Source organism: Rosa rugosa, chromosome 1 (genome assembly GCF_958449725.1).
Source record: "Rosa rugosa chromosome 1, drRosRugo1.1, whole genome shotgun sequence".
Classification (NCBI taxonomy): domain Eukaryota; kingdom Viridiplantae; phylum Streptophyta; class Magnoliopsida; order Rosales; family Rosaceae; genus Rosa; species Rosa rugosa.
Window position 1 is genome coordinate 71,520,199 of NC_084820.1, and position 70,346 is coordinate 71,590,544.

A 70,346-nucleotide genomic window follows, 5' to 3' on the forward strand; every position below is an offset into this window, starting at 1 on the left:
TCCCCTGACGACGTTTGATGAACAAAGTGTGATCTGAGTTGCTTTGTTTATATCCAAACGCCCTCATGGACTTAGAGAATCTTCCAAACCAAGCTCTCGGAGACTGCTTCAAACCGTAAAGAGACTTCTTCAACTTACAAACCTTGCCAATATCACCAGGCATATTTTTTACTCCTGGCGGTATGTCCATATACACCTCTTCCTCCAAGTTTCCATTAAGGAACGCATTCTTCACATCAAACTGATGTAGGGGCCAGTCTTTAGTCGCTGCAAGTGAAATCAAGATTCGAACAGTATTGATTTTTGCTACAGGGGCAAACGTCTCTTCATAATCAATTCCATAGCGCTGAGTGTAACCTTTGGCAACTAATCTGGCTTTGTACCTGTCAATGCTCCCATCAGCTTTAAGTTTCACTGTAAACACCCATCGGCATCCAACAGTCTTCTTTCCGGCCGGCATACTCACAATATCCCAAGTCAAGTTTTTCTGCAAAGCCTCTAGTTCTTCATTCATCGCTTGAGTCCACTTATGATCCGCCAAAGCATCCTGTACACTACTAGGAATAGATACAGTGGATAATTGATCAACAATAAGTGCATGTGACCCAGACAACCTATGGTTAGACATGTAATTAGCTATACGATACTTAGCTTTGGTTTTGATGTCTGGTTCATATTGTTTCTTAGGAATACCCTTGGTAGCTCTCTGTGATTTCCTAGACTCAATATTACCTACCCCAGATGATTCGTTTGAAATTAAAGGTACCTGAGAAGGAACACTCGCAGCGGATTCTTCAGTTGATGATGTAGAGTGGGGAAATAACTCTGATAAATGAGGGCTCTGAATATTCTGCTCATCGGGTGCACCACAGCCGAGCCGATCAATGAATAATTCGTTAGTTTGTGATATTCCATATTTTCCAGGATGCATTAATGCATCACCGTCACCCTCCAATTGTATATCAGTCTCCTGGCGCGTAGGGTCCCTGTTTGATAGGTCAACGTCAGTTTGGGGCTGCACATGGGGCTGGCGTGCTGCATCTGTCATCTTCAGCTTGTCAGATTGACGGCTGGAGCCGAATTGTTGGCTAGAGCCAAGCCGTTGGCTGGGAGAGTCACACAATTGTCCACCGGAGGGCCCCACGGATCCACCCACCTGTCCATCTTCTATCAGTCCACTCTCTCCACTCGTAGGTCCCACGGTAAGCTCACCTTCTCCCAATAGAGTGATTCTTGCGTGGGGCAGCCGCACCGCCACGTGGTGCGGCAGGCCAATCATTCCCCTAGCAGGGGGGTATTTTGGGTATTTCACATTTAAAAATCAGGGACAATTTCGGAACAAAGAAAAAAAATTCTGAGATTTGATTGGGCAGCCGCACCGTACACGTGGTGCGGCTACCCGCACCTAAGAATTGGCCCTCCCAATATTCCACCGTCTGCACCTGAGGGCCCCACGGTCAGCTTATCACTTGGTCCAACGCCCAAGTCTTCTAATTTTTCAGAGTCTTTTTCGTTGGGCCCCACGGTCAGCTCACCACTTGGTCCAACGCCCAATTCTTTTTCGTTTCCTTTGATACCTACTGCCCCACCGTCGTTTTCAACTGATATTTCAGAGGTTCCAACTCCAAATCTCGACTCCAAAGCTTCTAATTCTTCGAATTCTTCAAATGCAAATAAATCCTGAGGATTTCCTTCACAATTTCTCTCCCCCTGAAGGGAAGACTCGGAAACTCCCCCTGAATAATAAGGCTCGGATTCACGAAACGCAACATCAAGAGAGATATGTACAGTGCCAGTAAGAGGATCATAACATCGATAACCCTTCTGAAAATCAGCATAACCAACAAAGATACACTTACGGGCACGGGGATCAAGCTTGCTACGTTGAGGCTTGGGAATATGAACATAGGCTATGCATCCAAACACACGAGGCTCCAGATTAGGTAAAGAAGGGATGGTCAGAAGGGTATGAAGCTTCTGATGAGGATTCTGAAACTCAATCACCCGTGAAGGAGTACGGTTAATAAGATATGCTGCTGATTTCACTGCCTCTCCCCAATAGGACCGAGGTACATTCATGCCAAACAAGGAAGCACGAACAACTTCCATCAACTGCCTGTTTTTCCGTTCTGCTAAACCATTCTGTTGAGGTGTATAAGAATTGGAGGTTTGATGACGAATTCCATGTGACCGGCAAAACTCAATCATAGGGCCATTCACATACTCTCCACCATTGTCAGACTGAAACACTCTGATGAATTGTTGATACTGAGTTGCCACCATTTTGTGAAATTCGGTAAACATCCCAAATACATCACTCTTATTCTTCAGTAATGACACCCATGTCATGCGAGTGCAATCATCAATAAACGTTACAAAATACCGAGCTCCAGAAAGAGAAGGAATTTTTGCAGGACCCCAGACGTCAGAGTGAATTTTCATAAAAGGAACAAGACTTTTATGAAGACTTGGTGAATATGAAATACGGTGGCTCTTGGCCAGTTCACAAATGTCACAATGGAAATCCGAATCACTGACAACGGAAAACAATTGAGGTTATGGCATAACCATAACAATCCGAATCACTAAAAGATAGGTGACCTAAACGGCGATGCCATAACCATACAGCTTCCTTCGCATTCTCTACCCCGTTGATCTGATTAGCTTGTCCCAAAAGATGCTTCTGTTTCTCTCCAGTCTCTGTCAGATCCAGGTAGTATAATTTCCCCCTTCTAACACCATAACCAAGAATCCGCCGAGTCAGAATGTCCTGAAACACACAGAAAGATGGATAGAAGGTGACAATACATGCAAGAGCTAAAATAATCTGGCTGACAGATAGGAGATTATATGCTAATGAAGGAACAACCAACACAGAGTCAAGGGTTAATGTGTCAGAGAGGACGACAGAGCCTTCTCCGGTAACCGGAGTTGGAGTACCATCAGCAGTAGAAACAATATTTTGAGAGGAGTGTTTCAGCTTTTTTAAAAGGCTAGGATCATTAGTCATGTGGTCAGATGCACCTGTATCAATTATCCAAGAGCTATTCGTAGATACCTTACCCTTCATACCTGACTGTGCTACATTAGCGGAGGCAGTACATTGTTGCTCTTCCTCGGTAGTAGCCACGGCAGCTTTTCCAAAGTTCTTACGTGGTTTTTTGGTGAAATCCCACCAATCAGGGTAGCCAATTACTTCATAACACCGTTGTTTGCTATGACCCAAATCTCCACAGATCAGACACTTTGTATTTGCATATGGATTGATTTTACCCAGAGCGCGGCGTTGTGGAGTTGAGAAGCCCGGAGGCGCATTAAATGGTCCATGTTTCTGTTGGACTGCCATGACAGACCAAAAAAGGAGGGTTGGCTGCAGTAGGGCTTGTCGGCTAGACCTAATAAAAATATGCAGTGATGTGGTGATGTTGACTGGGCCCCACGTGATGCTGCTATTCTGCAGCTTTCAATGTGAAAGCAATTTCAAGTTCGTGATGGACTTGCAGTGATGGGTAGTAAAAGAAATCAGAGCACTTTCTTCAAGTTCGAGATGGACTTGTTTAATTCAAAAAACGGAGCACTTTCTTCCTTTATGCTTATGATGGCTCAAAAAATGTTGATGGGTAGTAGAAGACAAAACAAGTCTAAATTGTTCAGGTGGTTTGTGAAGTTTTTCGAAATTCGGGTTTCGGGTTTGGGGTTTCAAAGGAATACAGTGCAGGGATTAAACCTGCTCTGATACCAAGTAGAAAATAAGAATTCGATATGTTTGGAATACTTCAATAATATTCACCCCCAAGAATAGGGTTTATAAAGTGATACAAGAGTAATCCTAATAAGAAACGATCTCCTACAATTATACAGAGAGACGAAATCTATATGTACAAGGAAAGTAAATATTTACAGAATATTCTACAGGAGGCTGTACTCTTCGGCTACAGGTTGAAGAGCTACAACTCTTCAGAGAGCTAAGAAGTTCAAGCACTCTGAAAACTCGTTTCAGGTTTCCCATGAGCCCCTCTTATATCTGTTTGGCTCCAATTTTGCTGCAGCTGGTCAACAGTCTCTTTTCTGCGCGGGCGTGCCAGCACCGTTTGGGTGCGGTCGTTGGGGGTGTCCCTTGACCTGACTTCTTTCAAGCGATTGTAGACGAGGAGAGCACCAACCTCGTTGTGGGATTCTTTATGCCTCGTGGTGAGGACTTTTGCTAATCTTCTTGAAAATCACAATCGATACTCGATGTTGTAGATCGAGCAGAGCGAGAACCACTGGGAAGTAGAGAGAACTTGCTAAAGCGTGACTTTAGCTTCGCTGGTTTGTGAGGGTGTTACCCTTTCTTGGCTGGTTCCATAACCTTTGTGGTCGTGGTACTACAATCGGCTCCCGAGGAGACTAGGACCGAAGTACGTTGACAGAGGGTTTGGTGACACTGAAAGTCGGCTTCTGAGAAGACTAGGACTAGGAGTGTGATCACCGGTAAGAGAAAGAGAAGGAGAGGAGTTTCTCTTAGAGAGGTTTGCTCTAGAGAGACTTAGATCATCTTAGAGATGTATTGATGAGTGAATTGTGTCCCTAAGTGTTTCATTGTAACCTCTATTTATAGGCTACCATGCCAAAGTGTTTAGCATTAAACAAATGATAGTGGAGCATTAATTGGAGATAAGAAATGATGAATTTTGGAGATAAGGAAGCATAATTGGAGATAAAGAATGATGAATTTTGGAGATAAGGAGATAAGGAGGCATAATTGGAGATAAGAAATGATGAATTTTGGAGATAAGGAAGCACTTTCAGCTCCTTTATTCCTTGAATTATATCTCCATCAAGCATTCAGATTTTGACCGTGACTTCTTCATAACAAATGTTCCACTATGAGTGTAGATCATCCTGGTCAAATTTTAGAGCTTTTGATATAGTGGTTGGGCCGGAAACGCTGCTGGACCTCTTACAGGTCCAGTTTTCCAGTTTTGCTTCTGCAAAAGATTGGACTGATTGTTTGAAGGCCTTCCACTCAAAACTAGCTCTGGAACTCTTCATAAGAAATGATCCTTGGGATGTCTAGATTTAATCTGGACAGTTTTAGCTCCAAGTTCCTTATTTGGCATATATGATTGTCCCTGCATACGAAATCAGTGAAAAATTATCTCAGTTGTTTCTTTTTGTTGCAAAAGTACTCTCCACCCTTGTTACAACACTGAGAGAGAGTGTGGAAGTGGTGGAAGCTGGAGATAAATTAAATGGAAGGGTAATTTGTTAGACATGTTTTGGTGGGGATTATGTTGTAACTAATTAGGTTAGGTGAACCCCTTTGCTATGTTGATGTTATTGATACTTCAGAAGTTGGATCAATGGATCATGTTCTAGTTCCTTGAGTCGAACATTCAATCAAACTCATACAAAAGAACCAAGTATTTATGCCAGATATTTTTTTTTTTGATCAGGTAGTTAGCTGTTAGTAACTCACACACCCATGCAATGGTATCCCAGCGCCAGGACACCTGCACCGACATTGCGGCGAAAGCCAGTCAAAGCCAGACTAATCAACTGCACCGCAGACGCACGAATCCAAAGGATCCCTCAAATCTGCTGGCCATGGGATGGAGCTGAGATTCGAACGCTAGACCTGGGGGTTCCAGATTAGGCCGTTCGACCAACACACCACACCACGTGGTTATATGCCAGATATTTAATGGAGAATTTTTATGCTAATATTATTGAATTATATGTCAATACCCAGATTGATTCGACATTTTTGTATTGATTAGCGGACTGTTGATGTCTTCACTAACTTTCTATCTTTCATTCACATCTTGTTAATCTTTTTTGCCTTCTTCTTTTTGCTCCAAGAAGCTTAAGAAGCTGCTTTTCTCCTCCAGGATAATGATGTTAACTTTTAGTTTTCTGGACAAAGATCATGATATTAACTAAGAATGTGTTTGGATGAGGGAAAAAATGATCACATGAACTTTCTCATTTAGGCTTTTACAGAAATACAGAATTGGTTATAGCCGAATGATTTCATGAACTCTCTCACTGATTGCTGGTCTAGGGATAACTTGTGGAGCTAGTCTCTGTTGAATCATAACCATATGATACTTGCTTATTATGAATGGGATGACAATTTATAAAGTTTTTTTTTTTTGTTACAATACATGTTCTATATATGAGACTAGTTCTATACATAAATACAGCTAATTTATAATTTTATACGTAAGGCTTACGCCTTATGCCTCAAGGCCTCAAGGCGTCAAGGCGAACGCCTTGCTGAGCCTTTCCCAAAAACGCCTCGGCTACGCCTTAGCCTTTTAAAACATTGGTGGTGATGGCATCTTCAGGCCCGGGATCAGGTGCTTTTGAGAAGAGGCTTGTTGAGATGGTGGCCAAGGAACTGGTGGAGAAGCAAGATGGAGAAGAAAGCAAAGATGACCCTTGAGTAAGTACTAAGTAGGAGGAATTCAAAGTTAGTAATGGTGAATCGTTGTGTACGTTGATGTTATGCTTAAACAATGAAAATGGTTTTGTGTGTTTTGTTTCTTGATTATGTAGGTTAATGTTATGCTTGAAAAATGAAAATGGTTGTGTGTTTTGTTTCTTGATTATGTAGGTTGATGTTATGCTTGAAAAATGAAAATGGTTGTATGTTTTGTTTTGTTTGTTTTTTGTTCCGTTTTTTTTTTTTTTGTTCATATGGCATTGGTTGTGTTAGAGAAACAACTCGCTGAGCAAAGCACCGAAGCCTCATCTGAAATGATGAGATATGATAAGAATAATAAAATAGTGCTCAGAACCAAAAGAGTTGGAAGCTGAGGAAACATCAATAACAACAACAAAAATAATATGAAATTACCTCTGGGGTCTCAGTAGCACCAACAGATCTGCGAACACCCTGAGTCCCAGTGACCACAGTTCCCTGAAGAAGTGAAGAAGTACTGTTCATAGACAGAAACCCTAACAAACGACTAGGAAACCCGGAAGGCCTAATTTAGATGGTTATGAACTCAGAAACCCCAAAAAGAAACCCTAAGAAATCCATACCTGATCAGCGTTTTCATTCGCTACATTCACCACAACCTGAGGCACAACTTCACCAACTGCGGTGCTCCTCGCCTGAAAACGATTATTAGATTTAGCTTCAAGGATCCAAACTAAAGTTCATCGAATTTGTGTGTGTGTGTGTGTGTGTGCGTGTGTGTGAGAGAGAGACAGAGAGTACCGTAGGCCGAGTTGACGAGCGGACCGTCGATCCAACACTAGCGGCATCTTTCCCGTTCGTCATCGCCGGTGTTGTTTCTTGGACGGAGCACGTAGCGGCGGTGGCTCGAGGAAAGAGACGGAGAGTGAGTGAAGACTCCGCTTCTCCCTTCTTTCTTTTTCTCAACTACCTTTTCCGAGGGTGACCAAGCCCAAATAAGCAAGTTCTTTTGGGACCTAAGGGGCCTCTCCTTATAAAACGACGACGTAATCTCAATTTTACGACAAGATGGCAAATTGCATAAAAAAAAAAAGAAATATAATAAACAAAGGGATTTGATTCAATACCAAAATTTTACCCCAAAAACTCTCACTCACTCACTCACTTCACAACAAATTAGAATTACCACTCACCCCAATTGAAGATAAAAAGTTGCTTTTCGCCTCTGAAAGTTCAGTAACTATAAATTGCCATTGAGCGGTTAAAACCCAATCTCGATTCAGTTTTTTCTTTCGTTTCAAATTCTCTTCCTCTCCTTGTCTCTCATTGTCAAAATCTCATCTAATTTCTCTCACCAAAAGTTTTGAAAGCAAATCCAAAAGCAAAAACAAGAACAAATTTGGGTACGTTTCTTTCTTTAGACGAATGATCACATGAACTTTCTCATTTAGGCTTTTACAAAATTGGTTATAGCCCAAATGATTTCATGAACTCTCTCACTGATTGCTGGTCTAGGGATAACTTGTGGAGTCTCTGTTGAATCATAACCATATGATACTTGCTTATTATGAATGGATGACAATTTATAAAGTTTTTTTTTTTTGTTACAATACATGTTCTATATATGAGACTAGTTCTATACATAAATACAGCTAATTTATAATTTTATACGTAAGACTTACGCCTTATGCCTCAAGGTGAACGCCTTGCTAAAGATCTCCCGAAAAAGCCTCGGCTACGCCTCAGCCGTTTAAAACATTGGTGGTGATGACATCTTCAAGCCCGGGATCAGGTGCTTTTGAGAAGAGGCTTGTTGAGATGGTGGCCAAGGAACTAGTGGAGAAGCAAGATGGAGAAGAAAGCAAAGATGGCCCTTGAGTAAGTACTAAGTAGGAGGAATTCAAAGTTAGTAATGGTGAATCGTTGATGTACGTTATGCTTGAACAATGAAAATGGTTTTGTGTGTGTGTTTTTTTGTTTTTGTTTTTTTTTTTTTTCTCTGTTCATATGGCATGGGTTGTGTTAGAGAAATCTGAGGCTAGGTTAGGGTGGGACCAAAAAAGCATGAAGCATCCGTCCGTCCATGGGGCACCAACATCCTCTCTCTTGTGTAGTTGTGTAACAAAAAATATTCTTCCTCATGGAGGAGGGAAGGGGAATAGTACTATCGGTCGATTACACCATTTGATCATCACAAACTTGTGATGGTTACTTTGGAATTTTAAATTCAAATTCAAACACACACACACAGACGCTGTACATACTACTACAGTAATCGGCCTTCCTCGTCGTCACTTGGTTGTAGAACCTATACCCCACCACCGACCCGTCATGAACGACAATGGCATCATCACCGAAGACGACGCCGTTTCGAGCCTTGAAATGGAAGAAGAAGAGGGCTCGATGGGTATGCTGTCATCATGATTGGTTTTGTGTTCTTGGCCGTTGGATGAGAAGGGAAGGAAGAGGAAGACTCACCGCCATCCAATTGGGGTTGCTCGGCGGCAGCCGTGGTGGAGCTGAATTGGCGGGAGCGAGAAGATAGGGCAGTGGTGATTAGGTTGAGGTTTCAGATTGATTTTAGGGTTCTGTTTATCAGGAAATTGGCCATTTGGGATTTTGATTTCAATTTGACCTTGAATGAAGTGATTTGGGCCAATGTGAGAGCTTCACTTCCTGTAAGGTTTTTGCCCAAAAATTGGGTTGGGCCAGTTGCACTAAGCTCCTTGTGCCATTGTAGAAAATATGGGTAGTTTTAACATAAGAAGCCAGGTAACGCTTTATATTAAATACATGATATAGAAGAAACTATGAGGAAAAAAAAAAAAGAACAAAATAGAGGTTCTTTGGATATGTAATTTTTTGTGATCTACGTCGTTCAGCAACAATATTGCATCTAATAAACAAGTAATCAATTAAATGGTTGCTTCCCTATATGCAGCTAGTCAATGACGCTCTAACTAAATTCTTTGCTGATGAGTGAGAACGCAGTTTTTTCTGTTTTCTTTTTCAGTTTCTACTCCTCGTGGACAAAACTAAAAGGAACTTTTTACATTTACGACTTTTAAAAGCTTTTTGTATTAATTGAAGTTAAAACGTGCAAGGTTTGCTAGTATCATCTCAATAATAAGTACAATAAATGGCTTACAATAAGAGTATGTGTGTATCATGACTAGAACAGATGTTACTGAAACCATAACACTAGGTGTTTGAGCCCAAAAGTAATTTTGGCAATATCCTTTAAAAAGGTTAATCATAGTGGGCCGATACATACGGCCCAAAAATAAGACTACTTGGGTTTGAGTTATAGCTTCGCCCATTCCAAAATCTATAAAGAAAACGAGCCCTTATAAGATTCGAGTAGCAGAGACCGATTAGGAATCTTCAATCAATAATTCTTCTATGACAAGGAACAGCCGAAGCCCTAGGTATAAATACCAAGTTTCAAGGATAAACTCACAACTCTTCAATCAACTAATCTCTCAGATTACCAAAGTTTCTCCGGAGCAACCTACCTTTAATCTAGTTAAAACCAGCGAAGCAAGGGTACTGCCCTTGCAACCCAGCAAAGCTAAAGTCACGCTTTAGCATAACCCGTGCTTTCGCCTACTTCCCAGTGATTACTCTGCTTAGTCTACAACACTAAGTATCGACTCGGTGACGAAAGAGATCACACCACAAGTCCTTATCCGTAAGGCAGAAGTCCTTATTCGTAAGGCATAGAAAAGAACTTGGTGACGAGGTTGGTGCTCTCCTCGTCCACAACGTTTGGTAAGAAGTCAGGTCAAGAGACGCCCCGACGACTACACCGCACTGTGTTGGCACGCTCGCACACTTAAAAGAGACTGTTTGCTAGCCAAATTGGTTTTGGAGCCAAACACTAGGAGAGTTTTTCTCTCTTCCACGCATTGACGCGGTCACCGCGAGCTTCACCACCTCTCTTGCCCCGGCGGTGGGTGGTGGAGCAACTGATCTTGGCAAGATCGGTGGAGGACCTATGAGGAAGTCTTCCAAATCCTATCTTCTTGGTAAGTCATTGACATGCCGTCCCTTTGAGGAGCTTGAGAACTTCACACTAATAAGAAATCTTTTCGGGAGGTTTCTTAGTTTATGATAAGACCATATATGTTCAATCTTCTTCAAGTCTAATCAACTCAATTGCTTCTTCAATCTACAGTTTCCCACGAAACATTCCAAGAGCAATTGTTAGGGAGTGTGCGCTGCTCCAGCAATAGCATCAATTGCTGCTAATTCACACTCATCTGTTTTCTTCAGTAAGGTTTCTACAGCTTTTAGAAATCCCTTCTCTTGCTTTCCACCACAAAAGCTGGAGTAAACAACAGGCTTAAAGCCAAATTCAGACTCCATCCAATCAAGTAAGGGATCAATCTTTTCCACTTGCCATTCTACAAAAAAAAAAGAGGCACTATAAGTTGCAACAGACATACTACTGTCTTAAAACTATTTTTCGACAAAAAAGATCTATGTTGCAGACTTAGATGATCATATGTGAAAGCTGCCATATGTGAAAATAGTGAGGGTCTGATCGTCCAAGCCAATATATACAATCGGTTAATTTTAACCACAAATACCTTCTAGAATTGTTTTTGAAGTAGATATCATAGCAATGGATTCAAGATGGAGATGACCAGTCTTGAAGGGGCATTTGTAGCTATAACATTGACTCTCAGCAGTGCTCTACACTCCTTTGTACCAAAACAGGATCTATGGTCTTAAAATAAAATGGTTAAGAACAAACTTTCTCTAGTCGTTTTCTTGTTTGTGGCATTGGCATTTGTCCTAGCTACCAATGTGACTGCTACCTAGCTATAAAGACGATGTTCTAGCTATGAGCATTATGGAGAAACAGCATGTGCCATGAAATGGATATCAATGGATGATGGTCACTTAGTAGTGCATACAAAAGTCTGAAACAGACATAGTTGATGACATATAATGAGTTATGCAACACGTCCATTGTAAACTTGTTCAGTGAAGACTCAATAGAACAGGTGACACAGACCTGAGAAGAAGCAACATAACATGGATACTGCTTGTCAGCTCACTGTCATCCGGGGCGCAACAAATGACTAAATCTTGAATCTATTTATCAAATATTCGATAACCTTATGCCGTGTGACAGGAACTATTTCAAGTGCAGTACAAGTAAGCTTCATGAGAGGCATCATGAAGGGCATAATCCCATCTGTTTCCTAAAATCATTGAAGTTCCAAACCGTCAAGTTCCCACTAACACACAAATGGTTCAAACAATTCCAAAATACACAATCGCAATAAAAGCCATTTGATGAACGGTAATTCCAAAACTTGCAAGAACAGTAAGTTCAATTTCCAAAGGAACCTACTACTGTTACAATTCAACTTTAAGAGTTCGGATTTGAACTGAGCTAGTACTAATGCGAAAAAGGCACATTTAGACTATAAAGCTAAACCCATTTGGACTCAGCTATCACATGCCTATAATTCTACTTGGAGAAAACAATTTCCAATTTTGAGTGCAACCCATTTGAGCAATGACCTTACCATAACTAAGAAGCAGATTAAGGGGTACAAATAACAAAGAGATATTGTCAGCTCAATTAGACGTTTCCACTCTACGTCAAAGTATTTGGGATCTTCTGGGATATGATATTCCACGTTTAACTGCCACAAACAATCCAAAACAAAAGAAAAAGGCCTTGGTCAGCTCATCATATAACATATATTGCAAACACATAGTGATATCCACATTTCCTGTTGCATTTTCATTATGATTCCACATTACCCAAACACAACTTTCTGGTGCGTGTATGCCTCATGTTACACTAAATACACACACACACAATTATGTACTACATCGCACACTTATTAATGCAGACATATACAAATAAATGGATGACAACAAGCCAAAATTTTGATCGACGAAAAGGAACACTAATTGGAAGAGGAATATTCCAACGACATCGGTTTCGATTTGGAATCAAGGGTCTACGTTTAATGGTCATTTTTATTAGTATCATTTGTTCTGTGAAATAAAGCAACATATACATAATACACTATCTCCTAAAAAAGGTTCTACGATCTCAATGACATTGAGTTGGTATTGTTAGGTTATAACGACCTTCTGTGAGAGGGTATTGCAAAGCATTATGTTTCGATAATAACTCGAGAGTAGCAGAAAGATCAACATTGAGCCAATTTATAAAGAAGGTAACAAAAGTTTTCCAGATGAGCAATAGTCAAAACGTCCAAACCCGCTAACGAAAGTCTAGTTTTAGGGTCTAAGCAACAAGCTAGATAGTGTTAAGGCAACCATTTAACAAGAATATTAGTCAATATGTGCCAATTCTATCATGGTATCACGTAGGTTTTCTAGCATCGGATTTCAAGGTATTCCTCAAGCAAACCATCAAAGATCCAAACTAAAGATAACCTGGAATTAACAGCACACATGCAAGTTGGTCCAAAAATTGTCTGCATAACATCTCAAACTATATAGTAAGATTTTTTTTTTCTCATAATACGAAATAACAAGAAAGTCAGGACCTCTTCAATTCGCTGGTCTAATTGCCACTCAAGCAGCACCGCCACTGCGAACAGCTTGAGACTTCCTGGATTTGCTGGTTGCCAATTGGGGGTCGGGCTAGAATGACATCAACATGCCTTAAGAAAATGGGCACCTGAGAATCAGGTGATTGAATTTATTTGCTTGCTGCATTTGAAGAGAACTGAGGATTCCACAGTACCTCTACTCCCTGCAGAAAGAACATTAAATATAAATACTTACCCTCAAGAAAAAAGAAAAACAAAAATTTTAAAGTCACTACTAGTAGAAGTTTTTATTCTTACTAATACTCGTCTGCTGGGATCAATGGATGCAAGCTCTTCCATCACTTTCTTCAAGTCACTGCTGTCAATGATAGTGGGCAACTTAGACTTCCCAACAGCAGCAAGTAAAAGCAAAAACAAGTTATCCCTTTTTCCTATCTAAAAAATATTCTCGCAATGACATTCAGCCGAGATCTGAAGTTCAAAGTGGTTACCTCTACATTGTCATTGTGAGATTCATTAGTTGATCTCTGACTTGTTGTGCTATGAGTTTTATATTGTCCACATTGACAATGGTCTCTTCATCATATCTAACCCTCTCTCTGAACACAAGTTGATCAAAGCATTGCTGTGCCGCTGCTCTAGAGAACTTTGGTATAACCACCTACAATTAAGCATTGACATGAGAAGCTTAACTCAGCTCCTTAACACTGATTTTTGACATATACACAAGTTAGCAGTTGTAGCTAGTAACGTATACATAGTTTCTGTTTTAACTTGATCTACATATATAGACACACTTCAGCCAAAACCAATCCAATTCTATACAATATGCAGTGACAATATATGTAACCTAATAACCGATGACCAAAACCATCCAAAAGTACGGAAATGTGGACAGATATAACAACAAAAATGGGATCCAATGGAAATCATATGCATGTAAATTTTAGTTAAATTAAATTCAAATAGAAATTTAAAGATCATTATTTAGAGGATCAATGGCATTATACTCACACATGAGTAACCGGAAATGCAATAATCAGGTTGCCGAAATAGAGATACTGCTGTATCTATAAACAGAGGATTTGGTGAAAATGAAATCAGATCGAAGACCTAAAGGAAGATATTGTTATAACCAAAAATAAGGCCTTTTTCATTTAACTCACCTCTCAAAACATATCTTCCTTTAGGTCCGTTTGCACTGCTCGTCCCGTGTTCGATGAAGTAACCTTATATATATCACTCAAATACATACAGATTAACCAATAGTAATAGAAGACAATAATCTACATATATATTTTCTTTTTTTGGCATATACATTCTCATATACCTGAAGCTGGAGCTTGACAACACTTGTTTGACCTAGAAAGTGAACCCAAACCCAAATAGCGATGAAAACTGTCCCGAAAATAAACAAGGCAGCCTTGTAAAACTTAGAGTAAGGCGAAACGTACCCAAGCAAAAAATCCAGCGTAACAGCAGAAAATAGTGAACCATAAGACTGCAAACTCCCAGATCGGATCATCGTAGTGGTCGGACGTTTTGATTGTGGTCGAAGAATATTTAGATGGATGGTGCGACGTCGTACACGTGGGTGTCAAGCTTCCACCGACCCGACCCACCAGAGCAGCCAACGCTGCTGACTTGGGGTTGTACATGACTAACAAACCCAACAGCACGGCAGCCATTGCTGGTTTCCTCAATGCCTTGTGACACTTTTCCCATAACTTATTAAGGGCGACTGTGAAATTAGGGTTTGCTGCCGCTGGCCAATTGTCTTTAAGAACATCGTGGAACTGTGACTGAGAGGGATGGCCTGATTTAGAGTCGGAGGGCAAGAAACATTGAGGTTTAGGGTTCTTAAATATTCTGGGAGCAAAGCAACGTTGATTTCTTAACGTTAATGTGACTGGTTTTGATGGAAGAGGACGAAAAGTGCGTAATAGGGTGTTTTGCTTCAATTTCATTAATGCGTTGGCTTCGATGAGCAGCGCAGCTGTTGCCATGGAAGTTGTATCGAGTATGGAACTGTGAATTGAAAGAGCGGGGAAGCAATTGAAAGAAGAGTGGAACCCCTGTCTGGATTTTATAGTGGGGCGACAAACGATGTACATGAGAATTGCGAGTTTCTGTTAAACATGCATGCACTAGCTTGTTTTAGAATTCTATTGCTGATCAAAGTGCTTTAAGGCACCAAGTCCAATGAGAATTCCATGGACTGAGAGGAGTCCATAATGCAAAAGAAGCACAAAAGGTGCGGCCTTAATATGAGCATCTGAACTCTGAAGTTGTCGAAAGGGAGGCATCCCTTCCAAATTACAGTTTTAATATCTCAGAGAGGATATGTTAGATATCGTATTAGATAGAACCTAGAATGGGCATGGAGTGTCGTGTTTATGAGGGGTGTTCGTGTCGTGTCATTCTCTTCGACTAGATACTACCCTGAGTGCATCCAGTTAATTAAATCGGTACCAACTACCAACACTTCATGTGACATTTTTAATAAACTGGTGAAATGACCAAATCTCAACTTTCAAACTATATAATATTGATAAATTAAACAAGAATAAAATTAATGATGCAAGTCTCTCATTGTTCGATGAGATTCGGAGTCTGATTCCAGGTTACGAGATGGAGAAGAAGTTCAACATTGATGGAGAAGAAGTTTTGTATATAAGAACTGTAGCTACTTTCTACCATAGACATTGGCTATTTGCCCATTCGTTTGGCAGCCACAAACTCTAGGACGAACAAGAATTTTGGTTCCATTTCCCAAGTGTCAATCCTGAGGATCAAGAATGGAACCCGAACTACTACATAAGTCGGTGTAGACACAAAATCTGCAGCTCTCTTGCATGCGTGGGTGTTCCGCAAGCCCAAAGTCTGGAAGATAGCTGTTTTGGAAGTTCTTCGATGTGGTTGACATCGCGGTTTCCGCAGAGCTGCCTAGTCAGGTTGGCATCTGCTCCTTTTGGACGAGTTATCAGAGGAGGATGACAGCCCCTTCGTGCAGCCAGTACTTCATCGATTGAGGATTAGAAGAAAGTGAGACTTGATAGCTAGCGTGGATTTCGCAACGAGATCGTCACCATATCTAATTTGTTTGGAGGATTTTGAAGAACCGGGCGGCGGTGTTGATCAGCTCCTCCCTCGCTTGCCTTACTTGCCTATTTTCATCTACATCGCATTATCCCGTGGGTGTAGAAGAATAATCTGTGCCCGGTGTCCCGCTACCCAATGCCCACTGATTAAGAGGTGCAGCTGTCTGTCTGCTTAAGCCTTTTCATTTTTCCGGCTTTATATATTACTTGTTAACTTGTCTGGTGGTGACCATTATTGTATGCAATTTGAAACCAGAGGGGTTTTCTTTCTAGTGTAGTCCTGCTTAAATAATGCTGAAACTGTAGCTACTGTGTACCATAGACGTTGGCTATTTTATTAGGTTTGAATATTGTTTGATTTCCTATGACTTCAACTAGATTGCATTGTACGACAGTTTAGGCTCTTGGAATAAAAATCAATTGGTTAGGATTATATGTGATTTTTCACCGAATAATACTCAATCTTTTTATAAAAGTTGATTTTACGGTCATATATGTATTTTTCTATTTAGATGAATGTGATATTAGGTTGATATTGTGAAATTGCCAGTTAGAATCTAATAAGTGAATACGATGCATCTATCGAGAATCTTGAATTCTCACATACCTTTAAAGCATTTATATTCCTAGAAATGACTATCTATATGTGATTGTAAGTTCTTAGAAAATGTTGATATGGTCGTCTCATCCGAGTTGCCTATTATTCTTGACCACGACTTGCAGAAAATGAAGCTACGTATTACTAAGTACTAACAAACGTATGTCTTAGGCCACAATCCAAGACATACGTTGAGCCTATTGCATTGTATTAATTTTACAACCCACATGTAGATTAATTAAGAGAAGGAAACATCTTACATTTGGTTTGACGTACTCAAACTATATGAACAACGCAAGGCGGGTCAGTTTCGAGATTGGCAATTTGGCATGACATCTCTCTCATTGAGTCATTGGCCTTTTTCAAATTAAAATCATTACTAAATTCAACGTTTATGAAATTATGCAGAAGGACATCATATCTATAAAGAATTGAATAATGAACATGGCTATGTAATGGCCTCGATTCATAAACGTACCCTCCTGAAAGGCTGAAATAGAAATATAACCAACTTTGTGGAAAATAAATCAACAATGGGAGGAAGGCCACGTCGTCACTGTGAGCCCACCTGAATGGCGCCAATCAAAAACCCCAACACAGATATTTAACGCATGCAAACAAGTCCTCGTACATCTTTTTCTTCTCTCTATAAAGAAATTCAAGATTCCTATTTCCCTGGGATTTCCGCCGAGTGATCGTGAGAATCGGTCGGAACTGGAATATTCAGACGATGGCGTCGTGGAATTCGATTCAGCTGGAGATCACATACAGAGTTCTGGGGTGGTTGACTTTCACGTTTTGGGCCGTCGGCTTCTACCCTCAAGTGTTCTTGAATTTCCGTCGAAAAAGGTACATATATATATGATCATTTCCTTCACTTCACCTGAATTCAGTTCAATTCCGAGATTTCATATTAATTTGAAGAGTTTGTTCACGGCGGCGGCGCCGGCGGTGCTAATCAGTGTTGTGGGGCTGAGCATCGATTTTGTGGTGCTGAATTGGACGAAACACTCGTCATATCTCATTTACAACGCCTCTCTTTACTTCAGCTCCGCCGTTCAGAAGCAGTACTTTGAAAAGTACGGTTTCGGAGAGGTTGGTAATTTATTTTTCCCGCCCTACTTTTAATGTTCGTTTATTTACATTATTACCTCTCAGGTTGAAATTGTTAATCAAGCAATTGTTACGCACTAGATTCTTGAGCTTAAATAGTTCAATGGATACAACTCATTTAATTTTAAGAACATTTTTAACAAATTAGGCCACATTACTGGTGTTATGAGTATATATGTACTGGAAGTGCATGATCGTCTAAGAGAGAGTAGTTCTTTGTTAGAACTTAGAAGAGACTGTACGGGGAAAAGTGAATCTTTGCAAACGGTTATTAGATGAACGACTCCTAGTATGTAAGATTAAAAGATGAACAATGTGATATTGCAACGGTGATCTTAGTACTAATTACCACGTACATACATATATAACTTTGTATTAATTAAAAGATGAAGTCATTTTGTTTGTACTGATGCAGATGATACCTGTAGCTGCAAATGATGTTGCTTTCTCTGTTCATGCCGTTTTTGTAACATCAATTATCCTTTTCCAAATTGCAATCTATGAAGTAAGTAAATAATCATCTCCAATTGTCTCCTTAATTTTCTAAGTTAATTTCACTGCGATATATATTCCATATCATATATATATATATATATATATATATATATATATATATATATATATATAGCCTGATAATTTTGTCACACAAGCTAGCTTCACATTGGTCTCACCTTAATGTTGTTCATCGATATGGCTTTATGTATGCAGCGAGGAAGTCAGAGAGTATCCAAGATTGCCATTGGAATCGTCTTTGGTGTGTGGCTATTTGCTGCAGTTTGTTTCTTGGTGGCTCTGCCAACTCATTCTTGGCTTTGGCTCATCTCTATCTTCAAGTATATAAGATACAGTTACCTTTCATTTTTGTGCATTTGCAGTTTCATTTTAGTACTGTCAGCGGCAATTATGACAAATATTTAGTTTTTGCTACAGAGTTACACGATCATGATCTAGGAGCATGGAATTAATTGAATAAATGTATCATATGATTGGTTTGTATGGAATCCCTTTCTAACTTCAGTTAATTTGATTATGCTGCAGCTCAATTCAAGTTTTTATGACAGTCATCAAATATACTCCCCAGGTTTAGTACTCTCCCTTAAATATATAGATCATGATGGATTGATGGTGTCATTGAGAGGCTATATACGTTAGTAATTTCCTAGATAATCCCCATTTGACAGAGAAACTATAGTCTATATATAGTACTGTTCACTGCTGAATGAAGTTGTATTTGTTTTAAGATTTGCAATGAAAGACAATGTGCCTGTACTAATACAGAATATATTTTGAAATGAATATAGGCATACATGAACTTCATAAGAAAGAGCACAGATGGATTAAGTATTTTCTTTATTCTACTTGATCTTTCGGGAGGAGTGGGAAGTTATGCACAAATGGCCGTGCAGTCTATTGATCAAGGTTCACCCCGCATCTAGCTCTACCTTAACCAAATGTAACTGTTGCAAATTAATTGACATCCAGTGGATTCATATTAACTTGTTTTGAATTTGTGCCTGCAGATTCTTGGGTGAACTTTTATGGAAACATAGGGAAGACACTGCTATCTTTGGTATAAATGGATTGATATATATTGACGTTTCAACATAATCAATACATATTTTCTGTCACTTATGATACTCACCGTGGTTTATACTATTGCAGATATGTGTATCATTTGATCTTCTTTTCATTTGCCAACATTATGTTCTGTATCCTTCCAAGAAGGCATTGATATCTCCTAAAATGATTACCGCCAGCAAGGAGGACTTGGAGCCCCTTGTCAGTTCTGATAATCACCAAGTGTGAAAATGTCTAGAACTTTTGTTTTGCTGGTGAAAATTGTACAAAAGCTTCGTTGGGCCCAAGATGTATGATTTTATTTTGTAATGATTCTGCAAAAAAGTATTGTTCTGACTTTCTGTACAGTATAACCGGCCACTTGGGTCTCAAAATTTTGTTTGGGGCTTAGGGTTGAAGTATGAATATATGGGGTTTTGTTTCTCCTTAAATTGGCATTGCCTAAACTGATTGGGAATTGGAATTTCTCTGCCTTTTTGCCAATTTGGTGGACATTGCCCATATGAGGGTTTATCGAAACAGAGGTGACGATCACATTATTCAAGGCAACACCAACCGTACTCCTGAGACAATTAATGAAAAGAAACAAAGAAATAGCTTGATGCTATATGCATGTCTCATCTGATTAGTATGCATTGGACAAGAGGTGGTTAGCGCCTTAATGGTTCGAAGAGTTTTGTGTTCCTTGAACGTGCTCGACTTAATCACACCACTCATCATACTTTTTTAAGTGAGTGGATACCCAAATTTGTAAAACATAGCTAAGTTCGAGGATTCCTCTATGATATGTTAATGTACCGATACGTTATGTAGACTAGCTCGATACAAAAGTAAACTAGCTCAATTAAGAAGTAGATTAATTTAAGATCAAGTCAAGTTAGTCTACTTGATATATTGATAAATTAATATACCGCATAATTTTCCTAGGTTGAATCCATCAAAAGACGGAATGAGTAAATTGTTTGATGAGATATAGGATGATGCCATTCGCGCCCTATAAGTTAAAAACCAGGACTAAATAAAACCTTCAGATCCATTGTCCATCTGAAAAAATCAAGCCTTTTATAAGAAACTCAGTGAACGTGGCCATGAAAACGGCCTCATTCACAAAACCCCGGAACTGCAGACTGCTGAACTGGCCATCACCTCTACCCATACAAAATTACAAACCAACGAGCCAAAACTTCAAGGAAAAGGCGCCAATCACAGCCCGGACACGTCACCAAATGGGGCCCACCTGAGAGTCAAACAAAGAAAATAAACAACCCCCACCCCCAAAAAAATTCTTCTTCTTCAACCTCTCATTCCGGCAGGGTGGGAATTCCAAATTTGCAGAGAGAAATCAAAAATGGCGTCTTGGAATTCAGTTCCACTCGAAATCACATACGAAGTTCTGGGTTGGTTGGCCTTCATTTCATGGTCCATAAGCTTTTACCCACAAGTCATCTTAAACTTTCGCAGAAAAAGGTAAAAACTTTCATTCATTTTCTTCATTCAGAATTTCACCCACATCGATTTTTACCGCAATTCGATTCCAAGATTCAATCTTTAACGATTCTAATTGGTTTTGTTTTCTGGGTTTCAGTGTTATTGGGTTGAACTTCGATTTCGTGCTACTGAATTTGACCAAGCACTCGTCGTATCTCATTTACAACGCCACTCTCTACTTCAGCTCCGCCGTTCAAAAACAGTACTTGGAGAAATATGGACTCGGAGAGGTTTGTTAACCTTGGTTTGGTGATCAATAGTAGCTAAAGCTTTGATCTTTCGTGTCTAAATTTACATTATTACAGAATGTTTTGGATGGTTAGTACTTAGTAGTTGTTTTGTTAGTTTAAGCTTTAATTGTTGATGAAAGCTATGAACTTGATGGAACTAGTCTAGGAGGAAACATAGTTTGTTGATAATAGTGATGTAAGAACACAAATCCCAGCTTGTGGAATTGGGAATCTAAATGATGAAACTAGTCTTGGAATGTAGGAGATGTCTTAGACTAGAAGTACTCATTGCCTTTGTATGTGGGATGAATGCAGATGATACCGGTAGCAGCGAATGATGTTGCGTTTTCTATTCATGCTGTTTTGCTGACAGCAATTACCTTGTTCCAGGTTGTGATCTACGAAGTAAGTGTCACGATGTACTTTGCTGAGTTGATAATTTGTTGTTAGCGATGGACTATCTTGGTGCTAGTTTTACATGACCTTTTGTTGACTGGTTTATGTAGCGTGGAAGTCAGAAGGTGTCCAGGATTTCCATTGGAATTGTTGCTGCCGTTTGGTTAGGTGCTGCAGTTTGTTTCTTCGTAGCTTTGCCAACCCATTCTTGGCTCTGGCTCATTTCCATTTTCAAGTGAGATGTTTATATTCATGCTTTGGCACGTAATTTTTGTTAATGGTTTTCATTAGAAGTGCTGAGACCATGTATATAAAAATCTCTTGGTTCTTTTCCACATCAAGACCTGTTATTGTGAATTCTTAACTACCTCTCCCTAAATAGCTTCACATGTTCACTAGGATCTATCTAGAATATGCCTTGAATTATGCTCGTTTTACCAGGAATTTTGGTGCTACTTTGAGTATAGAAGGCTTATTAATAAAGGTGGACTTCTCATCAATGCTTTAGGGCATTTTCAGTCGGCTCCTCTTTTTACAAATTAGAATTTCTCTCATATGCTTATGCTTTGAGAATACTTTCCCTTTTTTTGTTCCTTCCCGTTTCTGCTTACTGTACATGAAGTTCACTTGTTAAAGAGTAGACAACTTTCTTTTGTTTGTTGGTGTGGTCACAATCAGCTCTAGAAATTGTATCTATGATATGTTCCCTTTCTAACATCAATCGACTTATGTATGTTTGCAGCTCAATTCAAGTTTTTATGACAGCCATCAAATATATTCCTCAGGTCAGTATTGACTCTCCTTTCATTGTTCATGTTGCTGTTCTCAATTCATTGACCTAGTAACTCTAAAGCAATCTTTGCATTCTGACTGTTACAAAATTGTATCCAGTGGGTGTTTTTGAATAGAGTTATTGTTACTGCCGAACGAACCTGTATATGTTCACAGAATGTCTTTATTAACAAGTAATTTCGCAATCCAGGCAATCTTCAACTTCACGCGGAAGAGCACAGTTGGGTTTAGCATTGGCAACATTTTACTCGACTTTTCTGGAGGGGTGGCAAATTATGCACAAATGGGCGTGCAGTCCATAGATCAAGGTTTGCGATCTCTTCCTCAACCAAATGAGAATTACAATTTGGTCATATTCTTTATGCTTAATCTGTTTTTAACTTGTGCCCCTTTTCCAGGTTCTTGGGTGAACTTTTATGGAAATATAGGGAAGACACTGCTGTCTTTGGTATGAATTCATAACTAAACCCCAAAATTTCTTATTGTATGCTGCTGTCTCAACTTGAGTTAGTCAACTAGCTCTGGTGATCAATGCTTATACATTTTGGTTTCTATATTTTCAGATATCAATCTTCTTTGACCTTCTCTTCATGGGTCAGCATTTCATACTGTATCCTGCCAAGGGAGCAACAATCTCTTCTAAAATAAGCAAGGAGGAGAGCGCGGAGCCACTCGTTAAGTCGTCTGATGACCCAGTATCTGAAAATGTATGAAGCCTCTGGTTGCTCAATAGATAAGATACATGTACTGATATTAGCATACATCATTTATGTAGGATAGGAATTGGTCAACTACATAGGTATATGTATATGTTCTTGTACTTTGGCCAGAGGATGTTGTTTTACTTTCTGTACAGAAACGCTTATTTGGATTGAGAGTAATGAAAGTCATGCAGAACTATTATTCCAAAGCAATTGCAATATTTGTACGTGACTAAAGTCTCGCGAATTCATGGAACACTAGCAAAGGATATAATTTTTCTTTTTGTCACAAGGGGTTGCTTATAACTGTAGGCTTGGAATCTAGACTTTCCCTTTCTTAATAATAATAATAATAATAAAATAAAATAAAATTAAATTAAAAAACTCTTCAAGAACATGATTTTTCACCAAAATTGTGGGAGTATAGCACACTTTTTTTTTTTTGGCCAAACTGGCATGTTTCTATTTTTACTAGGGCTGGGCACGGGCCGGGACGGGCCGAAATCTTGGTAATCCCGATCCCGGGCCCGGAATTATTAGTCGGGACGGGCCGGGACGGTTAAGGTTATTTTGAGAAGTAATCCCGACAGGCCCGAACCCGATCGGTATCGGGCCGGGACCGGGACCAATCCGGGACAGGCCCGAAAAAAAAAAAAAAAAAAAAAGAAAAAAAGAGAGAGACAGTAACCTGAGTTTGCAATCTGGTAAAATTTCCCAGTTTGCATTTCTATTTTCCATTATTTCAACACTACATTCAAATGATCATTTCAAAGAGAACAAGTAACATTGCAATTCCCTACAACACTTCATCATTCCATAATCCAACAAGCTGATCTTAATCATCTTATTGACTTATTGAATAAAAGCTAAAAGCCATTTCTAAAAGTGATGAAAAAAAAGACCAATGTACAAAACCTGCGAGGCTGCAGCTAAAAGCTAAAGTGCTAAACAAGAAGAAAAAATGACCAAATCACCAAATGTCCAAATCTGCATATTGCAATATTGCATACTAAATGGGCAAATTACCAAACCTGCATAAGTGCATACCAAACATTCAAAAACAAGACCAAATTTGCATAATCCAATATCCATTACAGTCCACAACTCCACACAACTAAACACTTCAATTCCAATTGTAAAAAATTAAGTTCTTAAACACTTAAGCCATTACTGATAATGTACACACAACCAAATGAAATCTTCAAACTTCAAAGTTCAAACATCTATCACATTACCAGCTGCCCCAAGCTTTCCCTTGCCTTTTGCTCTTGGAATTGGAGCTGGACACACATTGATTTTGCTAGATGCAGTGCTTTCATGGTCTGCAAAAAAAAAAGAAAAAAAAAAAGTGATGTAAAATGTAAATGCCTCTGCACTGAAAATACTGAAAACAGTCAAAAGACATGTAAAAACTAAAAACTAAAAAGTGGATACCTTTCTCAACTTCTTCATAAAACTCAAGGTTTTCAATTGAGCAATCATCAACAACCTCTGCAATATCATCACCTAGCAACCAGTTCTGCATGCAAATCAGTCCCTCCACTGTTTTAGGAGTTAATGAGCTCCTAAAACAGTCAATCACTCTGCCTCCTGTTGAAAAACAAAACTCTGAGGCCACTGTGGAGGTCTGAATCCCAAGAATATCCCTTGCTATTGCTGCCAAGACTGGAAACTTGCAGCCATTTATCTTCCACCAACACAAGATATCAAAGCAATCTTCATCATCAGTTGGGTCCAATGGAGAATCCAGGTATTGATCCACTTCATGTGCGACAACTGCCTCACTGCTTTCTTCAACAACCTTCTTCCAATTATTGAGCAGCTGGCCTCTAACTCCTCCTCTGCTGCTTCTACTTGTAAGTGTGCTAGATGAAGAGCCGAGAGATGGCTGCCGTTGCAGGTGTCTACCTCCATCTACAACCACGACATACTAAGACAAAAAAGACAGAAATTAATATATATTTGAAACCAACTAAGCAACTAAAATTCAAACAATGGAACTAGTGTAATACCTGATCATATAGAGCAAATAGAAGGGTTTTAATTTCCAAGGTTCTTCTCTGCACCTCATCATCATTTAAACCTTCAGTTTGAAAGATGTGAGTCACATTCTTCAACTTGAACCTTGCATCTAATACAAGGCCAATGATGATCATGTGATTGATTTCATGAAATGAACCATAGTACTTGAACCATCTAGATCTCATGTTGGCTGCCATATCCATCAAAACTTTCTCAGTTTCTGATCCAGTAGCTATCTCAGGTTCCAAAAACATGTTGTCTATGTTTTTTTGCATGGTAATCACATCATGGAAAGTTGTGTGCACAGTAGGGTGCAATGATGCACTAACCCTTAATGTGACATCATAGACATCATAGAACACTCTTAGAAACTCCACAAAGACCTCAGCCTTTTCCCAATCTCCCACTTCTGGAGGTCCAACCCTATTTCTATTATTCCTGCTTGGTACAAGATTTCCATCTTCATCATACTCTTCATCTGGTTCCTTGAAGTAGTTTGCAAAATTGCTATCTTCATCTTCAGCCATCACTGTAAATGCTTTCTTAAACTTCAAAGCTGCTTCCAACATTAGATAGGTGCTGTTCCACCTAGTTGGGACATCCAAACACACAAGTCCCTTACAGGGAAGCTTCTCTCTCTCCACAGTCTTCTTAAAAATATCCAATCTGTTTGCAGAAGATCTCACAAACTTCACTGCATTCCTAATTGCTAACACAGACTTTTGCAACCTTTTTAAGCCATGCCCCACTATTAAGTTAGTGATGTGAGCAGTGCATCTCACATGCATGTATTTGCCACTCAAAATCTGTTGATAAGATGCAGACTTGTTCATTCTAGACACAAGCCACTCTAGAGCAGACTTGTTTGCAGAGGCATTATCAACTGTAATGCACATGACTTTCTCAATTCCCCACTGCACTAAACATGACTCAATAAGTTTCCCTATTGTTGACCCTTGATGATTGTGAATCACATAGAAATTAATAACCCTCTTGTGCATCTTCCAATCTACGTCAATGAAATGGGCAGTAAGCACCATGTAATTGACATTTTGAACACTAGTCCAAGTATCGGTGGTTAGACTCAACCTATACTTCCTCAAAGTCTTCTTCAAATCCTTCTTTGAAGTATCATACATACTTAGAAATGTCCTACACAATTTCCTTCTAGAGGGAACATCAAAAAGAGGACACACTTTAACACAAAATCTGTTAAAGCCTTTCTTCTCCACAAAACTAAAAGGAAGCTCATCAATAACAATCATCTCTACACAAGCTTCTAAATAATCATCTTGATTATAAGTTACTGTGGTCAGTCTATTGCCCTTAAATTTATCACCAACAAGATTTTTCTGCGACTTTTCCATATTAGGAGGGTAATATCTACAAGTCAAGTTAATGTGCCTAATCATTCCAGAAGTGCCATTCTTAGAACTTTCAACAGCAAAATCACCAACCTTTCCCCTAGGACAGTAGATGCAATGAGCTCTCTTATGAACTATCTGAATGTCTTTTCCATCAGCATCTTTAGCATGTTCAATCTTATCATACTCTTTAAAATGCTCCCAAACAAAGCTACGTTTTATACCTGATTTTTCAGAGGGAGCCTCACCTACAGATGCAGCAGCTTCACTTCCAGAAGGTTGACTTGCAGCAGGTTGACTTGCAGCTTGTTCAAGAGTTGGATCTGCACCTTCAGGTTCTCTTGCAGCTTCGAGCAGTGCAGGAAAAGACGGTGATGTTGCTGTCGAAGAATCCTCAAGACCAGAAGCATCTGATCGAGGTCGAGCTATTTTCTTCCCTCTAGCCATCAGCTTCCTCAAGCCGCAAGAATCAAGATGTTGATGACTCGGAACAAAACATCTGCACAAACAAAGATAATTACATTCAGGGGAAAAAAAATTCACAGCCTTGATTCAAGAAACGAAAATCCAATATATCTACAACCTTAATTCACAATCAAAATCAAACCCAATTTCTGAATCGAATTCAATTACTCAAAGAACATATCTTTCACAATCCAAGGCCAGAAGCAACAATTTCCCCCAAAACAAACGCCATTTTCAACTTTCGTTTGGGACCCAAGAAAACCCAAAACCCTCACTTATCAGTTATCACAGCCCAAAACCCAGTTTCCAATTTCGATTCTTTACAAAAACCCAGCTCGATTTCACAAAAAAGCAGACGAATAATAATCAAAGAAGCTGAAAGAGTGGTACCTGATCAGAGAGCAGAGCAGTCTTGCTTCAGATCCGATCGGAACAACAAAGCAAGAGGACGAATTGATGAATGATGAATTGGGGATCTAGGGTTCTAACTTCTAAGCTTGGAACGGTGAGTGATGAATGATGAATGATGAATGATGAATGATGAATGATGAATTGGGGATCGCGTGAATGAATAAAGGGATCAGAATTGGGGATTATTTTACCGTTTGGATCAGCCTATCCAGTGTGCTCGAGTTCATGTTAAGACTATAGACTCGAAAATCAACCAATCAAATGCCATATAAATAGAAAAGTAAAAAAATAGAATAAATGAAAATAAAACGGGACGGGCCGGGCCTATGCGGGATTCAAACTTTCCGAACCGAAGCCCGTCCCGTTAAAACGGGACGGTTCGGGACGGGCCCAAATAGTTGATTTTCAGGATTTCAAACCGTCCCGTCCCGCCGGTTTTCGGTACGGGACCGGTTCGGGTTCGGGTTTTCGGTTTCAGGTGCCCAGCCCTAATTTTTACCCCAAAATCTTCTCATTTTGAAATTTTGAATCTTAAGCACCTTTTGAATTGATTGAACTCAAAATTATTGACTTGAATTTTTTTCATGATTTTTAGAAGTCGGAACATGCAAATACTCTGGTATAGTTATTATGCAGGCAGTACGCAGGAACAAATCCATTGTCGTCCAGCGGTTAGGATATCTGGCTTTCACCCAGGAGACCCGGGTTCGATTCCCAGCAATGGAACTTTTTAATGATTTTTTTCCCCCACCTCAAAACGTGTTGACCTAAAACTGGATTTACTTTGTAAAACCAGGTGGGAATTATATCAAATTTTTGAAACAAGTTTCACACAGTCTCACACTCAACTTCCTCGAAAAAGAAGGAAACTATTAAAGGCAATTGCCAAAACGTTGACATAAAAAAGAAATGGAAAGAAATCGATTGGTTTATCTAAATGAGAATGATTGACAAATTTGCTTGTGCCTGTTCCGCACGAATTAGAAACTACCTAACGCCGTGCTCACCAAGCTTGCAAAGCCAAAAGCATTACTATATAACAAGAGGCGCATCCACCTCTTTACATCACAAAATCAACTTTCAGCTCACATTTAGCTCAAAACAATGAAGAGAGAGGGTCGCCAATAGGGCTGGGTTCGGTACGGTACCGGACCTTCAAGTCCAAAACCACCTACCGTACCAGAACTTATTGGTACACAAAATGAAGTACCACTACCGGCCACAAAAGTTGGTATACCGACTTCTCGGTATCGGTTGGTTGGGCCTCCAACCAAGTTTAAGATTGGGCCAGCTTTCAGCTACGGCCCAAATGAAAATTTTAAATCCCTAACCTGTCAACAACTGAAAAACTGAAAGCAAATGAAAAACAATCAAATAACTTATATGAATTTAAAGGCCCAGACCATACGCAAATGTAAAACAATCAAAAAACTTATAACTCTCTGTCTCTCACTCTCTCACATCAACTTCAGTTCATCTCATCATCAGTTCATCACTTCATAATTCATATCATCACTTACAGTTCACACAAATGAATGAATCATACAATAACAAAGCGGACAATAGTTGAAAACAAAGTATTCAAAGACTCAAATTTCATCTCATCGTCACTTCATATTTGCCTTCTTCTCCCTCAAACTGTCAAACATCAAACTTAGTCCTCGCCTCCTCGGTGCTCCTGCTCCTCCAAGCACAAAAGAAAAACCATTAAAAGTTTAAAACCCATAACAAATTGGTAAATCTCAAGATAATACATAACATATCCAAGATCGAATTGCTAAAATTGGGTAGATCGAAGTCTCGAACCTCAACTCAACAATCCAAAACAATTGAAGCTCCGAGCTCATACTCACCAGCAGTACTGCAACAATTGATCGACTAATGTGAATCGAATCGATTTGACGTGAAATGAAATCGAATGGGTCGAACGATTCGATTCTTCGAACTGAGGCTCAGAAGTCAGAACCTCGCTCGAGTTCGAGAGAGAGAGAGACTGAGGGAGTGGTCGAGAGATGGACTGAGCCACTAAGGGATTAGGGTTTGCCGGTTTGGACCAAGAGTTTGAGAGGCAGAGGCTCAGGTCAAATCTCGATCGGGTTCGAGAGAGAGAGAGTGAGAGACGAGGTGAGTCGTCTAGACTCCAGAGACTGAGAGAGGGACTGAGGGATTAGGGATTAGGGTTTGGAAAGTTTTAATCTAACGGTTGTTAGTTAATATGGAATAAAACAGAAGAAAATCAACGGCTATGATTGATTATATAATAAATATTTTAAATAATTAAATATTATATTAAATATCTGGTACGGTACGGTATACCGTATTTTGTTAATATTCAATACCGATACCGTACCAATTACAGTATCTCGGTACGGTATAACCGTACCACAATTTCGGTAACCGATATGGATGGTAACCGAACCCCTTGGTTCGGGACGGACTCGGTTGGCTGGTTTGGATCGGTTGGATTTGCCAGCCCTAGTCGCCAACACGGAATGGTCCGGACATATCGGGTTCTACCTACTATATTAAACCCGAGGCTTAATTTCAACTCCAAACTATCTTTTACACCTCATATTGTATAAGCAAAAGATAAATTTTATTGCACTGATATACCAGGGTTGATTATTACATCATTGATTTAATCTGATCTCATAAATAACAGGATTTCCACAAAAATACTGGGCATCTTGGTATTGTAACTTCTATAGATCTATAATAACGCAAACATTGTAAATGAAAACACACTAGGAAGTTAGCTCTTGGAAGAGTAAGAACAAAAACTGGAGAAAAGATGTATAAAGATTAAACCCTCCTTGAAAGACCTAGGAATACAGCAGCTGATGCGATCTGTACTTTGAGATCAGCAATATCTACATCATCACCGCCTTCAACAATACCCCACTTGTCTACCTACAAAATCAGAAAAGATGCTTTTAATACTTTGCAAGGAATCCATTATGTCAGCAAAAATTTGATTCAGATGGATATCCAAGGATACTACATGTTTGAGTGTTATAGAGAGATAAAGATCAATAGCAACCTGAAAATCTTCTTCAAGTCTAATCAACTCAATTGCTTCTTCAATCTGCAGTTTCCCACGAAATAATCCAAGAGCAATTGTTAGGGAGTGTGCTTCTCCTGCAATAGCATCAATTGCTGCCAATTCACACTCATCTGTTTTCTTCAGTAGGGTTTCTACAGCTTTTAGAAGTCCATCCTCCTGCTTTCCACCAAAAAAGCAGGAGTAAACAACATGCTTAAAGACAAATTCAGACTCCAACCAATCAAGTAATGGATCAATCTTTTCCACTTGCCGTTCTACAAAAAAAGAATGAGGCACTATAAGTTGCAATGGACATACGACTGTCTTAAAACTAAGAAAAAGATCTATGTGCAGACTTAGAAGATCATATGTGAAAGCTGCCTTATGTGAAAACAGTGATGGCCTAACCTTCCAAGCCAGTACAATCAGTTTATCTTAACCACAAATACCTTCTAGAATGTTTTTGAAGTAGATATCATAGCAATTGATTCAAGCTACACTGGTGAGTTTTAAGATGGATATGACCAGTGATCATAAAGGGGCTTTTGTAGCTAGAACATTTACTCTGCAGCACGTCCACTGTACAAGAAATGAAGCAGATTTTAGATAGTGATACTTTAGTATTCCTTAAATATAATAAGTAAATAAAATATGACACAGATGAAGACTCAACAGAACAGGTGACACAGACCTGAGAAGAAGCAACATACCATGGATGCCGCTTGTCAGCTCATTGTCATCCGGGGCGCGACAAAAGACTAAATCTTGATTGAATCTATTTATCAAGTATTCTATAACCTTATGCCGTGTGATAGGAACTCTTTCCAGTGCAGTACAAGCAAGCTTCATGAGAGGCATCGTGAAGGGCCTAATGCCATCTGTTTCCTAAAATTATTAGCTAAACCGTCAAGTTCCCAATAACATGCAAATGCTTCAAACAATTCCAATACACAATCTCAAATAAAAGCCATTTGATGAACAGTGATTCCAAAACTTGCAAAAACAGTAAGTTCAATTTTCCGAAGGAACCTACTACTGTTACAATTCAACTTTAAGAGTTCGGATTTGAACTGAGCTGGTACTAATGCGAAAAAGGCATATTTAGACTATAAAGCTAAACCCATTTGAACTAAGCTATCACATACTTATAATTCTACTTGGAGAAAACAATTTCCAATTTTGAGTGCAATCCATTTGAGCAATGATCTTACCATAACTAAGAAGCTAAACACTAAGCATTTCAGCTAAGTTTCTACACTAACTTCGAAGTACTCAATTTCCAATTTTGAATGAAACCCAGTTGAGCTAAAAGCTTCCAAGAGCTGAAAACACACACCTGGTATTCCCACTCAGCAACAATGACCTTAGCTAAACCCAAAGTCGGAAGCTTTGAGGGTCTCTTTGATGGAGTCTTGAGCATCCGATAATCAAGCATCACCGACCATCCATTCCCGTCGTCGGCCTTCCTCGTCGTCACTTGATTGTAGAACCTCTTCCCCACCACCGACCCCGTCATGAACGACATCGGCATCGTCACCCACGACGACGCCGTTTCGCGCTTTGAAACGGAAGAAGAAGGCTTGATGTTGTGTATGCTGTCTTGGCCTTCGGATGAGAAGGTGAAGGAGGAGGAGGAGGAAGACTCGCTGCCGTCAGATTGGGGTTGCTCGGGGGCGGCTGCGGCGGAGCTGAATTGGCGGGAACGAGAGGATAGGGCGGTGGTGATTAGGTTGAGGTTTGGGATTTTTTTTTTTTTTTGGTCAAATGAAGCTTCAATAGAGAGGCCCAAGGCCTAGAGAAAATTACAGCCTAAAAAGGAGAAGGCCCACACAAGAGGTTCTCACAGTCAGCTAACTAAAGCAAAGACTAGGAAACCAAACGACAAGCAAATTAAGAAACCAGAGCACAAACAAAAAGAACATAACTGGAAAAGAGAATACAAGAGAAAAACAAAGCCGACAACACCGCTCCGATGAAAACACCAACACCCACGACCTCAGATAGTCAGCGGTGTCCCCTTTGATCATTTTGAAAGGGTGGGCAAGGAAGACCGTCGCGAGAAAGGACATGCACGAGGGAAGAAGGCGGCCGGTCAATCCAGACCTCCGGGCACTTCTTCCTCACTACTAGCGAGGCAACCAAATCAGCTGCAATGTTCGCTTTCCTTGGAATCCAAAACCAAGCGAAACGTGCGTTCGAGGTAATAGAATTCCTGATCATAGACACAATTGGAGCAATTCTCCAATCACATGTAATTGATGAATTGTTGATATTGTCCACTAATGACTTCGAATCTGATTCGAGGATGATCGGTGAAGAAGGGATACGCTTGGCCACATCGATAGCCACCGCTGCCGCCATCGCCTCCGCCTCCAATGCAGACCCCGTCCTACATAAAAGAGTAGCTCCCTCAAACAGGATGCCATGAGAATCCCGAGCTAGAGCACTAACACCGGTAAGCTTCGAATTCTCAATCCAATTAAGCAGCATCACAGTTGATTTTGATATGTCCAGGGGGAGGGGGAGTCCAGTTTTGAATAAGATCGCACCTGGAGATTTGAATAAGATCGCACCTGGCGATACTCACATGAGATGAGAGAGAGCTAGGAGCCATAAAATGATTATGGTGAGCAATGTGGTTATGAGAGTGAGAATGGTTCTGTGGGGGTAAGCACGAATGATGATGGTGATGATTTGAATTTGTGGATTGGAGAAGAATTTGGGAATGGGAATGATGGGTTACAGAATGGTTATGAAAGGGAAGAAGAGTACGTGGGGTTGGTGGATTGATGATCATTTGGATTAGTGGGGTTAATTGTGAGAGAGGGAATAGTATTGAGGTGGTTGGAGATGGGATTTAAGGAAAGCAAAGAATTATGATGAGGAGAAGGGTCTGTTCGAAGAGAAACAGAGGGAGGATATCCAGAAGGGATAGTAGAATTAGAAAGGTGAGCAGAAGAAGTGGGGGATATGTTAGAGGAATGAGGGGGGGGGAAGGGAAAATACATACCTGAGACTGTTGAGAGTGCATATGAGAGTGTGACTCTGATCTTGAAATGGGATTGTGGTTTTTGCAGGTGATGAATTCTGCCGTAGCCATACCAGCTCTCCTGGCCACCAAACCTGGATCATATGGGATCGCCTCATAGACATAAGCATTCCTAGCTTTCCAAATTTCCCAGAGGAGAAAAACAACTTTGGTAAGAAACTCCTCTCTAATTTTTTTGCAGCCATCCATCATGGGAAGGGAAAATACATACCTGAGACTGTTGAGAGTGCATATGAGAGTGTGACTCTGATCTTGAAATGGGATTGTGGTTTTTGCAGGTGATGAATTCTGCCATAGCCATACCAGCTCTCCTGGCCACCAAACCTGGATCATATGGGATCGCCTCATAGACATAAGCATTCCTAGCTTTCCAAATTTCCCAGAGGAGAAAAACAACTTTGGTAAGAAACTCCTCTCTAATTTTTTTGCAGCCATCCATCATGAGAATAATGTTCTCAAACCACAAATCAAAAGTACTAATGGCTTGCAGATTGATCTTGTAGTTTAAATCAGAAGCAAACCAAACACACATTGCACCAGGACACTGAAGAAAAATGTGTTCAATAGATTCAGGGAACAGATCACACACAGGGCACAAAGGGGAAGGGATTATCTTCCTCCTGTGAAGATTTATGTAAGATGGTAAAGCATTAACCAAAATTCTCCATAGGAAGTTTCGAATCTTAGGAGTAGACTGAGTAGACCAAACCGCCTTCCAAACTATGTGATTAACTCTGTGTGATGAGTGAACCTGTTGTGTGGTAGGCTTGAAACTTTGAGAATGTGTGAAATGATAGCCTGACCTCACCGAGTATTGGCCAGTTTTTGACTGAGGCCAAATAATTTTGTCCATCAAAGACCGATCACCCAAAGCTATCAACTCAATATCCAAAAGGTCCTCCTCAGAAATTAGGTCACTGATCCTATCAAGCTTCCAAGACCTAGTATCCCAGTCAATTAATTCCTTCACCATATGGGGTCTGGAGCTGTTCACAGGGAGCAGAGGCCGCAAGAAACCATGGGTAGAACAAGAAATCCACTTGTCAGCCCAAATGTTAATTAACTCTCCATTCCCAACCTGCCATCTTGCCCCATCAACAATTAGCTTTTTTCCATCAAGAAGGCTACTCCATGCCCATGAAGCACGGGAACCCTTTCCGGCATTTGGGATTGATTTTAGGATTCTGTTTATCAGGAAATTGGCCATTTGGGATTTTAATTTCAATTTGGGCTTGAAAAAGTGCAAGAGTGAGAGCTTCAGTTTCAGTAAGGGTATTTGGGCGAAAGAGGAAAGATCCATTACCATTGGGTTGGGCTAGTTGCACCAAGTTCCTTGGGCCATTGTGAAAAATTTGGGTAAGTCAATCAATAACAGGGTAAGTCTAGACTGGGATCACCTGTTTGTGTCATATGATACGTACAACCCTTACTGAGGGGGTCATCATTTGGCCCGCAGATCACTCGGCCCGGCTCAACCCACATCTAGTCTTGGCATGTTGGTGTTGAGGGCCGGGCTTAGTTTAGGGATTTCAAGCCCATTTCAGCCAGCAGAATGCCCGATATCACAGATCGGCTGGCGGCCTAAGAAAACTTTGGTAAAGGCTTTGGTCTTAGAGTTTTTTGATCAATAATAAACTTCATTAATAATGAACTGGATACAATGAGTTTTGGCAACATCTCATACACAGAAATGGCCACTGGACTTCACACTGGAACTCCAAAAAGACTGACTGACAGAGCCAAAAAAGGCCCCGACTCAACTACAGACTTAGAACTTGCACTACAATTAAAAGACAAAGACAATATGCGCAGGAACAGTGAATCATTGACACATAACTTTGTCAACACTAACTCGCCACCCAGAGTCCTCTTGACCTGCCTTTGATCGACCAAGTCTACACTCGTTGTGACTTCGAACCCAACCAAAGTGAAAAGCTGGACTGTCAGACCTGAGACTAAATTAAACCCAAGACCATTGCCACCTAAATGTCAACAACGTCAATCCACACCTGCTCCAAATCGCCATCACCTCCACCCGAAAGCAACAGGAACAATCCCACTAGAAGGCCAAGGATGATTGTCTATGCCAGTATGCCACCGCCAGACATTTTCGCCACCGCTGCTGACCCAACTCCAGAACAGGACCGACCTCTAGACCACCGAAAAGAAGATTGTCTATGCCAAAATTGCGGTGCCTCCGACCCGACAGCTAATACTTAAAACAAAACCTTAAAAGTGACTTATTGCTAAGAAACAAAACAAAAAAACCAAACCCTAAAAACTAGTAATAACTGTCCACCACCAATAGCCCAACAAAACATTAAACCCGGCTCAACCCGGCATCCATGCTGCGGGCCGCCATACCCACCGCCCAACCTATTGCCATCCACCCTCCTCCGACACCTAAATAATTTAAAAGAAAAAACAACTAAATAATTTAAAATAAAAAATAACACATCTTGTGCCTAGGGAAAACCCCAAGCCCAAGACCCAGTCCGGCAAGGAGAGGCCCACAGCCAAGCTAGGGCAAGGAGAGCCCAAACTGTGAATCCAGCCCAAACCAACCGCTGCACAGGCATCACCGCTCCACCATCCCACCTCCAACATCGTCGCGCCGCCGCCGCTTTCAGATCCCAAGCGCCGTCGAACAAAGCTCGCCGACAGAGCCCCAGCAGTAGTCATCCCCCGCCACCATACCCCTACAACCCGAGCACCCAAACTCATGATGCAGAACCGCACCAGAGCTTGGACAATCGCCATCGCCCTCCCCAAACCCACCATCAAGGGTAAACGACCCTGCTGCACGATCCGAAACCACCGCCCCACAACCGTTCATCTCCGTCTGCCGCGCATCCCAACCCCGTGCAGCCACCGCCGTGAGCCAAAAGCCAGATGGATCCCTTCAGCCCAGCCTCGGATCACTGGACCAAGCCCTTGAGAAATCATCCCGTCCGGCCGCACTCAACCCACGCCGGCGAGGCCAGAGGCCTGCGCCTACGGCGCCGCGCAGCCGGACAAGAAACAGAGAAGACGATGACAAACTTTTTTTTCTTCGCTAGGGTTTTTGAGTGGCTTTGGTCTTAGAGTTAAAGCAAATTTTGGTATTATGTTTAATAGCAGACCAAAACTCACCAAAAAGTAAGGATTCAAATTTTGATATCAGTTTCGATTTGAAATCAAGGGTCTACATTTAGGGTAAGGTGATGGTACGTTAATATTTCTCATATATCAACTATTTTTATCACTTTGAAGACTCATTTCACCACTTTGAAGACTCGTTTTCCCACTTGAGGACTCATGTGGTAACTAAGAAAATTTACCCTTTCAATAACTCATATTACCACTTTGAGGACTAATATTACTATTTTGAAAACTCATTTTACCACTTTAAGACAATTGTATGCATGTTATACTTTAACACATTGTAGAATTTAAATTGTCATTTTTATCATTATCATTTGTTCTGAGAAATAAAGCAACATATTCATAATACCCTTTCTCCTAAAAAAGGTAATACGATCTCAATGAGGGTATTGTAATTACAACGACCTTCAATGAGAGGGTATTGCGAAGCCATCGAAACATAGTAACTCGAGAGTAGCAGAAAGATAACATCGAGCCAATTTATAAGGAAGGCCTTATCCTCCTTCACCTAGCTAGCCAATATCGATTAGGTTTTCACAAAACTGCCATCAAAACACTACTAGAACCACTCAGGTATTAATGTTTTCCAGATGAGCAACAGTCACAAAGGCTAAACCCGGTAACAAAAGTCTGGTTTTGGGGTCTAAGCAATAAACTAGATAGTGTTAAGGCAACCATTTAACAATAATATTAGCCAAAATATGCCCATCTGCCCATTCTATCATGGTATCACGTAGGTTTTCTAGCATCGGATTTAAGGTATTCCTCAAGCAAACCATCAAAGATCCAAACTAAAGATAATCTGGAATTAACAGCACACAAGTTGGTCCAAAAATTGTCTGCATAACATCTCAAACTATATAGTAAGAAACAAAATTTTCTCATAATACGAAATAACAAGAAAGTCAGGAACTCTTCAATTCGCAGGTGTAATTGCCACTCAAGCAGAACCGCCACTGCGAACAGCTTGAGACTTCCTGGATTTGCTGCCTGAGACTGTTTGGGAGTCGGGCTGCAATGACATCAACATGCCTTAGGAAAATGGGCACCAGAGAATCAGGTGATTAAATTTATTTGCTTGCCGCATGTGAAGAGAACTGAGGAGTCCACAGTACCTCTACTCCCTGCAGAAAGAACATGAAATATAAATACTTATCTCAAGAAGAAAGAAAAACAAAATTTGAAAGTTAGTAGCTACTAGTAGAAATTTTTATTCTTACTAAAAGTAGTCTGCTGGGATCAATGGATGCAAGCTCTTCCATCACTTTCTTCAAATCACTGCTGTCAATGATAGTGGGCAACTTAGACTTTCCATCAACAGCAAGTAAAATTGTAACCTATCAGCAGCAAGTAAAAGCAAAAACAAGTTAACCCTTTTTCCTATCTAAAAAATATTCTCGCAATGACATTCAACCGAGATCTCAAGTTCAAAGTGCATGTTTACCTCTACATTGTCATTGTGAGATTCATTAGTTGATCTCTGACTTGTTGTGCTTTGAGTTTTTATATTGTCCACATTGACAATGGTCTCTTCGTCATATCTAACCCTCTCTCTGAACACAATTTTATCAAAGCATTGCTGTGCAGCCGCTCTAGTGAACTTTGGTACACCCACCTACAATTAAGCATTGATATAAGAAGCTTAACTCAGCTCCTTAACACTGATTTCTGACATATACACAAGTTAGCAGTTGTAGCTAGCAACGTATACGTACATAGTTTCTGTTTTAACTTGATCTACATATATAGACACACTTCAGCCAAAACCAATCCAATTCTATACAATATGCAGTGACAATATATGTAACCTAATAACCGATGACCAAAACCATCCAAAAGTACAGAAATGTGGACAGATATATCGACAAAAATGGGATCCAATGGAAATCATATGTAAATTTTAGTTAAATTAAATTCAAATAGAAATTTAAAGATCATTATTTAGAGGATCAATGGCATTATACTCACACATGAGTAACCGGAAATGCAATAATCAGGTTGCCGAAATAGAGCTACTGCTGTATCTATAACCAAAAGATTTGGTGAAAATGAAATCAGATGACCTAAAGGAAAATATTGTTATCACCAAAAATAAGGCCTTTTTCATTTAACTCACCTCTCAAAACATACCTCAAACCCGTACGTGTAGAGGTATCTGCAGTTTCAGCGATCCGATTAAGATCCGTTTGAATTGCTCGTCCAGTGTTCGATAAAGTAACCTTGTATATATCACTCAAATGCATAAGTCCATATAAACAGATTAACTAATCAATAGTAATAGAAGACAATATTGTACATACATATACATTTTTTTTTTTTTGCATAAATATACGTTCTCATATACCTGAAGCTGGAGCTTGACAACACTTGTTTGACCTAGAGAGTGAACCCAAATAGCGGTGAAAACTGTCCCGAAAATAAACAAAGCAACCGTGTAAAACTTGGGGTAAGGCGAAAGCAACGCAAACAATCCCCAGAGAAAGTATAAATTAAAGAAAAAATAGAATGCAATTTCCCAGATCGGATCATCGTAGTGGTCGGCCGTTGTGATTGTGGTCGAAGAATATTTAGATGGATGGTGCAACGTCGTACGCGTGGGTGTCAAGCTTCCACCGACCCGACCCACCGGAGCAGCCAACGCTGCTGAGTTGGGGTTGCACATGACTAACAAACCAAACAGCACGGCAGCCATTGCTGGTTCCCTCAATGCCTTGTGACACTTTTCCCATACCTTATTAACGGCGACTGTGAAATTAGGGTTTGCTGCCGCTGGCCGATTATCTTTAAGAACATTGAGGGACTGAGACTGAGAGGGATGACATTTAGAGTCGGCGGGCAAGAAACATTGAGGTTTAGGGTTCTTAAATATTCTAGGAGCAAAGCAACGTTGATTGCTAAACGTTAATGCGATTGGTTTTGATGGAAGAGGACGAAAAGTGCGTAATAGGGTGTTTTGCTTCAATTTCATTAATGGGTTGGCTTCAATGAGCAGCGCAGCTGTTGCCATGAAAGTTGTATCGAGTATGGAGCTTTGAATTGAAAGGAGAGGGGAAGCAATTGAAAGGAGAGTGGAAGCTCTGTCTAGATTTGTAGTGGGGCGACAAACGATATATATGAGAACAAGCATGCACTTGTTTTAGAATTCTATTGCTGATCAAAGTGTTGGCCAATAAAAATCCCATGGACTGAGCGAGTCCATAATGCATAAGAAGCCCAAAAGGTGCGGCCGCAATGAGCATCTGAAGTTGGTCGAAAGGGAGGCATCCCTCCAAATTACAGTTTTAATGGATATGTTAGATATTATTTTAGATAGAACCTTGAATCACGGGCTGGGCTCGGTTCGGTACCGGAGCCTCCGGGCCGATACCATGTATCGTACCAACTTAGCAACCCTGCCTCCTTGGGTTCGGTTCGGTATGGAAAAAAATCCATAATGATCCCTGGGATTCTTCCTTAATTGTAATACCCGAAAAATTCAAATTAATGTCCGATGACATTTTGGAAATGATTTCGTAGGCGTGGGCACGAATACGAAGCTTGAAGGAGTTGTGGAATTAGTTCGAACGATTTTATTTCGAAAACGAACGTTATTTAGGGGGTCTTGAAAAGTGACTTCTTATACGTACAGAATTTGGGAAAACTTTCTTCATGAAAGTTGTAGAGCTCGTCGATACGATCTCGTGCATATGTGGAACGCAATATTCGGAGTTCGTATGAATAAGTTATGAATATTTGAAAATTGGGAATTTTCTATAAATATCAAAAAAATGTTGACTTTTTTCATTAAGGACGAAACTTTTCTGTTTTTGCGGAATAGTCCCCCGGATTCTCTCTCTCTCTCTCGATCGAAACCCTCAGACCCGGCGGGTCGTGTTCGACCCGACCCGGCTGGTTCTCTCCCCTCCGGCCTCCTCCAGCCCCGGACCCGGACTCCTCCGTGATCGCCGCTCCACGCCCAGCCGTCCCCTCCCATCGCTTCGCCCAGACGCTGCTCCAAAAGCTGGATCGAAGCCACCCAGACTCTTGATTCGGACCCGGCCGGAAAACCACTTTTCCGGCGTTGCATGGGCCGATCGTTCCCATTTTTGTGATCTCCTCCTCATGCTGATCATCCCCATGTAAGCCTTTCATCACGATTTTGTGTATAGAACGCTAGATCATGGTTTGACTTTTTCGACGTCCCTGATTTAATCTGAAATCTGATCGGACGCACAGGATTAATCCGACTTCCAAGCTTGATCTAGGACGATCTAGGCCAAACCAGACTTAGCTCCAGGTATGGAAGTCGACCACCCTTTCATTTTGAACCAGTTTGTAGTTGGTCACTTTGCCATCTGAGGTGGTTGACCGGCGTTGACCGCCGCGTTGACCGCCCACTGACCACCGCTTGTGGCGGCGCATCAGACCATATTTCGAGTTTTCATTATCTGGGCGATGATCTATGCATCCATACGAGCGTTTTGATATATTACAAGGTTATGTTAGAAAAAGTTGGTAAATAGTGGATTTACGTTTTTACGTTACTATTTACGGTTTTTACGTTTTATCTTCGGTTTACGATCTACGAAGATCAGACCATCGGTTTTACTTCAAATTTTAATATGTTGATCGTATGACTGTCCCGGTGACTTTGTGAGGTCACGGGCGAAGATCTGACCGATGGATCTTCGTATATTTGAGAAATAGTGATTCGGAAGGCGATTCGTGAGAATCCGACCGTCGGATTTTCATATAATTTTGTGAAGATGTTAGTAAGGGCGATTCAGGAAGATCTGACCGTTGGATCTTCGTGATAATTTTGGAGGATGATCCTAAGGGCGATCCGTGAGGATCTGACCGTTGGATCATCATATAAATTTGATCTGACCGTTGGATCATCATTAAATTAGAATCCGACCGTTGGATTTCTGTATATGTGTGGTCTATGAATGATTTCTAAGTTAAGATCGTGTTTGACTAGGTGGTTGATGGATTGATTGGTGAACGATTTCGGATCGTTGTTTTTGAGCTGTTAAGAAGACGCAGCGGGAATTTAGAGGTGAGTAAACCTCACGTGGTTCATATTACGAACCGAATAAATTTAATTACCTTATTTTGTCGTAATTGCGTGAAAATATTTATGAAATAAATATTTGTTTTAAAATCATATGGACTTGATCAACCACGGTCCATGGGGAAGTAAAATGATTTTTATTATACAAAATGAATTTCACGATTTTCTTGTGTGAACTATAGTTGGTATTAGTGGTCATTCCTGAGTGGGTGATTACGTATATATATATTTACGTGATTATATGTGGAATGGTGTGACATTGAAGAGTGTGGAAATTGGGATGATTAAAATACTATGAATTGAAATTTGACTTATCATATTTATATGTGATGATCATGATTGATGAGTTCTTGTTAATATTCATGATTTACATTGGAGTATGTATAGAGTTGGAGAATGTAGGATTCTGAGGACGAGGTGTCCGAAGTTTGACGGTTATGGATAACCGGAGTGTTTGTGTACTGAGGACAGGGATGTCCAAAGTGCGACGGTTTATTATTAACCGAAGTTGTGTACTGAGGACGGGGATGTCCAAAGTGCGACGGTTTATTATTAACCGAAGTATATGGTGCTGAGGACGGGGATGTCCAAAGCGCGACGGTTATAGTGTTAACCGAAGTATTTTGCCGTTGCTTGACCCTAGGCCAAGGTGTCAGAGGTAACGAGGCAGTTAGAGCTCTAACGTGTTATTGGGATGGACCAGAGTGGTGTTATGTGGGTTGGGTGTTTACAGGACCAGTGTGGTGTATTGTGATTTGAGGATTGTGAAAATGTATTCCTTGTGGTTTCCATGAGTGGGTTGATGTCTCTTTGCAGACGTAATACTGTTGAATTTTACTTGAATTGTAATTTAATAAATCAACAGTTCTTTCTTGTTTACTCATACTGGCTGTAAAAAGCTTACCGGGTTTTGTGTTGTTGCAACTCCCGGTACACTATTCAAATTGTGTAGCGGGTAATCCTACAGGACAGGAGAACCAGGACGGTGATCGTGCGGTTAGAGCAATGGTTATAGTTTTACAGCAATTGTAATAGTGAGGCGAGTTAAGCTCATTTGAGCCTTACAATTTGATTTGGTGGGAGTGTGCTGTAATAAATAACTTGAGGATTTGGGTTATTGTAAATTTGAGAGTTGTGAAGTGTGGTTGTTTGTGAGAAAAAAATTCAGGATGTTAGTTGTAATTTGTTATTATTCATGTTTCGGATTTGAATTGATTATTCAAAATTCGGGGCGTGACAGTTTGGTATCAGAGCGTAAGGTGCATATTTGGTGATGTGTCAATACCTTCCGAGTGATGGCCCGTCTGCAGCGGATCCCCATCGTGTGCTCTTTGGTATTGGCTAAGTCATTGGGTATGCGTGAGTGTTGGGAGTTGTTTAGGCCGCTAGGTCGTTTAGGGAACGTGAATACATTCCCTATAGTATTGACTTGGTTAATATGAATTTGTATTTGACTTATACTGTGTTTTAAGTGTTATACATGTATTAGCCAAGCATACTATACTCCTTAGGTGATGGAGATTCGAAGGGGTTGTACTTAGAACCTTACAGTTGTCTTGTAGGTTCGTATTGGAATAAGTTCAGTGGCTGCGAGTTACAATCCTTGAGGAATAGAAACCTCTTGATTCAACTCTGTTAAGTCAACGAGGATTGTTTTATGGAAATGAGGTTCTTTTGATTGTTGAAGTGTTTGGTTGAAGGCATGGTGTGGACCTATGCTCGTCTGTAATGTGGATACGAGTATTAATCGATAGTAATTTTGCCTTTTTAAGTTGGATATACTAATGTTTTTGAATAGATTCTTGACTCATGTGGAGTTGTGAGTAGTGTTGCGGTTAGGGAAGGAATTATTGCGGTTACTTCTTCCTTGTGCTTGTAAGTTGTAAAGCAGGGTTTAAGGTGCGAGACAAGAATTTTATTTTGTGCTCGATGGTTAGAGAGGAGAGACCATTGTTTTGGGTTGTCGTTGAGTACTATAATTCCTTCAGAATCAGGATTGTTGGTAGAATTGGAATTAGTAGTAGTTTCGGTGATTCTGAATTTGAATTGAGTTCGCGAGATGTGTCTTATATACGTGGTTGATGTTACTTGCATCATTTTGGAACGATACGTTACGATTCACAAGGAAAACTGGATTTGAAATTTATTCATTTGAACACCATGGGTTGATGACCTGACCGTGACTTGTGAATATAGTTTTGTTCAAGTGAATGAAATTGAATTTTGTGGCCTTTGTGTGGTGAACTAGTTTTCTTAAGTTTTGGATCGTAGTATGGAGATGGGCTGCAGTGAATTTGAAGTTGTTGTGTGTTTTAAGTTTAAGTAGGCGGGACACTTAAAGTTTTGCAATGGAGTTGATTTTGGTGTAATTAATTGGGAGAGTTAGAATCAGTTCTTGTGAATGATGTTGGATGAGAGTGTGTGCCTTTGGTGATTGATTTTAGGTGTTATAGTTAAACGCAATTTCGGATATTGATTTTAGTGATTTTGTTAGGTATCCATAGTGGTTCAAGTGAATTACTATGTGATATGGAGTTTGATTTGATTTCTGAATCGCTAAATGTTAGGGATTGAATTGTGGTGAGTTTTTGTTGAAACAATTGATAGATGGAATTATCGAGATTCTATAAGAGTTGTAAGAGTAACTCTAAAAACGTGGGTTTTTCCTAGCTAACTCAGGATGTGTTTAGCTTTATAAATCCCTAATCCTATCGATGAAATTGTTGTGTTTGGTTTGACTCAGAGGATACTAGCTAGACCTCGATGCGACTTAATTGATTGTTGGATTCTTTTTGAGTGATTGTTTTTATTGCATCATTATGAAAGATGTGTGCAGTAGAGTTGTTTATGGTTTTGAAAACAGTATTGGGTGACCAAGGTTCGATCCTTGGTGTTGTTGTTGGTGAAACAAACAGGAAAGAAAACATGCACACCATCTTATTGAGTTTATATTACAAAAAAAAAAAAAGAAAAAAAAAAGAAAAAAAAAAGCGAGGACTATGCTATACTAAGCCTAGTCAGCAGCTCCGGATGGGTTGAGGCTGAGCTCAAGAGAAACGTTTGAGCCACTGTGGTAACCGCCTGAGCCACCAGAATAGTAACCAAAAGCGCTACCTTCCTCGGAAGTAGCCTTCAGGTTACCAAAGACGTCCTCGCCGTGCACGGGGAACAGAGGAAGAGTTTGAACCTCCTGGTGATCTCCTCCTCGTTGTTGCAGGGATGTTTGTCCTCCTGTTGTGCCAAAAGAGTTGTACTAGTATTAGTGTTGAAGTGTGAGGAAGAATATGAAACAGAATTTAAATCAAGAAATCCTTCATTACCAGTAGAATAGGTGGAACCAAAGTTGAGATCAATGGATCTACCATCATCAGTAGAACTAGTGGACCCAAAATTGATGTCAATGGATCCACCAGCTGGCCCAAAATTGATGTCGATGGATCCACCAGCACCAGTAGAACCAGTGGACCCAAAATTGAGATCAATGGATCTACCAGTACCAAGAGAACTAGTTCTCATGGGCACTGGAGCAGCCTGATTACACCTATTCATCTGCTTCTCTCGAGCCCTGACGTTCTGGAACCAAAAGTAAATGTTCTTACCCTCAACATGCCCATACTGGTTCAGCTGGAGACAGATCTCGTGAATCTGCTCTGTAGTTGGGCACTTAAATCCCTTGACATAGTAAAGATCCTTGAGGATTCTTATTTGTTCTGGAGTAGGAATCCACCTGGTACGGCTTCGCCAGAAATCCATGTTGGCACTACTTCCAGCTGCTTGGGTGTTTCCTCCCTCCTCTGTTGGTTGCTGTTGTTGTGGTTCCATTTGTTGCGGGGTTTGGAGCTCCATTAGTTGCAGAGTTCGTGGCTCTTGGGTCATGGGGTGAGAGGATGTGTAAATCGAGGAATACATGGTTTAGTGTTTGAGGGAGATTTTGTTAGAAGGATTGGAGTTGTTGAACTGGTGATTGGAGATCTGAGATTCTCAGAGGAAAGATGAGATCGAATCTTCAAATGGAAGAAAAGATCTGAGAAAGAAGGATTGAAGATTTGGAGGAAAAGATTGAAGATCTGAGAGTAAAAAAAAAAAAAAAAACTGGGGATTTGAGAAGAGAAAGGCTGAAGAGTTGAGAGAGAAAGACTTGAGCTCGGAAGAAAATTTCTTTTCTTTTGGAGTGAACAGTTTTTCTCCAGAATGCACCTATTTATAGAACAAGGTGAACAGATCTCCACCGTTGGATGAACGATCTCAGAATTTGAATCCACGCGTTGGATTAAAGTCGCCCCGAAACCCGGAAAAGCTGTTGGCGCGTGTTGAGCGTGTAAGGGGACAGGCCGAACCTCGAGACGCTGTGGCAGACAGCTTTAGCCGAAAGTGATTTGCTTTCCGTAAATCACGGAAGAGACGTGTCGTGGCACGTGGAGTGTACCGACAGTTTGTTGTTATTCTATCGCTTATGATAGAATAAATAAAAGAAGTTGCATGGATAGTAACGAGAGCAGCTGGTGCTCTAGTGGTTGAAGAGCAAGGCTCTTGTACAAGAGGTCAGAGGTTCGAACCTTGCCTCTCGTTTATTTTTATTATGTTCGCTTATGACATAATAAGTATAACATTTGTACACATTATATTAAGCACAGCTTGTGCTCCAGTGGTTGGGGGACAAAGGTTTCGTGCGGCAGGTTGAGGTTTCGAACCTTGCCTCCCCCGTTATTTTATTTATGTCACTTATGACATAATAAATATAACACGTGAGCATATATTAATGAAGGCAGCTCTTGCTTCAGTGGTTGGGAGCAAAACCTTCGTGTTCGAGGTCGGGAGTTCGAACCTTACCTCTTACAAATATTTTTGGATCTCGTATATACTTGTTATACGGACGTATATACGGTATGTACGGTATACATACGTATATACGGCCTGTACGGTATGCATACGTATATACAGTTGTACAGTATGCATACGTATATACGGTCTGTACGGTATACATACGTATATACGGTATGTACAATTTCATACCGTAGCCGAGCTGGAAATAGTAAGCCCAATTGTTCGGCCCGATTTGTAGGCCAAAATAGTAAGCCCAATTGTTCGGCCGATTGGTAGGCCCAAATAATAAGCCCAATTGTTCGGCCCGAATGGTAGGCCCAAATGTTAAACCCAAATTGGTTCGGGCCGGTTTAAATGTGGATGGTTCGATTTCTTCGGCCCAATTGGCCAGCCTTAATGCTTAGCCCAAGGATTGAGCAAGCCCAAGTCATCATCACTGTGTGACATGTTTTATTGGCGTGCTTTTGAGAATGATTTGTTTTGAGTGATGCTAATTGAGTAGCGAAACGCTTTGTGGGAGTGTTTATTGTGGTTGTATGCCAGTACAGGATGACGATCAGTGTGAAAACAACAATATGTGCAATGCCACGTGGTGATTTGAGTGTGGGTTGCTTGAAGCAATTGTTGTGTTGTAATTTTGAGAAATGATGCGGTGAAGGAATGTCATGTTGATGACTTAAGTGGGAATGAGGATTTCATTTGTGAATTCTAGTTTTGTGAATTTACATCGTGATGAAAGGATTTAGTGGCCATAGGAATGTATTTTTATACGAATGGCTGTGGCTTTGTGGATTACTACAGTTTTGGGAAGGATGGAGATTCGATGGTTAGGTCAACCTTAATCAAGAGGAATTGACTTACGCTTAAATTTCGGGACGAAATTTCTTTAAGGAGGGTAGATTGTAATACCCGAAAAATTCAAATTAATGTCCGATGACATTTTGGAAATGATTTCGTAGGCGTGGGCACGAATACGAAGCTTGAAGGAGTTGTGGAATTAGTTCGAACGATTTTATTTCGAAAACGAACGTTATTTAGGGGGTCTTGAAAAGTGACTTCTTATACGTACAGAATTTGGGAAAACTTTCTTCATGAAAGTTGTAGAGCTCGTCGATACGATCTCGTGCATATGTGGAACGCAATATTCGGAGTTCGTATGAATAAGTTATGAATATTTGAAAATTGGGAATTTTCTATAAATATCAAAAAAATGTTGACTTTTTTCATTAAGGACGAAACTTTTCTGTTTTTGCGGAATAGTCCCCCGGATTCTCTCTCTCTCTCTCGATCGAAACCCTCAGACCCGGCGGGTCGTGTTCGACCCGACCCGGCTGGTTCTCTCCCCTCCGGCCTCCTCCAGCCCCGGACCCGGACTCCTCCGTGATCGCCGCTCCACGCCCAGCCGTCCCCTCCCATCGCTTCGCCCAGACGCTGCTCCAAAAGCTGGATCGAAGCCACCCAGACTCTTGATTCGGACCCGGCCGGAAAACCACTTTTCCGGCGTTGCATGGGCCGATCGTTCCCATTTTTGTGATCTCCTCCTCATGCTGATCATCCCCATGTAAGCCTTTCATCACGATTTTGTGTATAGAACGCTAGATCATGGTTTGACTTTTTCGACGTCCCTGATTTAATCTGAAATCTGATCGGACGCACAGGATTAATCCGACTTCCAAGCTTGATCTAGGACGATCTAGGCCAAACCAGACTTAGCTCCAGGTATGAAAGTCGACCACCCTTTCATTTTGAACCAGTTTGTAGTTGGTCACTTTGCCATCTGAGGTGGTTGACCGGCGTTGACCGCCGCGTTGACCGCCCACTGACCACCGCTTGTGGCGGCGCATCAGACCATATTTCGAGTTTTCATTATCTGGGCGATGATCTATGCATCCATACGAGCGTTTTGATATATTACAAGGTTATGTTAGAAAAAGTTGGTAAATAGTGGATTTACGTTTTTACGTTACTATTTACGGTTTTTACGTTTTATCTTCGGTTTACGATCTACGAAGATCAGACCATCGGTTTTACTTCAAATTTTAATATGTTGATCGTATGACTGTCCCGGTGACTTTGTGAGGTCACGGGCGAAGATCTGACCGATGGATCTTCGTATATTTGAGAAATAGTGATTCGGAAGGCGATTCGTGAGAATCCGACCGTCGGATTTTCATATAATTTTGTGAAGATGTTAGTAAGGGCGATTCAGGAAGATCTGACCGTTGGATCTTCGTGATAATTTTGGAGGATGATCCTAAGGGCGATCCGTGAGGATCTGACCGTTGGATCATCATATAAATTTGATCTGACCGTTGGATCATCATTAAATTAGAATCCGACCGTTGGATTTCTGTATATGTGTGGTCTATGAATGATTTCTAAGTTAAGATCGTGTTTGACTAGGTGGTTGATGGATTGATTGGTGAACGATTTCGGATCGTTGTTTTTGAGCTGTTAAGAAGACGCAGCGGGAATTTAGAGGTGAGTAAACCTCACGTGGTTCATATTACGAACCGAATAAATTTAATTACCTTATTTTGTCGTAATTGCGTGAAAATATTTATGAAATAAATATTTGTTTTAAAATCATATGGACTTGATCAACCACGGTCCATGGGGAAGTAAAATGATTTTTATTATACAAAATGAATTTCACGATTTTCTTGTGTGAACTATAGTTGGTATTAGTGGTCATTCCTGAGTGGGTGATTACGTATATATATATTTACGTGATTATATGTGGAATGGTGTGACATTGAAGAGTGTGGAAATTGGGATGATTAAAATACTATGAATTGAAATTTGACTTATCATATTTATATGTGATGATCATGATTGATGAGTTCTTGTTAATATTCATGATTTACATTGGAGTATGTATAGAGTTGGAGAATGTAGGATTCTGAGGACGAGGTGTCCGAAGTTTGACGGTTATGGATAACCGGAGTGTTTGTGTACTGAGGACAGGGATGTCCAAAGTGCGACGGTTTATTATTAACCGAAGTTGTGTACTGAGGACGGGGATGTCCAAAGTGCGACGGTTTATTATTAACCGAAGTATATGGTGCTGAGGACGGGGATGTCCAAAGCGCGACGGTTATAGTGTTAACCGAAGTATTTTGCCGTTGCTTGACCCTAGGCCAAGGTGTCAGAGGTAACGAGGCAGTTAGAGCTCTAACGTGTTATTGGGATGGACCAGAGTGGTGTTATGTGGGTTGGGTGTTTACAGGACCAGTGTGGTGTATTGTGATTTGAGGATTGTGAAAATGTATTCCTTGTGGTTTCCATGAGTGGGTTGATGTCTCTTTGCAGACGTAATACTGTTGAATTTTACTTGAATTGTAATTTAATAAATCAACAGTTCTTTCTTGTTTACTCATACTGGCTGTAAAAAGCTTACCGGGTTTTGTGTTGTTGCAACTCCCGGTACACTATTCAAATTGTGTAGCGGGTAATCCTACAGGACAGGAGAACCAGGACGGTGATCGTGCGGTTAGAGCAATGGTTATAGTTTTACAGCAATTGTAATAGTGAGGCGAGTTAAGCTCATTTGAGCCTTACAATTTGATTTGGTGGGAGTGTGCTGTAATAAATAACTTGAGGATTTGGGTTATTGTAAATTTGAGAGTTGTGAAGTGTGGTTGTTTGTGAGAAAAAAATTCAGGATGTTAGTTGTAATTTGTTATTATTCATGTTTCGGATTTGAATTGATTATTCAAAATTCGGGGCGTGACATTAATGATCAGCTAATTTCTTAGCATTAAACTTATTAGAAGCTGCTGAATTATGGATTATGCCCATACTTTTCCCTAGTTTAGGGATTCCTTGTTTTAAGGAGTTGTGTTGTTTACCTTTTCCCTAGTTTAGGGATTCCTTGTTTTAAGGAGTTGTTGTCTTTAGTTTGTGGTTTTCAGCCACTATATATAGTCGTGTACATGTTTGGTAAGAAAACATATATACAAAAAACACCAACATTCAAATTTCAACATGGTATCAGAGCAGAAATTCTCATAGGACCTGCATCTGTATTGTTCTTTCAAGATTCTCGTGTTCCTTTATCATTCTCATTAAGATGACAGAAGGAGAAGGTTCTCTCGTTGCAAAGACAGAAAGCCCAGATGGGAATCCAAATCAGCGTCTGTGCTCAATGCTTCTAAATGAGTTCAACTACCTTCCTTGGTCAAGAGCCATCACTCTAGCTCTTGGTGGAAGATCAAAGCTCAGTTTCATCAGCGACAAAAACAACATCCCAGATGCCTCATCAGCTGAATACGAAAGTTGGTTATCCAAAGACCAACTGGTTATGTCATGGCTTCTTAATTCAATGGAGCCAAAACTTGCTGAAATCTTCAGCTATTCAGAATCATCTCGACATCTTTGGGTTGCTGTCAAAGATATGTATGGCAACCTAAACAATGCAGCAAGAGTGTTCCAACTCAAAAAGGATCTTGCAGGGATTCAACAAGGTAATCTCTCATTTGTTCAACATCTTGGGAACTTAAAAGCCAAGTGGAATGAACTTGATATGTATAGACCTCACACCACTGATGCCACCATATTGCGGAAAAGAGCTGAAGAAGATAAAGTGTTCCAACTGCTTGCAAGTCTGGGATCTGAATATGAAGATCTCAAAAGCCATCTTTTGATGAGCCCTGAGCTTCCTTCATTCACAACAGTATGCAACTCCATTCAACGTGAAGAAGTGCGTAAAAAGGTGATGAATGTAGACACTAGTGCTGGAGGGTCAGAAGCTAGAGCATTTGCTGTAAACAAAAGTGTCACAAGCGACAGAACATACAAGGGCAAGAGGCCAGATCTGAAGTGCACACATTGTGAACGCATTGGACGAACTGGTATAGGCCACACAAGAGAGAGATGTTGGATATTGCATCCAGAACTGAAACCTAAGTTCAATGAGGAACAGAAGAATCAAAGAGGCAGCATTCAGAGAACCTCTTACATCTCTAATTCAAAGGCAAACTTCAGCAACACTTCTGAAGATATTATGAACTTCACGTCCAATCCAATAACTCTCATAAATGAGTTTGCTACATATCTTCAAAAGAAGCAAGGCAGTTTAGACAGCAATGAAAATGGAAGCACAACTGCTATGCTTGGAAAGTTTGCTGGTTTTCTGGCAAAATCAAATATGGCTTCTTCAAAGGATATACCAGGTATTATTTGTGCCATTTCCACTGCTTTGGATGTCAGTAAGAATCATGATTTTTGGATAGTGGATTCAGGTGCCTCTGATCACATGACAAATAATTATTCCATACTACATGATTTTGAAACCTTGTCAAAATCTTCACATGTCTCAATTGCAAATGGTAACAATGTTCCCATCTTAGGAAAAGGAAAATTAAAGCTTTTTTCAGATAGCGTTGAGTCATTTGCATTATTTGTACCCTCTTTTCCATTCCAACTCCTATCTGTAGGAAGGTTAACAAACTTGTTGGATTGTCTAGCTATTTTCTCTCCTTACAATGTTGTGTTTCAGGATCGAGTGTCCAAGAAGAAGATTGGTGAAGGGTTCTTTCTAAATGGCTTGTACTACATATCAACTTCATCAAGTTTTTCAAAGTGTTTTCTAACAGAGTCCAAATCTGCAACACAACAAAAATTGTGGCATAAACGCCTAGCTCATCCATCCTTTCATGTTTTGTCAATGTTGTTCCCTAGTTTTTGTAAAGTCTCCCATGAATGTGAGACATGTCATATGTCAAAGTTTACTAGATTGCCTTTTCAAATCTCTCAATCTAGAGCAACTCAGCCTTTTGAGATTGTACATTCTGACGTATGGGGACCAGCATCCCTAGAATCATTTGATGGCTATAGGTTTTATGTCACCTTTATTGATGATTTCACTCGAACCACTTTTGTGTATCTTTTGAAATTCAAGAGTGAAGTCTTCAAGTGTTTCCAAGATTTTCATAACCTTGTCACAAATCATTTTTCCTCTAAAATTTGCATTCTAAGGTCAGACAATGGCACTGAATACACATCCAAAAGCATGACTGATTATCTCAGTGCTCAAGGGATTATTCATCAAACTAGTTGTGTTGGAACACCACAACAAAATGGCATTGCAGAACGCAAAAATAGAGATTTACTTGAGAAGGCTAGGGCCATAATGCTTCAAACAAATGTTCCAAAAAAATTCTGGTCTCAAGGAATTCAAACTGCAGCTTACATTATAAACAGATTGCCTAGCAGTGTGTTAAATTTCAAATCTCCATTTGAAGTTCTAAAAGGTCGAAAAGTTGACATAGCACACCTTCGAGTATTTGGTTGTACGTGTTTTGTACATATTCAATCAAATCATCGGGATAAGTTTGATCCCAGAGCTGTCAAATGTGTGTTCCTAGGGTACGCATCTACCCAAAAGGGCTACAAGTGTTACAATTCAAAGACCAGAAAAATATTTGTTTCAAGGGATGTTCGTTTTGATGAGTCTGACTCTTTCTTTCAGTTATCTGATAATGAACCTCAGGGGGAGCATATTTGTGAGTTGTTTCCCATACCAATTCCTGCTGAAGTTGCAGTAGACACTCCTAGTTCACAACAACCAGTTCAACAATTTGTGGATACTGAAGAGGTACATGCAGACTCTGACACTCAAGATCATCAACAAGAGGTGGCACCAAACACGTCTCAACCTCGAAGAAACCCACCAAGGGTGAGACATCAACCAACAAGACTTCAGGAATATGAGACTTACACACCACGTTATCCTCTTGCTCAAATTGCTCACTCCACCAGTACCTCCTCTCCTCACAATGCATTCCTCATCAAGATTTCCAAAGAAACCGAACCAAGGAACTTTGAAGAAGCAAATCAATCATCAGTTTGGAAGAAAGCTATGCATGATGAACTCAAAGCTCTTGATGACAATAGAACCTGGAGTATAGTCAAGCTTCCCAAAGGGCAGAAAATTGTAGGGGCAAGATGGATTTACAAAATCAAGTTCCACTCTGATGGTTCAATTGAGCGACATAAGGCAAGGTTAGTAGCTCGTGGCTTCACTCAAACCTTTGGTGTTGATTATAAGGAGACTTTTGCTCCGGTTGCTAAAATGAACACAGTACGAGTTTTGTTATCTGTTGCTGTGAATTGTGGCTGGTCTCTATACCAAATGGACGTCAAGAATGCCTTTTTGCATGGGGATTTAGAAGAAGATGTGTATATGAGATTACCTCCTAGACATCCACGTGAAAGTGAAGCTGGAATGGTGTGCAAACTTCACAAGGCCTTGTATGGTTTGAAACAATCCCCACGTGCTTGGTATTCCAAACTGAGTTCGGTTCTTTTTGCCTCAAGCTTCAAGCGAAGTCATGCAGACTCCTCCCTGTTTGTTCGAAATGGCAAGGCTGGGAAGTTGGTTGTTCTAGTGTATGTGGATGATTTAATCATCACTGGAGACAATATGGATGAGATTAAGTCTCTCAAGTCAGCCTTGCACAATGCCTTTGCCATCAAAGATCTTGGACCATTGAAGTACTTTCTTGGAATTGAAATGGATCACTCCTCAAATGGTATGTTCTTAAATCAACGCAAATATGTTGTTGATCTTCTTGATGAGGCAGGAATGAAGGATAGTAAGCCTGCTCGCACTCCTCTTAATAGTAGACTTAAAATAGATGTTGACGGAGAACCTCTCTCAAATATTTGTGTTTATCAACGCCTTGTGGGTAAGCTCATTTATCTCACCATTACAAGACCAGACCTCACTTATGCTGTGAGTTTGGTCAGTCAATTCATGCACTCTCCTACCACTCATCATCTACAGATTGTCAAGAGGATTCTTCGCTACTTAAAGGGCACAGTTGATCGAGGAATTGTTATGAAGAACAATGGCCACTTCAACCTTGTGGGCTACTCAGACTCTGACTGGGCAGGAAATGCCATTGATCGAAAGTCCACAACTGGGTATTGTACTTTCATTGGAGGCAACCTCGTTACTTGGAAAAGTAAGAAACAAACTGTGGTTGCTCGTTCTAGTGCCGAAGCTGAGTATCGTGCAATGGCATCCACAGCTTGTGAACTCATATGGTTAAAGACATTGTTGGGTGACTTGGGCATTGTGTGCACTGCGCCTATATCTCTACATTGTGACAACCAGGCTGCCATGCATATCGCAGCCAATCCAGTCTTCCATGAGCGCACCAAACATATTGAAGTTGATTGTCACTTTGTTCGAGATCAGGTTCAGTCTAAACTTATTGAAACAGTGTACACACGATCATGTGATCAACTAGCAGATATTTTTACCAAGATTCTTGCTTCCGCTCAGTTTGAACGTCTGCTTTCCAAGCTTGGCTCAAGGAACTCCCTTGATCCAGCTTGAGGGGGAGTATTAGAAGCTGCTGAATTATGGATTATGCCCATACTTTTCCCTAGTTTAGGGATTCCTTGTTTTAAGGAGTTGTGTTGTTTACCTTTTCCCTAGTTTAGGGATTCCTTGTTTTAAGGAGTTGTTGTCTTTAGTTTGTGGTTTTCAGCCACTATATATAGTCGTGTACATGTTTGGTAAGAAAACATATATACAAAAAACACCAACATTCAAATTTCAACAAAACTGTTAATTATTGTGCTCCAGCATCTAACTAATGTAAAAATCAAGGCATAGTACGTGTTCAATTGCAGCAAAACTGTGGTTAATTCAATTGTAGTTGTTTATCTGCATTCGCTTTTCAATCCACATATAATGCTATTCTTACTAATTCTTCAAACATTTTGTAGGACTGCACACAGAATTCCATCCATTCAAAACAGAACTCCATTAACTTTTAAGTATACCTCACCTCAATAACTATTTCAGGAGCATACTTCAATTCAATTTATACATTGTAATACAAAATTTTGGCCAAGATGTACCTCACTTCACAACATAATTTCAATAAAAACAATTCCTCTGAAATTTTTCCCTGCGTGCCTCATAAAAATCCTGGTATCTAAGTTAAAGGAGTTCCACATCCGCCAAACTCATCTGTAACTATAAATTCCGCAGCAAAGCGCGGGTATATTTTATAGTGTAGATTAGGAGAAGAATACATCTCACATTTGGTTTGACGTACTACTCAAACTATATGAACAACGCAAGGCGGGTCAGCTTCGACATTGGCAATTTGGCATGACATCTCTCTCATTGGCCTTTTCCAAATTAAAATCATTACTAAAATTAACGTTTATGCAATTATGCAGAAGGACATGAATCAAGGGACAAAACGCTGACAGCCGTTCGATTTTAAATGAATGAATCATATTTTCCAATCCTGTCTCTTTGGCCAGAGAGCCTCTTTATCTTCTTCTTCCCTCGTCTCAAACCATCAGATAAATGCAGTGATTGATCGGAATCGGAGAGAAATTCTGCAAATGAAGAAGGCAAAACCTCTTACTTGAGAATCTTCCACGAGTAAAACCTTAGTAAAAAACTGATGAACAAAACCCAGCAACACAAACAACTTGAGATTGGATTTTTCTTTCTTTTGATCTGAGAGAGTTGAAGACCTTTGAATCAAATTTTGGTTAACATCATTAAATCATTCCCTCACTGAAAGACAATAAAGAGAATTAATTGACATCTTCTTCTCCACATGTAGTCATCTTATTTTTACAAAACAAAAGAGATTCATTGGATTGTGATCCTATGGACATCGCCCATATGATTGAGAAGAGATTCAAATCACCAGATCTGTCATATTTCGATATGATATTTTCTTATGCGGTTCAAATACTGGGTTTAGAGAAGAGCTTTAAATCTTCATGAGGTTCTAATGAGTTTTCTTTTAGAGCAAGTGAGCCGCGGGCAGAGACGGGATAAAGATGGGGGAGGAAGAAGATAAAGGTTAAGAGGCTCTGTTGCCAAAGAGACGAGATTGGGTGATGAGTAAAAGAAAATTGGGTTTTAATGGATTTGCTGTTGTAGCCATAGGATCCATTCATCTAAAATCAAACAGTTGTCAGCATTTTGTCCCTTAATTCGTGTCCCGCAGGTGAGCCGTCCTGTCATATCTATAAAGAACTGAATAATGAACATAGCTGTGTAATGGCCTCTATTCACAAACGTGCCCTCCTGAAATAGAAATATAACCAACTTTGTGGAAAATAAATCAACAATGGGAAGAAGGCCACATCGTCACTAGTCACTGTGTGCCCACCTGAATGGCGCCAATCAAAAACTCCAACCAGATATTTAGCGCATGCAAACAAGTCCTCCTACATCTTTTCTATCTTCTCTCCATAAAGATATTCAAGATTCCTATTTCACTGGGATTTCCGCCGAGTGATCGTGAGAATCGATCGAAACTTGAATATTCAGACGATGACGGCATCGTGGAATTCGATTCAGCTGGAGATCACATATAGAGTTCTGGGGTGGTTGACTTTCATGTTTTGGGCCGTCGTCTTCTACCCTCTTTTAAGTGTTCTTGAATTTCCGTCGGAAAAGGCATGTATTTAATTATGTGATCATTTCCTTCACTTCACCTGACTTCAGTTCAATTCCAAGGTTTCATATTAATTTGAAGAGTTTGTTCACGGTGGCGGCGTGCTGATGCTGATCAGTGTTGTGGGGTTGAGCATCGATTTTGTTGTGCTGAATTTGACGAAGCACTCGTCGTATCTCATTTACAACGCCACGTTCAGAAGCAGTACTTTGAAAAGTACGGTTTCGGAGAGGTTGGTAATTTATTTTTCCCGCCCTACTTATAATAATGTTCGTTTATTTACATTATTACCTCTCAGGTTGAAATTGTTAATCAAGCAAATGTTGTTACGCACTACATTCTTGAGCTTAAATAGTTCGAGTTGTATACAAGTTTAAGAAAATTGTTAACAAATTAGGCCACATTAATGGGTTGCGAGTATATACGTATGGAAGTGCATGATCGTCTAAGAGAGAGTAGTTCTTAATTAGAAGAGACTGTAAGGAAAAAGTGAATCTTTATAAATGGTTATCAGATGAGCGACTTCCTAGTATGTAAGTTAAAAAGATGACAATGTGATGTTGCAACGGTGATATATTTTGGTACTAATTAACACGTACATACATATATAACTTTGTATTAATTAAAAGATGAAGTCATTTTGTTTGTACTGATGCAGATGATACCTGTAGCTGCAAATGATGTTGCTTTCTCCGCTCATGCCGTTTTTGTGACATCAGTTATCCTTTTCCAAATTGCAATCTACGAAGTAAGTAAATAATCATCTCCAATTGTCTCCTTGGTTAATTTTCCAAGTTTCATTGTGATATATATTCCATATTGTATATATAGCCTGATCATTTTGTCACACAAGCTAGCTTCACATTGGTCTCACCTTAATGTTGTTCATCGATGGCTTTATGTATGCAGCAAGGAAGTCAGAAATTATCCAAGATTGCCATTGGAATCGTCTTTGCCGTGTGGCTACTCGCTGCAGTTTGTTTCTTGGTGGCTCTGCCAACTCATTCTTGGCTTTGGCTCATCTCTATCTTCAAGTATATAAGATATACTGATATAGTTACCTTTCATTTTTGTGCAATTGGAGTTTCATTTTAGTAATGTCAGTGGCAATTATAACAAAAATTTAGTTTTTGCTGAAGGTTTTCAAGATTATGATCGAGGGGGTTGTCTAGGGTATCTTGATGTATATTATACCCTTATTTTTTTATTTTTACTAAATTAATGTAGTGCAAACATATCGAACTGGTTAACAGGTTACCCACTTAAATGTTGACATGTGTCATTTTTAAAAATAAAATTTACCATATTAACAACACATTCTATCTTGATATGTAATATTGTTAAGAAACATATAACAAATATTGTCAAAATAATAAATTACACCTAGTAGAACTAAAATTACGACTTATGACCACACTTATTGTGGTTATGGTAATTGAGTAATAAAAGGTGTAAATATCATAGTTGAACAATTTTTATCAAATGAAGAACATTGATTATCAAATGGAGAACCTCCTTACAATATTAGTACTTACATATCTTTTGGTCTACATTAATTTTACCATGTTCACAACATAAATGTTGCCGGAATTGTAACATATATGGTTGATAACCTTGTAAACGATATAGTTTTTGAAGTAATCACTGCAAACAGAATAAAAGTTACCACTTTTACATCAATTGTTGGAGGTTGTGGTAAAATGTGTAGTCAATGTAGTAATCATTTCATTAATGATAAAAACATAAATATTTACCACTCTGACAACAAATTTGTTGTCACACTTGTTAAATTGTCCATAAACTAGTACATTAGTTTAGGTGGAGTAATTACTACAAATAGAACAAAAATAACCGCTTTTATTCATTTGCTTGCCGCATTTGAAGAGAACTGAGGAGTCCAGTACCTCTACTCCCTGCAGAAAGAACATGAAATATAAATACTTACCTCAAGAAGAAAGAAAAACAAAATTTTAAAGTTACTACTAGTAGAAATTTTTATTCTTTACTAATACTAGTCTGCTGGGATCAATGGATGCAAGCTCTTCATCACTTTCTTCAAGTCACTGCTGTCAATAAAGCAAAAACACGTTTACCCTCTTTCCTGTCTAAAAGATATTCGACGTTCAGCCGAGATCTGAATTTCAAGGTGTTTACCTCCGGCCGAGATGTGGAATAGGGGACTTTTTTCTCGGAGCTCTAGGGTTGCAAAACAGAGAGTTGGTCTTCTTCGTTCTTACTTGGTGGCTCTCGTCCGGCGGCGCCCTAACGTCGGCGTGGGCCTTTGGCTCCACCGGTGTGGGGGGTTTGCTGCCGGAAGGGGTTTGGGAGGTTCTGTGGTGGTTGAGGCACGGCGCTGGTGCAATATGGCTACTTGTTCTCGATGGCGGCGATGACAGTTCTACGATTTCATGCCTGACAGGAAAACGGGATCGGCGGCCTTCTTCATCGGATCTGGACGTTGACGGTTGTGGGTGGAGGTATGCGGCTATGCTTATGGGTTCTTGGGGGCGGTTTGACGGCGGAGGGCTTGATTCATCAAAGATGGAGTCTTGCGGCATACCTGGGATTGGTTTTGCAGATGGGCAAGGAAGCATGCTCCGGGATGGGTTGCTATGGCGGTGGAATATGCAGGTTTGTTTGGTGTCCAACAGGTGGTCCAGATCTTTTGGAGGGGAAGACGGTGTCGTCATCTGTTCGGCGATGAGGTTTATCAACTATCCCATGGCAGTTGTTTGGGACAAGTATGTTGAGTATTGCAGCACTTTTTTGGTTCGTTTTAGGTTTTTCTTTACTTTGGTAGTTTTTTGGTTAGGTTCAATAAGTCCCTACTCCTTCGAGCTAGGGTTTGGGAGTCGTGTTTTGCTTGGCGTGCCATTATTGTGGCGTTACTCCGAGGAATTATGGGTTTTAATTTCGGTGCTTTCTGGTTGTCAACATGAGGGTGGATTGCCTTTGCACGAGGTCTGGCGGTACTTGGACACGGTGTTGAAGAGGGTAAATTGGCTCGGTCTAATGTTGGTGGCGAGGTTGTATCGGTACTCTCGGGAAGTAGCTCGTGGTTTCGGGCGTAAAATTTGGTTAGGGGTTGGGCTCATTTGGCTCATGGATGTTGCTATTAGCGACGGACCCATAACTATGGATCTTTGTAGGAATGTGTGTCGTGGTGTAGTACCACAACCGGTCATTCCAATGCGTTGTAATCTTTTCGGTTATTAATGAATTTTATTTCTTCTAAAAAAAAAAAAAAGTGTTTACCTCTACATTGTCATTGTGAGATTCATTAGTCGATCTCTGACTTGTTGTGCTTTGAGTTTTTATATTGTCCACATTGACAATCGTCTCTTCATCATATCTAACCCTCTCTCTGAACACAAGTTGATCAAAGCATTGCTGAGCCGCTGCTCTAGAGAACTTTGGTATAACCACCTACAATTAAGCATTGATATGAGAAGCGTAACTCAGCTACTTAACACTGATTTCTGACATATACACAAGTTAGCAGTTGTAGCTAGTAACGTATACATAGTTTCTGTTTTAACTTGATCTACATATGTCTATAGACACACTTCAGCCAAAACCAATCCAATTCTATACAATATGCAGTGACAATATATGTAATAACCTAATAACCGATGACCAAAACCATCCAAAAGTACGGAAACGTGGACAGATCAACAAAAATGGGATCCAATGGAAATCATATGTAAATTTTAGTAAAATTAAATTCAAATAGAAATTTAAAGATCATTATTTAGAGGGTCAATGGCATTATACTCACACATGAGTAACCGGAAATGCAATAATCGGGTTGCCGAAATAGAGCTACTAGATACCATTGTACGTAACTTCAACTAGATGTCATTGGACGACCGTTTAGGCTCTTGGAATCAAATCAATTGGTTAGGATTATATGTGATTTTTCACCAAATACTCAATATTGTTATAAAAGTTGATTTTACGGTCAAATATGTATTTTTCTATCTAGATGAATATGACATTAGGTTGATAATGTGAAATGGTTAGAATCTATTAAGTGATCAATACAATGCATCTACTGAAAATCTTGAACCATCAAATATGTTTGGAGCATGCATATTCCTAGAGATGATGATCCATGATTTTAAGTTCTTAGAGATGGTTGATGTGATCGTCTGCTCTGAGCTGCTTATTATAGTCATAACGGTATTCTTGACCACGATTATAGTTTGCAGAAAATGAAGCTACTACTAACAAACGCATGTCCTAGGCCGCAATCCAAGACATACGTTGAACCTATTGCACTGTATTGGGACTAGTCAACTAGGTACGTTGAGGCCGGAGGTAAAAAAAAATTACAACCCACATGTTGATTAAGAGAATGAAAGATCTTACATTTGGTTTGACGTACTAAAAACTATATGAAAAACGCAAGGCGGGTCAGCTCCGAGATTGGCAATTTGGCATGACATCTCTCTCATTGGTCTTTTCCAAATTAAAATCATTACTAAAATTAACGTTTATGCAATTATGCAGAAGGACATCATATCTATAAAGAACTGAAAAATGAAGATGGCTACGTAATGCCCTCTATTCATAAACGTACCCTCATGAAATAGAAATATAACCGACTTTGTGGAAAATAAATCAACAATGAGAAGAAGGCCACGTCGTCACTGTGAGCCCACCTGAATGGCGCCAATCAGAAACCGCAACACAGATATTTAACGCACGCAAACAAGTCCTCCTTCATCTTCTCTTCTCTCTGTAAAGAAATTCAAGATTCCCATTTCCCTGGGATTTCCGCCGAGTGATCGTGAGAACCGATCGGAACTTGAATATTCAGACAATGATGGCGTCGTGGAATTCGATTCCGCCGGAGATCACATACACAGTTCTGGGGTGGTTGACTTTCACGTTTTGGGCCGTCGGCTTCTACCCTCAAGTGTTCTTGAATTTCCGTCGAAAAAGGCACGTATGTATGTGATCATTTCCTTCACTTCAATTCCGATAATTCATATTAATTTGAAGTGGTTGTTCACGGCGGCGGCGTACTGATGCTGATTAGTGTTGTGGGGCTGAGCATCGATTTTGTGGTGCTGAATTGGACGAAACACTCGTCGTATCTCACTTACAACGCCACTCTTTACTTCAGCTCCGCCGTTCAGAAATAGTACTTTGAAAAGTACGGTTTCGGAGAGGTTGGTAATTTATTTTTCCCGCCCTACTTTTAATGTTCGTTTATTTACATTATTACCTCTCAGGTTGAAATTGTTAATCAAGCAAATGTTGTTGCGCACTAGATTCTTGAGCTTAAATAGTTCAATGGATACTGTTTGGCTCCAGTTTTTCTTGAGCTGGTCAACAGTCTCTTTTCTTGTGTAGGCGTGCCAGCACCGTTCAGGTGCAGTCGTCGGGGGTGTCCCTTGACCTGACTTCTTTCAAGTGATTGTAGACGAGGAGAGCACCAACCTCGTCGTAGGGGTCTTTGTGCCTCGTGATGAGGACTTTTGCTTAGCTTCTTTAAAATCACAATCGATACTTGATGTCGTAGATCGAGCAGAGCGAGAACCACTGGGAAGTGAGGAGAACTTGCTAAAGCGTGACTTTAGCTTGGCTGGAGGGTTTGGTGGCACTGACAGTCGGCTCCTGAGAAGACTAGGACTGGAGTGTGACTACCGGTAAGAGAAGGAGAGGGGTTGCTCTAGAGAGGCTTGGATAATCTTAGAGATTGTTGTTGATGAATTGTGTGTTGTTGTTTCATTGTAACCTCTATTTATAGGCTACCATGCCAAAGTGGTTGGCCTTAAACAAATGATAGTGGAGCACTTATTGAAGATGATGGAGCACTATGAGCACTTATTGAAGATGGTGGAGCACTATGAGCACTAATTGGAGATAGTGGAGCACTAAGTGAGATTGAAAATGATGAGTTTTGGAATGATTTTGAGTCACTTTCTGCTCCTTTATTCCTTCAATTATATCTCCATCAAGAACTCAGAATGGGTCTTCGACTTCTTCATATGAAATGATCCACCATGAGTGTAGATCATTCTGGTAAAATTTCAGAGCTTACTTTCATGTGGTTGGGCCGGAAATGCCGCTAGACTCCTTGCAGGTCTGGTTTTCCAGTTTTGTCTTTCAGAAAACTGGACCAAGGAAATGAAGGTTTTCCACTCCAAACTAGCTCTTGCACTGTTCATAAGAAATGATTATTGGGATGTCTAGAATGAATCTGGAAAGTTTTAGCTCCTAAGGAGGGGCGGCAGACTAACCAAACGAAATCCAAATAAGCTAAAACTTTTCAGATTCATTCTAGACATCCCAAGGAGCATTTCTTATGAATAGTGCAAGAGCTAGTTTGGAGTGGAAGACCTTCAAACAATCAGTCCAATTTTCTGAAAGACAAAACTGGAAAACCGGACCTGTAAGGAGTCCAGCAGCGTTTCCGGCCCAACCATATGGAAGTAAGCTCTGAAATTTTTCCAGAATGATCTACACTCATGGTGGATCATTTGATATGAAGAAGTCGAAGGCTCATTCTGAATTCTTGGTGGAGATATAATGGAAGGAATAAAGGAGCAGAAAGTGACTCAAAACCACTCCAAAACTCATCATTTTCATCTCCATTTAGTGCTCCAATATTATCTCCATTAGTGCTCCATTATCATGATTTGTTTAAGGCCAACCACTTTGGCATGGTAGCCTATATATAGAGGCTAAAATGAAACAACACAACACACAATTCATCAACAACAATCTCTAAGATTATCCAAGCCTCTCCAGAGCAACCCCTCTCATTCTCTTACCGGTGACCACACTCCAGTTTCAGAATCCTCAGGAGCCGACTGTCAGTGCCACCAAACATTCTGTCAACGTGCTTCGGTCCTAGTCTCCTCGGGAGCCGACTGTAGTACCGCGACCACAACGGTTACGGAACCAGCCAAGCAAGGGTAACGCCCTCGCAAACCAGCCAAGCTAAAGTCACGCTTTAGCAAGTTCTCCCCACTTCCCAATGATTTTCGCTCTACTCGATCTACGACGTCGAGTATCGATTGTGTGATATTAAAGAAACTAAGCAAAAGTCCTCATCACGAGGCACAAAGACCCCTGCGACGAGGTTGGTGCTCTCCTCGTCTACAATCACTTGAAAGAAGTCAGGTCAATGGACATCCCCGACAACCGCACCCGACGGTGCTGGCACTTCCACGACCGCACCCGACTGTTGACCAGCTGCAGCAAAATTGAAGCCAAACAACTTGAATGTGCTCGACTTTAATCACACCACTCATCATACTTTTTTAAGTTAGTGGATACCCGAATTTGTAAAAATAGCTAAGTTTGAGGGTTTTTTTTTATGATATGTTAATGTACCGATACATTAGGTAAATTTGCTCGATACAGAAGTAGATTAATTTGAGATCAAGTCAAGTTAGTCTATTTAATATATTGATAAATTAATATACCATATAATTTTTCTAGGGTTAATGCTCATACACCCCATTTCTGACAAAATACTTCACATACACCCCAGTGTATTATTTTTCTTCTCCTTTACCCAAGTCTTTGTTCTCTTTATTCTCACCTACCCATCTTTTCTAAAACCTCTACCGTCAATACCCTTCCTCATTCTCTATCTGTCTATTTAAAGAATTTTTATATTATTTTTCTGTTTTGATGAAACGTGTGGGCCCATCTTGAAATTATTTGTTTAAATAAATACAATCGCTAAACTTCATCCTCTAGTTCAAAGGTGAACAGTCCGTTTTACTATTCACTATTTCGATTGTCGACAGACTTGAGTTAAATGCTATCTGCAGAAATACAAGCAAAGAATTATATAAAGAAAAAGAAAAATTGAGAAAATTGAAAGAATATAGAGAAAGTCTTAATAGAGAAACTCCCAACTACTGGGATATTATCTATAGACTTCAAACCAGAATTTATAAATTAGAAGAAGATATTGAAAATCTTTTATATATTCTGGGAGAGGAACAAAAACCTCTTGATTATCTGAGTATTGGTTAGATCCGCAAATTACTGGTATCAGAGCTTGTAAAAATAGCTCAGCAGGGGAAACCCCGATGGGGACAATGTCTGATTTAATAATAGAGAGACTGAATTCTCTATTAAAATCTTCTGATGAAAAATATCAGATCCTGCAAAAAGAAATTGCTAGATGTCAAGATCATCTAGAACAAATTCCTATTATAATCCACCAGTTAGAAAAACTGGAAAACAAACTGGATTATATCAAAGATCTTCCAAAAACGGAAGAAGAAAAGCTAACAAGTGTTAGTAGAAAAATCACTGAACAGCAAAAAACGCTGGATTCTATGAAAACTATACTGAAGGACAAGAAAGTGCCTACAGTAAAAAAGAAAGCTAATGGATTCAAACCATTAGAAAGACCAGAGAATCCTGTTCCAAACTTGATTTTTCTGGATCCTTCAACTAGTTCTACTAGTATTCGGTATGAAAAGCCGAAAGAAACTCGAGATGTTAACATGATGAGCATCTTCGGGAAAAAGAAAGGAGTACAACTCCTAAATGCTGAAGAATTTGAATACAATGAAATCGAGCATGAGGTAAAAAACGCCTCAATTCCAAAGCTAGATTTCAAACAAATATACAAAAGGGGAACATTTGACCTGATGGATAGCCATCATTTCAAATTACTGGAATTTACAACCCCCTCTACAACAGGAGAAACCGATCTTTTACTGATCACTCCTGCGGAAGTTGCCAGAGCAAAAGCAAAAAATTATCAATTTATGCATATTGGAGCAGTCCAAGTAGGCATAAAACTTTTAGCTCGAGAATGCATAAACTGTTCAGTTCTATGTGTCTTACAAGACAATAGACTGGAAGATTTTCAAGCTAGTCTTTTGGGAACCCTTGAAGCATCTCTATGCAACCAGGTGGCATATTTCAATTGCTTCCCCAACTTCTCTACCAGCTTGAAAGATGCAGCTCACTGTCTCCGACTGAGAGTCAAGACAGATGGCCTATCTATGAAAAATGATATGCAAGAACTGGCAATAGTATACAGGATATACTATAAACTGATGAGTACCACAGTAGAGCCAAAGACAAGGATATCAAACATCCCTGGTCTTACTACTGGATTCCTCACCAGTCAGAAGAACCATTCACAACAAATCCACAAGGTTACTTGGGATGAAGTAACGTTTCCTATTGAATGGAAATTATCTGGTCCGAAGCTACCAGCAGAAAGTGCAAAAGCAAAAATTTATGAAAGCAGAAAGACTGGAGAAATCAGTCTAAATTTTGACAATCACAGAAAAAGTGATGTCTGTCCTGAAAATATCAGGATAAACAAAAATCTTCTCAGAAGAAGCTATAGCACTAGAGAAGCTAGTACTAGTGGCACAAAAACCACTACTGAAGAGCCAATTACTGAAGAAGACCTAGAAGCTGATCTGAACAGACCAGTTAATATGCTTAGAGCACAAAAGCTCTATGATCTTTATGAAGAAGCAGAATTCTGTGAAAATCCAGAAAGATTAGAAAAACTAATCGAGGAAATGAAAAATTTCAATCCAGGAAAGGAAAGAAAACTCCTTCCCTATCAGGATGTTGAAATGGAAGAAGGAGAAAGCTCCAAAACTTCCATCACCAGAGAAAAAGGAAAGGTGAAACTCCCTATACAGAAGGCCCCTACGGGCAGAGATGGAGAAAGAAATTCTCAAAGATTTGTCCCAGAGGACAAGATACCCAGAGTACCAATAACCAATTTTGGTATTTGGTTAGATTTAGACAAAACTCTAGACAAGAGAAAAACTCTTGACCAATGGGTAGACAGCCTGATGATGGCATCTGCTCTCACCTTTGGAAAATTCGAAGCTCCTGATCTTCAGATGTACTTTGAAACTACTCTCACAGGGGTAGCTAAGAAATATTATTTCTCTTTCAAAGAAACAGCCAGAGGAAAAGAATGGCTAGAAGATATCAAAGCTTCAAAATCTCCGTATGATTTTGCAGTACCCCTGTACGATCAGTTCTGTGGAGATTCTGCTAATATGAGTGAAAAGGCCAGAGAAACGGCTAAATCAAATATCTATGCTCTCAAAATTTGTGACATGAGATATTTTGAAGAATACTTGAATGAATTTCAAGAATATTACTGTACAATTGGTGAACTAGAAAGCACTGATCTAGTCAACCTGTTGCACAGAAAACTCCCTGAACCATGGAGAACAGCTGTGCGAGAAAGCATAGCAGAAAAACCAATTGAAAGATTTTCAGTTGGAGGGATTGCCGACAGAATCCGGCAATTACTGAAAGAACAATGTAAAGCCAATCTTAGAGCTAAGATGGCGAAGAAACAACTCAAAGGAGTTGAAAATTTCTGTTATGGAATAGTGGATGTGCCAACCAACTGGGGATGTCATGAATCCAAGTTCTACAGAAAGAAGAAAGGAAAATATTACTCTAAAAAATTCAAAAAGAGTAATCAAAGAAAAGATTGGAAATTCAAGAAAAGTTCCAATTACAAGAAACAACAGGATGAAGATCCAAAAAAGAAATTCTTCAAGAAAAAGAAGAATAATCATCAGCATAAAAAACAACAACCCAGCAAGAAAGCTTGCAGATGTTGGTTATGTAAAGCTGAAGGACACTATGCCAATGAATGCCCGGAAAAGAGTAAAAGATCTACTAAAGCTCTCTTTGAAGAATATGAGCATATAGTAGAAACTGCCAACATGAAAGGCTACGAAATAGCCTATTCTGATGATGAAGAAGACGACAGGTCAGTTTACTCTGCCTGGTCTGAAGAAGAAGGTTCATCCGAGTCTGAGACAGATTCTGAAGTAGAGTACTTCGAGTCCAGACAAATGAATGTTTTAAAAATCAAAAATTGGGAAGAAAACAAGACAGAATCCTTAATGTCTTCTTATCAGGTGAACCCTGGTACATTCGTTTGTGACTTCTGTTTTTGTCACGAAAAGAATGGTCTCCCTATGTTTTGTGAAGAGTCAAAAAAGACTTATCACAAAGAATGCTTCATAGCTGAAGCAAGAAGAAAAACCAAGAATGGTCTAGTCAGCCAACTAGTTGAACAAGAATATGAAGAATATTTCTCTGAACAAAAAGAGAAAGAAGTAGAAACTTTGTTCCACGAAATTATGGAACCATCTTCCTCAAAAATAAAGGAAGAAATCATCAAAGAAGAAAAAACCGATGAAAATTTAAATTTTGAACTGGTTGAACCACCAGAAATTGTTCCAGAAGAATGTAAACCATTCATTCCAAAGGAACAAGCTCAAGAAAATGAGCTTCAACAATCGAAAGTCGTCTCTACTAGTAGATACAGCAACTACATAGAGATTGGACTAAAATTTCCTGATCACAAAAAATATCATCTACATGCCTTTGTAGATAATGGATCAGGATTTACAGTTGCAAAAAGATTTGCAATTCCAGAGAATCTCTGGAAAGAAGAAAAGAAAACAGCTACTGGTGTTACTTTTGATGGAAGCCATCTCACCATGAATAAAGTAGCAAAAAATGTTCATATCACCATTGGTGGAGGAACATTTACCATCCATAACGTCTGGCAATCTGAAGGCCAAGGCGCAGATTTCTTGTTGGGTAATGATTTCATTCTCCAACAGAGATTTATTCAGGATGAAGAAGCAATCGGCTTCAGAAAGGGAGAACGGGTGTTCTGGGCTGATAGGCTTATTCAGGCCAAAAGTATTGTGGGTCCAAACTTTACTACCCAATATCAGAGATCGCAACAGAATAGTGGTGATCTTACCCCCTACAAACCCAAATTCGAACCCATACTCCAAATCAAACAACAAGAAGAATTACTTGTTGAAGAATCTTCTGAAGAAGAAGAAGAAGAAACTAGTGAAGAAGAAGAAGCTAGTTTCATTCATGAGCATAACCTCAAGCACTTTCAGAATAAGCTTGAGTCTCAGAAAATTCCCACTCTTGAGAAAATCAAGAAACTACTCGAGCAAAACATCGATGTAGACCCTCAGAAGTTTTGGGAAAAAGACCCAGTGGTCTGTGAATTAAGATTGTATGACATGAATACCATCTGTCATGTCAAAGCTATTCCTCACTATAAAGAGGAAGACCAAAAAGAATTCAGAAAAGATATTGAAGATCTCCTGAACAAGAGATTAATTCAACCTTCCACTAGCCCTCATCATGCTCCAGCCTTCTACGTGAGAAATCATGCAGAAACTATAAGAGGAAAAGCTAGAATGGTGATTGACTATAGAGATGTCAACAAGAAGACTGTCAAAGACGGTTATCAAATTGCTCAAGTAAGAGTACTGATCAATCAGCTCAGAGGAGCCAAAGTCTTTTCGAAATTCGATGCAAAGTCTGGTTTCTGGCAGGTCAAAATGCATCCTGAGAGTATACCTCTCACTGCATTTGGAACACCACAAGGACATTACGAATGGTTAGTAATGCCTTTTGGCTTAAAGCAAGCTCCCTCAATCTTCCAGAGAAAAATGGATAATATCTTCAAACATGTTGCGGAGTTTTGCGTCGTCTACATAGATGACATTCTGGTCTTCTCCAAAACCAGAGAAGAACATATGAAACACCTCCATGAGGTTGTAAAGCTGATAGTTCAGCATGGAATCATCCTAGGTGAAAAGAAAATCTTCTTTATCCTTGATGAAGTTGATTTCCTAGGAATAAATATTAAAAATGGAGTAATAAAACTCCAACCTCATATCCTTGAGAAGATCTGGAAATTCCCAGATAGAATTCCTGATGCTAAGAGTCTAGAGAGATTCCTTGGTGTCATAAATTATGGGAGAGATTTTATCCCAAAAATATCAGGGTTAACAGCAATGTTATCTCCTAAAACAAGTTCTAAAAGAAAATGGAACTTCACAGAAGACGATGAGAAAATTATGAAGCAGATAAAAAATCTCTGCAAAAACCTCCCTCCTCTTCAACAACCAGAAGAGAATGATGAAATTATCCTCCAAACAGATGCGAGTGATAATTACTGGTCCGGTGTTGTTCTGGCAAAAACGCCTGGAACTAACATTGAAAAGATCTGTAAATTTTGTAGTGGCAAGTTCAGCCCTGCAGAACTGAATTATCCCACAGGGGAAAAAGAAATTTTGGCTGTCAAGAAAACAATTTTAAATTCTCCAGCTTTCCTTGGAAAACCCTTTACTGTCCGCACCGATTGTGCCAGAGTGAAGAATTTCAAAATTTTCAAACTTGATAAAGCTGCTGATAGAGGAAGACTAGCTAACTGGCAATTATTCCTTAACCAATATGATTATGTTGTCGAATTAATTGCAGGAAACAAGAACTATCTTCCAGACGCCTTAACAAGAGAATTAGCCATGTTCAGCAAAAGAAATGATGACGACGACGAAGGTCGCAATCCCAGAAGCAGAAGAGCTGGGAAAGAACATGAAACCAATGAGGATCCCAAAGAAAAAATCCTCAAGAGATTCCTGCTAAGTCCAAAAGGCTTAGCCACAACTGATCAATCCCAGGGTAAAGGATTGACTAGCCCGTCTCAAACGGCAGACGGTAAAGGCTCATCAAGACCGTTGACGGCTGTTGCTTTGCCAA

At 39.9% G+C, this 70,346-nt stretch overlaps 7 protein-coding genes, 1 non-coding gene and 1 pseudogene across 9 annotated transcripts in view; 6 read left to right on the top strand and 3 right to left on the bottom strand.

The window, feature by feature from the left end:
* The first annotated feature begins 17,247 nt into the window (after positions 1-17,247).
* LOC133707107 (cystinosin homolog) lies at positions 17,248-19,774 on the top strand. The gene is made up of 8 exons (XM_062132650.1): positions 17,248-17,508; positions 17,622-17,754; positions 18,188-18,277; positions 18,481-18,605; positions 18,811-18,853; positions 19,074-19,191; positions 19,293-19,342; positions 19,435-19,774. Exons 1-8 carry the CDS (start codon positions 17,390-17,392, stop codon positions 19,576-19,578), a joined length of 822 nt encoding a protein of 273 aa, XP_061988634.1. The 5' UTR covers positions 17,248-17,389; the 3' UTR covers positions 19,579-19,774.
* Positions 19,775-20,629: 855 nt separating this feature from the next.
* On the top strand, positions 20,630-23,170 carry LOC133707117 (cystinosin homolog). The gene is made up of 8 exons (XM_062132657.1): positions 20,630-20,817; positions 20,936-21,068; positions 21,384-21,473; positions 21,575-21,699; positions 22,207-22,249; positions 22,447-22,564; positions 22,655-22,704; positions 22,820-23,170. Exons 1-8 carry the CDS (start codon positions 20,699-20,701, stop codon positions 22,967-22,969), a joined length of 828 nt encoding a protein of 275 aa, XP_061988641.1. The 5' UTR covers positions 20,630-20,698; the 3' UTR covers positions 22,970-23,170.
* Positions 23,171-24,172: 1,002 nt separating this feature from the next.
* On the bottom strand, positions 24,173-27,040 carry LOC133734469 (zinc finger BED domain-containing protein RICESLEEPER 2-like). The gene is made up of 4 exons (XM_062162118.1): positions 26,997-27,040; positions 24,970-26,842; positions 24,392-24,887; positions 24,173-24,279 (listed from the first exon to the last, which is right to left on the bottom strand). Exons 1-4 carry the CDS (start codon positions 27,038-27,040, stop codon positions 24,173-24,175), a joined length of 2,520 nt encoding a protein of 839 aa, XP_062018102.1.
* Positions 27,041-27,873: 833 nt separating this feature from the next.
* Positions 27,874-27,945, top strand: TRNAE-UUC (transfer RNA glutamic acid (anticodon UUC)). Its single transcript has one exon. It is a non-coding gene; the product is annotated as a tRNA-Glu (tRNA).
* A 1,885-nt stretch (positions 27,946-29,830) lies between these two features.
* LOC133734479 (uncharacterized) lies at positions 29,831-32,289 on the bottom strand. The gene is made up of 5 exons (XM_062162120.1): positions 32,203-32,289; positions 31,599-32,054; positions 30,973-31,147; positions 30,260-30,537; positions 29,831-30,129 (listed from the first exon to the last, which is right to left on the bottom strand). The coding sequence occupies exons 1-5, from the start codon at positions 32,287-32,289 to the stop codon at positions 30,022-30,024; spliced, it is 1,104 nt and encodes a 367-aa protein (XP_062018104.1). The 3' UTR covers positions 29,831-30,021.
* Positions 32,290-37,270: 4,981 nt separating this feature from the next.
* LOC133734494 (uncharacterized) lies at positions 37,271-39,462 on the bottom strand. The gene is made up of 6 exons (XM_062162131.1): positions 38,800-39,462; positions 38,572-38,674; positions 38,424-38,479; positions 37,900-38,070; positions 37,676-37,792; positions 37,271-37,579 (listed from the first exon to the last, which is right to left on the bottom strand). The coding sequence occupies exons 1-6, from the start codon at positions 39,460-39,462 to the stop codon at positions 37,526-37,528; spliced, it is 1,164 nt and encodes a 387-aa protein (XP_062018115.1). The 3' UTR covers positions 37,271-37,525.
* Positions 39,463-50,264: 10,802 nt separating this feature from the next.
* Positions 50,265-52,259, top strand: LOC133707127 (uncharacterized). Its single transcript, XM_062132668.1, has 2 exons — positions 50,265-51,506; positions 51,833-52,259. The coding sequence occupies exons 1-2, from the start codon at positions 50,405-50,407 to the stop codon at positions 51,859-51,861; spliced, it is 1,131 nt and encodes a 376-aa protein (XP_061988652.1). The 5' UTR covers positions 50,265-50,404; the 3' UTR covers positions 51,862-52,259.
* A 4,208-nt stretch (positions 52,260-56,467) lies between these two features.
* Positions 56,468-57,930, top strand: LOC133726682 (cystinosin homolog; annotated as a pseudogene).
* A 3,501-nt stretch (positions 57,931-61,431) lies between these two features.
* The window catches only part of LOC133726679 (uncharacterized), an 11,194-nt gene continuing 2,279 nt past the window's right edge, over positions 61,432-70,346 (top strand). Inside the window, exons 1-2 of one of the 2 annotated variants that reach the window (XR_009854903.1) lie at positions 61,432-61,957; positions 62,142-62,625. Coding sequence is in view for 1 of the 2 variants with exons in the window: in XM_062154275.1 (XP_062010259.1) it covers positions 70,112-70,346 (235 nt within the window). In the remaining variant the exon portion in view is untranslated. Of the gene's footprint in view, positions 61,958-62,141; positions 62,626-70,067 lie in introns of those variants that run through there. The other variant, XM_062154275.1, reaches the window with a different exon arrangement.

Excerpts from the sequence above, each read along its gene's own strand:
- LOC133734469 (XM_062162118.1), bottom strand. The coding sequence starts at position 27,040 with ATGGCGTTTGTTTTGGGGGAAATTGTTGCTTCTGGCCTTGGATT. Across the intron at positions 26,843-26,996 it reads GTTGCTTCTGGCCTTGGATT|ATGTTTTGTTCCGAGTCATC; the intron begins GTGAAAGATATG and ends TTGTTTGTGCAG. Across the intron at positions 24,888-24,969 it reads TATTTGCTCTATATGATCAG|TATGTCGTGGTTGTAGATGG; the intron begins GTATTACACTAG and ends TTTTTGTCTTAG.
- LOC133707127 (XM_062132668.1), top strand. The coding sequence starts at position 50,405 with ATGACAGAAGGAGAAGGTTCTCTCGTTGCAAAGACAGAAAGCCCAGAT. Across the intron at positions 51,507-51,832 it reads TTCTTCAAAGGATATACCAG|GATCGAGTGTCCAAGAAGAA; the intron begins GTATTATTTGTG and ends GTTGTGTTTCAG.
- LOC133734479 (XM_062162120.1), bottom strand. The coding sequence starts at position 32,289 with ATGATCAAAGGGGACACCGCTGACTATCTGAGGTCGTGGGTGTTGGTG. Across the intron at positions 30,538-30,972 it reads GCTGACAAGCGGCATCCATG|AACGGCAAGTGGAAAAGATT; the intron begins GTATGTTGCTTC and ends CTTTTTTTGTAG. Across the intron at positions 30,130-30,259 it reads GACTTGAAGAAGATTTTCAG|GTAGACAAGTGGGGTATTGT; the intron begins GTTGCTATTGAT and ends CTGATTTTGTAG.
- LOC133734494 (XM_062162131.1), bottom strand. The coding sequence starts at position 39,462 with ATGGCAACAGCTGCGCTGCTCATTGAAGCCAACCCATTAATGAAATTG. Across the intron at positions 38,675-38,799 it reads TTGTCAAGCTCCAGCTTCAG|GTTACTTTATCGAACACTGG; the intron begins GTATATGAGAAC and ends GATATATACAAG. Across the intron at positions 37,793-37,899 it reads CTCACAATGACAATGTAGAG|GTTACAATTTTACTTGCTGT; the intron begins GTAAACATGCAC and ends TGCTGCTGATAG.
- LOC133707117 (XM_062132657.1), top strand. The coding sequence starts at position 20,699 with ATGGCGTCTTGGAATTCAGTTCCACTCGAAATCACATACGAAGTTCTG. Across the intron at positions 21,474-21,574 it reads TCCAGGTTGTGATCTACGAA|CGTGGAAGTCAGAAGGTGTC; the intron begins GTAAGTGTCACG and ends TGGTTTATGTAG. Across the intron at positions 22,565-22,654 it reads CGTGCAGTCCATAGATCAAG|GTTCTTGGGTGAACTTTTAT; the intron begins GTTTGCGATCTC and ends CCCCTTTTCCAG.
- LOC133707107 (XM_062132650.1), top strand. The coding sequence starts at position 17,390 with ATGGCGTCGTGGAATTCGATTCAGCTGGAGATCACATACAGAGTTCTG. Across the intron at positions 17,755-18,187 it reads AAAAGTACGGTTTCGGAGAG|ATGATACCTGTAGCTGCAAA; the intron begins GTTGGTAATTTA and ends GTACTGATGCAG. Across the intron at positions 18,606-18,810 it reads TGGCTCATCTCTATCTTCAA|CTCAATTCAAGTTTTTATGA; the intron begins GTATATAAGATA and ends ATTATGCTGCAG.